The 72,089-nt window shown below is 39.0% G+C and overlaps 1 non-coding gene across 1 annotated transcript; it reads left to right on the top strand.

Moving 5' to 3' along the window:
• The first annotated feature begins 31,810 nt into the window (after positions 1-31,810).
• LOC114514700 lies at positions 31,811-31,913 on the top strand. The gene has a single exon (XR_003686104.1). It is a non-coding gene; the product is annotated as a small nucleolar RNA U13 (small nucleolar RNA).
• The last annotated feature ends 40,176 nt before the right edge of the window (positions 31,914-72,089 follow it).

Below are 72,089 nucleotides of genomic sequence, written 5' to 3'. Positions count from 1 at the left end.
TGGTAAGGTCTTCAGACCTGCTTTAGCCTGAGTGTTTGGGAAGGCTCTGGAGGCTCACTTGTCTCTAAGTCCTTTCATTGGTGGGCAGGAGATGTGTGTAACACTTATCCATGGACAAGTCAGCCGTGGCCAAATCTGGGGCTATCTATCTAGCTTTAAAGGAGCTTGGGTGGGAGATTAAACTAGAGGAACTACGAGTTTCTTTTCAAGGGTGAGATTGCATGAATCTGTTATTTTCTATATATTTACTAATGCAAAGCATCCTGCTAGGGTGTGGGGTAGGTAGAATGGGATGTGGGGGTAGAAAATAAGACAAGGTAAAGAGAATGTCTGTTCTCAAGGAATTTATAATTTTTGTTAAGAAGACAAAGTACATATGTATGACAAAACAATGGCAGGCCATCCCTGACTTAAGCAAAATTTCTATCTGTCCCTTTCATTAGAAAGGTTCAGCTAGGTAGCATAGGAATGTGCATTCCCTCTGAGGTGTCCAGGCCTGTGAGCTCCCCCTGCTGGGATGTGGAGTGCCTTTTTTGGAGAGCAGGACTTCTCCTCAATTCTTGGGGGTTGTGCCGACTCACGTAGCTTTGATGATCCCCTCCAACCCCCGAGTCTTCTCTATTTCAACTCTCTGGCCCTGGCAGGATGAATCATTGTCTCTCTGAGTGGCCATAGTAGGTAGCCTAGACCTAGCATCTCTATCACAGAATTTCCCACATGACACTGGGAGTGATTTATGGATCTCCACTAGTTTCCACTATGGATTGGGTTATGTCTTCTGTTTCAGTTATCTATTGCTGCATCTCAAACCACCCCAGAACCTAATGACTTAAAACCACAACCATTTAATTGCCTATGATTCTGGGGTGAGGACTTTAGGTGCAGTGGCTCAGCTGGGGCTGAGTATCTACCATGGCCTTCCTCACACATCTGGGGCCTTGGCCCTGGCTGTCAGCTGGGGTACTTCAGTTGTCCTTCATGTGGCTTTTCTTTCTCCAGAGGTCTGTCATCATTCCACAGTCCAGCTGGAGCCTTCTTATATGGCAGCTGGCTTCTAAGGGGGATAAATGGAAAATGCAACATCTCTTGAGTCTTAGTCCAGAAGCCAGACAGCAACACTTCAGCCAAAGCAAGACACACAGATGCTGAGACTGGTGGGAGGGGAAATAGACTCCGCCCTTTGATGGCAGGACCCGCAAAGTCATGCTGCAGAAGAGAATGAAGGATAAAGGGGTTGATGTGGCTATTTTTTTTAGTAACAATCTATTTATTCTCAACACTTAGCATATGCCTGGAGCATTGTAGTTGCTCAACAGTAATAAAATCTGGCATTTAATAAGTTTCACTTATGTAAACATTTACATGTATTGTCTTGTTTAAACCTCATGACTCTTTGAGATATTATTATCCCCATTTTGCTGAGCAAATTGAGGCTTGGAGGTGTTAGGAAAATTGCCCATGATTATTAAGCTAGTAAAATGTGACACTGGAATTCCAACTCAGCAGCCTGGCTCCAGAAGTTGAGCCCAGAACACTCTACTGAAAGACTGAAAGATCAGGTATTTAGTGGGTAGTTCTTCTGTGGAATCATTTGTCCCCATTACATCCTTGTGGCTGCTTCTGTTGTTATCTTGTGCAGACTTGAAGGAGGTAGATGACACCTACTACATGGATGCCCTTTGAAACTGGAGGGAACTTAAGCAGGCACCAGGGTGGGCACCAAGGCTGGGGACGCCCACTGAACCTGCTCCCACTCTCCTGGATAGAGGTCCCTCTGGCAGTAGAAGCCCCCCAACAATCGGTTTCTACAAGCATCTCTGTAATGGGATGCCAGTTAGTGGTGGAATTTTCACATTTTGATGAGATTTTCATAAAGTTTGTATTTATTCACTCTTAAAATTATGAGTCGTTGCCGTTCTGATACTTTTTGGAGTTAATATTTTATTTTGTGAAATATAGAGTAGATGTTTCCAAGAGAAGATATTTGGCAACAAAAATGCTGGCAGGCCTATACTCATTACCAAAATATGCCAATTTTAACATTCCTTGGCAATTGCAAGTCTGGGAATCTTGACTCCAGCAGAAGAGACAAGGCGTGAGGTTCGACTCCCCCCACCGACTTTAGAATGCTGAAATTGTCACATTGTCTTTGCTCTTATACTCCTTAGCCCTACTATTGCATCAGCAAGGTGAGTTTGGGATTCTTGTGATAATTTGATGGCATTATTTGCAGAAAATACTTTCTTTGAAGACAGTCTGGCAAGTAGTGAGATAGCATAATGATTACCAACCTTTGACATTCCCATGCACAATGATGATTGGCATTCTGGTAACTCTTTCCCCCTAAAGGGCCTGGCCAAGTAATTAACATTCCTAAACCAGTTCCATGAGGACAGAGAGGCAGAGATGCAGAAACATGAGTGACAAGCCGAGAACCCGATAGATTCCTGAAACAGAATCAACTATCAGAATAAAAGGTCTTTTGTCCCTAAATCCTCAAGTCAACTGAAGAATCATCTCTTGGTTCTCAAGAGTCCTGGCTGAAATATCTGAGTTGCAGCCAAATGCTACTCTTTAAAGGAGATAAGCAAACAACGACATTTTATCAGAAAGAATTTTAAGATTCTTAAAATTGCATCTAGTAAAGGAGATTTGTGGAAGTTGGCAGTGAGTGAGGCCTTCTGATGCCCTCCTTGTACAACTCCTCTCAATGAAGTACCAGCTGTCTCCTTGCACAGCTGCTGGGCTTGTAAGTGGGCAGGACAGGAAGGCTGTGACCTTCAGGGTCTGCCAGGAGCCAGAGGGTGCCAAACAGGTGCAGGAATCGGCCCCTGAACAAGGGTGGTAGAACTGCATGGCCTCCAGAGATTTGTGGCCCCCAGAGCATGTACACATAATCCTAAGAGAACCTCTAGGCCTCCCAGGTTTTGGAACTGTGGGAAAGGATGGCCAGTGTGCTAACTTTCTGCCTTACCCCAAGGTTGGCTGAAGGCAGAGTGCTCTGCTGAGTACCCCCAGGGGAAGAGATGGTCTACTCTGGTGCCTTACACAAGGTGGCCACTCTGCCAGCAGGAACCTGTGCCTCCAACTACTCCTCAGGTTGCTACTGCTCAAGGCTCCACATTAAACTGACCTGAGCCCACAGGATGAGGAGGAACAGGAGCAGGCAAAGACAACCTCCAAGGTCACCCCAGAGAGGAGGAACAAGCTGAACTCAGAGAACAGGCAGCTGCAGGAGATACTACATCACAACTTGCACAATAAAAATAATATAAAACCAGATATTTTAGAATAAGAAAGCTAATTAAAAAAAATCAGTAGTTCAGTAGCTGAGTGAAAAGATGTTGCTACTAAAAATAAAAATATTGGTCTAGAAGATCAAATGAAAGAAAGATTTTAAAACAAAAAGCAAAGAACAGACAGTAATCTTTTAAAATTTATTTTTCAATTATAGTTGACATTCAACATTATATTAGTTTTAGGTATACAACACAGTGAGTGGTTAGACATTATAGATAGCTTACTAAGTAATCCTCCTGATATTTTCAGTATCCACCTGGCACCATACATAGTTATTACAATATTTGTTACTGTATTCCCAATGCTATACTTTCCTTCCCCTGACTATTCTGTAACTATCAATTTGTACTCCTTAATCCCTTCACTTTTTAAGTCAGTACCCCATTCCATTCCCATCTGGCAACCATCAGTTTGTTTGCTGTATCTATGAAAGTCTGTTTCTGTTTTGTTTGTTCATTTCTTTTTGGATTCCACAAATAAGTGAGATCATATGGCATTTGTCTTTCTCTGTCAGACTTATTTCACTTAGCATAATACCCTCTAGGTCTATCCATGTTGTCCCAAATAGTAAGATTTCATTCTTTATTATGGCCCAGAGACAAAAAGTAATCCTACTAAAAAAGAGATGCTTGATAAATTAGCAATGAAAATGTAATTGATCATTAATATAGAGAAAATAATGCCTTATTAGGCCTGAGTTGATGGGGTTGGATGAGTGGTAGGTTGCTCAGCAGTCTTCCCAAGGACTCTGAAGACATTGTACTCCTGGACATAGCTCAGATGTCATGGAGCAAGAATATGTCAATTACTCTGCACCAGAAAAGGCAGGAGGCAAGAATGAAAAGGTATTAGCACTTTCGTATGTTTGACCTTGCTGTTCCTTTTATTGGCATGGCAAACTGTGCCCAGTGAAAGACATGAGCAAAATGTCTGGGAAGAGGGGAACATTGGTTAGGTATTAAAGAACCTTTTAAATAATCAGAATAGTTGAAAAACTAGAATGTATTATTTCAGGTGCTGGTTGAGATATCATCCCTTTAGGTGTTCAAAGGAAGAATTGAATATGGTATTAAGTGTTGTCATTGGCTTCAGAAGCCAGCTGACAGTCATTGGTTCTCTTGCTTGGAAAATAAACTCCTGCAATATGACTTTGGCAGTTTTCTCAACATTTTATTGGGCTCATTGCAAAGTTTATCAGCCCACCATTAGCCACTTAATTTGGTGATAAATTCTCAAAAAATTTAATCTTTGAAATGATTGCTCTAATAAGTGGATCTCTGGAAGGGATTGAGTGTGATCTGTGTGTGGGAAGAACGGTGCAGGTGAATATAGCAGAGGAGACTAGTAGCTGTCCACCAAAATTATTGACAGTAGCTCCCAACATCCCTTGCAGTTAAGTGTGAATGCAAGTCCTCCATGCAATGGGAATAGAACACCTATGTGCCATCTCTCAGCCATAAAATTTTTGTATTCATGCTCCTTCAAATGCTTTCCCTTGAAAATGACTCTGAGTCTTAAGGGAAAGCAGAACTTTAAGACAGAAGGAGGCTGGGTGTCTAAATTTCCAGGTTGGGCCATTCACCAGGACCAGCTGCATTGCCCACTATGTCTGCAAGAATAAACTTATTTTATCAAATCATTGAAATATTAATGCTTATTTGTTACAACAGCTGGCAATACCTTAACTAAGATAGGAGCCTCAGCCTGGCCATGGAAATTTTGCTTTGAGTTATTTGAAAGCATTTTCTAAAGACAGGTATCAATTATGTATTGTCTAAAAGCGTGCTGTGTCCACCCTCCCCAAGTGTATCCTTGTACTCCCACTACCCTGCACCTCCGCAGACTTCATAGAACCAAATAATTAGTTGGAAAGGAATCTTGGGCACGTTTTATTTAACCGGTGGTGTTTGAATACCTGCCACATGCTGGCATCTTTGCTAAGCTGTGGGATACCGATGCAGCCTCTGTTCTCTCCTTGCTTGTCACTGGACTCTAACTCAGGTAAGTGTCGGTTCTGAACAACTTCAATCCTAGAGACTTTGTCCCTTCCGTAGTCACCCATTTGTCTGTAAAATTAACTATAGTAATTAGTAATCTTCCCAATATTGAATATTAATCTATCTGTAATTTCTGCTAAGTAGATCTAGTTCTAAGAGCCATCTAAAAGTTGAAGACATTTTCATTTTTATTAGGATTTTTCTTCAGGCCAAACACACAGAGCTCTTCCTCCTCCTGATTGTCTTGGCTTTGAGGGCCTTCCCTGTCTCCTGCAGAAGCATTTTGATATGTCCCTGCCTATTATTTTAGTTTAATCAATCTTTTTAATATACCAGTGCCCCAGAATGCTAGGTGACAGTCTCTTCTGTGATGTTTCCTCTGTCTTAGCTCAGACCCTCACATCTTAATTCTGGATTACTACTGTAATCATCTAGCTGTTTTATTCTTTTAACTTTGTCCCATACTCCCATAGTTTTGTCTTCTCAAATCTTTTACTCCTATTTTCCCGACAAACTAAATTTCCATATGCCCTGATTTCATGGTCTAACTCCTATGAATTGCTTACCCACATACTGATTATAACATGTAATTTCCATGCATAACATCTTTAGCAGCCTTTTAGTTTTAACAACTGTAAGTTCAGATTTCACTTTTGGTTTTCCAGTGGCCCTGGAACACCATGAAGAAGGGCTTAGTTCAGAAAGTTGAGTCAAACCTGCAAAGGAGCTTGGACTTTGTCCCACTGGCTTGCACTTCCTATAGACAATGAGAGTCCTGGGAGTAGAAGCAAGCAGAGTTCCAGGGAGAGAGAGTCCATGGGGTTAGCGATGCACAACTTTTTGGAGCAGGAGTTTTTACTTGGAAATGTAGAAAAAACTTGCCTTTAAAATTATAATCTATAGATTGCTTAATACATTATCTTATGTTAGTGCTCACATAAATATTAAATATGACAGAGGAAACTTTAGATAAAATACACTATTGAGGAGGACTGATTCAAGCTTTATCTCCAGTTATACATTCTGCCTTGTGTTTTTGAACACGAGAAAGCCGTGATCTAGTGTTTTTCAAACTGCAGGTCATGACCCATTTATAGATTATAAAATCAATTCATAGATTTTGATCTGATACTTTATTTTTATTTTTTATCCTCACCCAAGGACATTTTTAAATTGCTTTTTTAGAAAGAGAAGAAGGGAGAGAGAGAAACATCAATGCAAGAGACAAGCATTGATTGGTTGTCTCCCATACCCACTTGACCAGTAATTGTATGTGTCTGGACTGGGGATGGAACCCACAACCTAAGCATGTGCCCTGGATGGTAATCAAACATACAACCCCTCAGCCATGGGAGGATGCTCCAACCAACTGAGCCACAGTGGCCAGGGCTCAGTCATATTTTTTTAAAGAAAAAATAGTAGATTAGAATGGAATGGAATGGAATTAAACAGAACAGAATGGAATGGAACAGAGCAGAACAGAACAGAATAGCTCAGATAACCAGAAGTCAAGAGGAATGTGATCAGAATTGTTTGACTCAGTGGCTCAGCAATGGGCTCAGGTTCCATCATCCACAGTTTTGGCATTATCTCAAGGCTAGTTTCCTCTAGTTTTCTTAATATGTTACATACTTCTGCATACTTACTCTGTCCAGCAAGAGAGAAATATTGGATTCTCAATTTTCTTTTAAGAGTAAGGAGAATATTCTTGGGTCTTATTTTCTAGAATTGGATCTTAGTCAGTGCTACCCTTGAGCCGAAATAAATTCCCTCACTATGGGATGAATGCAATGGATACTGAGGAGTTACACCCAATGTTTGTCACAATCAGTGTGACTGTGATGTGCAGTATGGATGATGGAGGGCAAGGTTGGAGAGAAGGAAACCATTTAAAGGAGCATGAGTATTTCCCTACCAGGCATGTTCTTGCTTTCCACCACGAGTCTACATCTTTTATGTCCTAGAAAACCTGGCTTTTGACCCACTTTCTCAGTAAAATCCTGTCAAACTACTCATTTTAGCATGTCTAAGTCCTAGTCATTCAAGGTTTGCATTTTATTTTATTATAATATATGTGATGGCAGTGATCATGTTACACATTTTGTATCTCTAAGGCTGGACCAGGCTTTTTCAATGGGGCTGAGTCATTTTGGTTAATTGTCTTTTATGATACTGTTAGAATGAATGTGAGAAACTTGACATATTTGAAATGCTCTACTTGAGGATCTGGGGGAGACCAAGGAAAAATGAGCACCTCTAGGGAGCTCACTAAGAATGGACATCATTGTGGACAAGTTGGTCCTTGAGTTTTAGCAACATAAAACCTCTTGTTCCTTTTTTTTGGTCAGAGTTGCTACCAAATCAAACCTCCCTCTTATTCTAGAAGATGAGTATTCCATCTATCGATATGACAGACATAAGTATTGAAGAATATTGGGATGCACAATTATAGATAATTACTAAGAGTTTTTTTTTAAAGTATGGGAACTATAAACATAAGGAATTTCATTTTCTATGGGATGCGAAAATAGTCTGTGCAATAGTGTTTAGTGGGATCTGAAATCTCAACATAACCATTATATCTAAAGTAAGATCTATATTGACTCCACCAGAAAAAATTTCTGCTAATACACATTTTGGATTTTGTGGGCATCCAAGTTAGTTAGAATGGATGTGCCCCTGCTTATGTTAGCAATATATCACTGGGTCATCTACTTTAAAATGTTGGAATTCCAAGTTCTCACTGGAAACTTGGTATTCAGAGAATTAATGACTTCCCTCCTGAAGAGCTATAATCAGGAGATTTTGTTTGCACTCACGTGTTAACTAAAGTCCAACTTCCCCCCTCTAATCCTTTATAGCCTTTGCTTTGATCAAAATAAGCTTAGATGTGTTCCAAAGATGAGTTCTGTAGGAAGGAAAAAATGCCTTAATTGCTTATCATTTACGAGGGACTATGTATTAATCCTTGGGGCTTCTTAGCTTGCAGCTGCCTAACTCCATTCTCTGCATTCACATTCACATGGCTATTTTTTTCTTATATCCTCACATCTTCCTCTTATATGGACACTAGTCATATTGGATTAATTTTCATGACAGCAATGGTTTAGACATGAACCAAATGGCACACCTGCATGTGCACTAGCGCCCAGATGTGCACATTTACTCACAGAAATGCTCATGCTCATGTGTATAAGACTTTCCTATGGCTTCAGAACACCTTGCCCATCCAGAGTTTATCTCAAGCCACTTCCTAGAAACAGTTAAAGTTGGTGTTCACAGCCACTGCCGCAGTCTACACACCCTCTGGGCATCTGCACAGGATCTGTGAGGATGCATGAGGCTAGGAGGGTTCATTGTGAGAAACTTTAGACTAGGGTGGCCACAGGAAGGGAAAGCACATTGTAAACATGAACATGGGGACACTTGTGGTGGCTGTTGTTTTAACATGTTCCTTGTTAGCACAGCTCCTCTTCATTCATTATTATTTTTTACTTCTCTCTATCCATTGTCAGCAGGGTTGCAGCCAGGGGTCCTTTCTATGAACTGCCTCTGATTAGCGTTGCTCAGATGTGCTTTGTCTGTTGTGATTCCAACAACATGTGATCACTGATGGGAGGCCAATGGCTTAGACATGGATGGCCAGGAAAAACAATTACAAAACAAAGTTAACAATGTCGGTTCACTTCCTTTGTGTGGGTATGTGAGCACACAGGTGTCTCTGCCTTTCTCTGAATGTCCGTGATACATATCATAGAAATATAATCTTTGCTTCTATTTTGCTGGGACTTCCCACTTAGCCATTTCTCTCAGTGCAATAATCAGTCAGCTCAGCTGTGCCCAATCTAAGCCCCCACACTGCCTTCCAAAGAAGTCACTGAAGACAAAGAGAGATGTAGAGCACAAGGTCATTGCCAACTCAATAGCAAGAGGGAACTAGAATTGACTATATCTGTTTTGTTTTTCATAGTAACTCATATTTGATATGTACATTACAATTTGTAAACCATTCTGACACAGACTATTTCATTTATTTCTCTCAAAAACTATGAAAAATAATTAAAAACTTGTTAATAATGATTTTCCCTAGGGAGGAAGAAAAATTACAATTATTTAAATAATTATAAGTAGTTTTGTTTTTTTGATGCACATGCAATATGTTTATCTGAAAAAGAAAATATATATATATAGACAGAAAAGTGATAATAAAAATGGTAAAAATGTGAGCTATTCATGAATCTGGCTAATGGCATTTGGAATTCTTTGTACTAGTCATGTGACTTTTCTGTGAGGTTGAAATTATATCAGAATAAAAAGTTACAATAATAATGGCATAAACAGATTAAAGGCATGTAAGCAATTCTTGGGTAATGTTTAAAAGGGGTAATTTCAATAAATTTGCTCGGAATTTCCCTAGGAATCCCAACAATGCCTAGATTACAGGCTTAGCTAAAATCATGGATTTATAATATAATAAAGAAAACTGAAGGCTGAGGGAGAAGTTTTTGTACAGTGGAAGCGTGACATGACTGCTTATTCACCTCAGAGCTTTTACTAAAATTAAAGCAAACTGAGCAAATTCTTTGAATTTTCTTTGATTACAGGTATGCAATTACTGGTGACTCCTTTTTTCTGAACATAGTATACCCCATACGTTAATAAAGGTGATAATTACCTTGTTAGATATGCATTCTATTTTTTACATGCCATAAAATTCATCTGCTTTAAGTGTACAATTCGATTACTTTTACTAAATTTATAGAGTTGTTCAACCATCGCCACAATTCAGTTTTAAAATGTTTCCATCATCCCAAAGGGATCCCTTGGGCCCATTTACAATAAATCCCTATTCCCACCCCTAGATCCAAGCAAACACACTCTCTGTCTTTATAGATTTTCATGTTCTGGACATTTTATATAAGTGGGATTATACAATATGTGGTCTTTTCTCTTTGGTTTCTTTCACTGAGCAGAATGTTTTGGAGGTCCATCACCTCTGTCTTTTCTGGAAATTTTTCCTTGGCATAAGAAGTTATTCAGATAATAAGCAAATACCTTCCATTTACTCCTAGGAATGAAGAAAGCAAGCCACTAATACACACTAACAGGACTTTCACAGCTGAAGCTGAATCGCATTGATAGGAACTTAGTCTGAGAAATTTTTCTTGTCCAGAAGGATTGATTTTCTGGAAAAACAAAAAAGTTGGTTGACTGTCTTGACTGCACAAGTATCTGCCAGAATCTGGGAGGTTGTCTTTGTCCTAATTTTTTAGTGACACAGGAGAGCCCTTAAAAGCTACAGTAATGGAGACTCAGATTCTGTATAAGGAATGCAAAACTGTCAGAGCAGCTTATGTTAGATTTAAGTATAAGAAATTATATTTCTTAGACTTAAAAAAATGATAAGCTCTTGTTCATATGTGAGAGTCTGTGGGCATAAACACATTTAGCATTTTTATCCTCACAAGAAGTAGAATATAATAAATGTCTCTGCACTAAGAAAAAGTGCAGTACCTGGAACTTGACCCAGATATCCAAAGGCCTCTAAATACTTTATTCCAGGACAAGTGCAGTGTCCCAAAACTGGTATATGTGTTGTGATAATATGCTACCAAATCCGAGCTGTAATGAAATAATAGGGGCTTCCAGTCAAGATGGCGGCATAGGTTGTGATGTCCACAACCACATCAAAATTATAACTAAACCGCAGAATATCCATCATTTAGAATTGTCTGAAATCTGGCTGAACAGAAGCCCTGTGACTGAGTATAAGAGAAGAAGCCACACTGAAATGGGTAGAAGAGCCAAAGATGCAGAATGGGCTGGTCCCACACCCATGTGTGGCAGATCTGGAGGGTTATCTAGGTCGCAGGGATCCCCTCTGAGCAGTGAAGGGTCCAAGCTCCACACCAGGCCCACAGTCCCAGATTCCATTGCCAGGAAGAGAAGACCCCATAAGTTCTGGATAAAAACCAGTGGGGATTGTGGCCAATTGAGATGGAGGGGTGCTGGTATCCTAGGATTTCCTCTTAAAGGGCCTGTGCATGAACTTACTTGGACTTGCTTGCTCTAAGCTACAGCACTGGGGCAGTAGCTCAAAAGGTACTAGGGGCATACGGGGGAAAACTAAATCTCTAGCATCCGAATGAAGGCTGGAGGAGCAGCTTTATCCCAGACAAAAGTGCAGGCGGAAGCCATTTTTCTTTTTCTGAGCCCTCTCCCAACAGAGCCAGTAGGTGGATATCATGTCTGAGTTTCCATCAGCATGATTAACTCTTTTTGCTCCACCTTGGTGATTTCATAAGACCCTACTCCACTTGATATGCAGAGGCATGCAAGCTGTTTTGTGTGGCTGTTTCATACTAACAGCCTGTCTTAGCATATACTTCAGACTTACCTAAAATCTCTCAAAGAAGCAGCAAGCATCTGGCAAAAATTCAATAGATCAGCAATTTCAACCTATTTCCTCTTATGCATGTATAAATTAATTACAAAAATCCTGTGGCACACCAAAAAAAAATACATAGTTTTTTTGGGACACTGCACTTGTCCTGGAATAAAGTATTTAGAGGCCTTTGGATATCTGGGTCAAGTCCCAGGTACTGCACATTTTTACCAGTCTCACAAAAATAGTTATCATTTTGATTGATTTACAGAAATAATACTAGCAATTGCCTACCTTTTTGCTCCAATGTAACTTTTTAAAAAAATCAGGTACTTGCTGGGATGGAGAGGATATGAGGATGGGTGGCAAGGTGGCAAGGTGGCGGCTGGCAGGTAAAGGCAGGCAAAGCAGCAGCTGGTAGACTAGGTGGTCCCACATTTGCATGTAGATAAACTAGGAGGAACAACTGGGGAGAGAGTCAGATTGTGCAACCTTGGATTCCATTGTGGGAAGAGAAAGCCTCAAAACCTCTGGCTATAAAAATCTGTAGGGGTTGTAGCAGCAGAAAAAACTCAGAGTCTCACAGCAGAGTTCATTGGAGAGACCTGCTGGGTCCTAGAACATATGCAACCCTACCCACTCCAGAATTGGTACCAGAAGGGCCCAATTTGCTTGTGGCTAGTGGGAGGAGTGACTGAAAGCTGGGCAAGAACTGAGCAAGTGGCACTGTTCCCTCTCTAACCCCACCCCCACATACAGCACCATAGTGCAGTGATGTGGGTTGCCCTGCTCTGGCAAATATTAGATTCCACCCCTTACAATATAACAGGTGTGCCAAGACAAAGAAATATGGCCCAAAAGAAAGAACAGATTAAAACTCCAAAAATAGAACAAAGCAATGAAGAGCTAGCCAAACTGTCAGATGCAGAGTTCAAAACACTGGTAATGAGGATGCTTACAAAATGGGTTGAGTATGGTCACAAAATAGAGGAAAATGTGAAGGCTGTGCAAAGTGAAATAAAGGAAAATATACAGGGAACCAACAGTGAAGAAGGAAACTGGACTCAAAATCAATGATTTGGAACAGAAGGAAGAAATAAAAATTCATTCAGAACAGAATGAAGAAACAAGATTCAAAAAAATAAGAAGAGGCTCAGGAACCTCCAGGACAACTTTAAACCTTTCAACATCTGAATCACAGGGGTGCCAGAAGGAGAAGAGGAAGAGCAAGAAGTTGAAAACTTATTTGACCAAATAATGAAGGAGAACTTCTCCAATCTGGCAAAGGAAATAGACTTCCAGGAACTACAGGAAGCTCAGAGAGTCCCAAAGAAGGTGGACCCAAGGAAGTACATACCAAGGCACATCATAATTAGATTACCTAAGATTAAAGACAAGGAGAGACTCTTCAAAGCAGCAAGAAGAAAGGAGACAGTCACCTACAAAGAGTTCCCGTAAGACCACCAGATGATTGCTCAAAATAAAACTTATAGGTAAGAAGGGGCTGGAAAGAAGTATTCCAAGTCATGAAAGGCAAGGACATACATCCAAGATTACTTTATCCAGCAAAGCTATCATTTAGAATGGAAGGGCAGATAAATTGATTCCGAGATAAGGTCAAGTTAAAGGAGTTCATCATCACCAAGCCCTTATTATATGAAATGTTAAAGGGACTTATCTAAGAAAAAGAAGAAGATAAAAAGTATGAACAGTAAGATAACAACAAACTCACAGCTATCAACAACTGAACTAAAAAAAAAAACAAACTAAGCAAACACCTAGAACAGGAATAGAATCACAGAAATGGAGATCACATGGAGGGTTATCATTGGGGAAGGGGAGAGAGGAGACTAGGGGAAAATGTACAGGAAATAAGAAACATAAATGGTAGGTAGAAAATAGACAGAAGGAGATTAAGAATAATATAGGAAATAGAGAAGCCAAGAACTTATATGTGGGACCCACAGGCATGAACAAAGAGGGGGAGGCATATTGGTGGGGGGAAGTGCAGGGCAGAGGGGAATAAAGTGGAGAAAAAGAATGGGACAAGCATACTAGCATAATAGCTGTAATAGCATAATCAACAAAATATTACTTAAAAAAATCAGGTGCCTATACTTGTATATAAGGATTTCTGGTACCAAGAATTAACCAATCAGAGGCAACCTTATTATGCAATGTGACCAATAAGGTGTAACTCTATTACATGGCCTATATATTTATGGTTCAAGAAAGGGCATTTACACTGGATGGCTATTGTTGTGTTGGCTATTGTCATTTTTTTTATTTGAAAATCTAAGGGAAAAGAGGTCAGTGCTCTTGCTACAAGGTCAGGGATTGCATCTTTTAAAAGTTTTTGCAGCGCACCAGTGTGCCTCTTGCAGCATACTGGTTGAAAATTGCTTAACAGATGAAGCAGAGGGTCAAACCACTGATTTGGAAGATGGAAGCCAAAAACACCCAATTGGAAGAGCAAAGTGAAAAGAGAATTAAAGAAGATGAGGATAGTATAAGGAGCCTCTGTACAACTTCAAGCATATAAGAATTTGCATCATGGGGATGCCAGAAGAAGAGAGAGAGCAAGGATTGAAAACCTATTTGGAAAAACAATAATGGAAAACTTTCCTAACCTGGTGAAGGAAATAGACATACAAGCCCAGAAAGCACAGAGAGTAGCAAACAAGATGAACCCAAAGAGGTCCACACCAACACACATCATAATTAAAACACCAAAGTTTAAAGACAAAGACAGGATCTTAAAGCAGTAAGAGAAAAGCAATTAATGACCTACAAGGGGGCTCCCATAACTCATAAATTACTTATGTTGGTGTCAGCTGATTTTTCAACAAAGACTTTGCAGGCCAGAAAGGATTGGCAAGAACTATTCAATGTGATTGAAAGCAAGGATTTACAACCATGATTAATTTACCAAGCAAAGCTATTATTTAAAATTAAAGGACACATTAATAGCTCCCCAAACAAGAAAAAGCTGAAGGAGTTCATCACCACCAAATCAGCATTACATGAAATGTTGAAGGGCTTCTTTAAGAAGAAGAAGAAGAAGAAAGATGAAAAATATGAATAATAAAATGGTGGTAAATACATACCTATCAACAGTTGAATCTAAAATACAAAAGAAATAATCAAACAGAACAGAAACAGACTCATACATACAGAGAACATTTTGACTATTGCCAGATGTGAGGAGGGTTAGGGGAATGGGTGGAAAAGGTGAAGGGATTAAGAAGTACAAATTGGTACTTACAGAATAGTTATGGCGATGTAAAGTACAGCACAGGGAATATAGTCAATAACATTATAATAGCTATGTATCATATCCCATGGGTGCTAGATTTAGCATGATCAATTAGTAGGTTGTATAATGCCTAATCACTGTGTTGTACACCTGAAACTAATACAATATAGTATGTCAACTGTAATTAAAAAATAAGCATTATTAAAACAATTAAAAAAGAAAATGGTAGGGTGTGCTTTATTTTAAGAGACTATCAGTCTCAGGAACTATTATATTTAACATAAAGTATGATACAAAAATATATTGTCTTTGTTATTTTATAGTAATTTAAAGCATTGAGGTTTACCAGAAAATGGGAAAACACATTAGATTAAAAAGCCGAATAGGGGGACTTCTGGCCAAGATGGAGGCATAGGTAGGGAGACACAAGTGCCTCCTCACACAACCAAATAAGGACAACAACAATTTAAAAACAAACAAACAAAAAAACCGAGTACTGACAGAAAACTGAATTGTATGGAAGTTCGACAACCAAGGAGTTAAAGTAGACACATTCATCCAGACCGGTAGTTGGGGTGGAGTTGGAGAGCTGGGACAGAGAGAGCTCACAGCAGAGCAGCTGGTGGACCCTGGGCCCACAGGGCCGTGGCTGGCGGACCCAGCGAAGTGATGGATTGTAGAGGGGCTCAGTGTATCCGGCCCCTCATTCATGTGCAGATAAACCAGGCAAACTGGGGAGCAAGACAGACCATGCAACCCAGGATCCCAGGTGGGGAAATAAAGCCTCAAAACACCAATTGAAAACACCTGTGGGGGTTAAGTTACTGGGAAAGACTCCCACCCTCAGAGGAGAGTTCGTTGGAGAGACCCACAGAGTACCAGGACAAACACAAACCCACCCACCCAGGAATCAGCACCAGAAGGGTCCAATTTGTTTGCAGGAAGTGGGGGAAATGATTGAAATTCAGCAAAGAGCAGAGCAAGCACCATTTTTCCCTCTTGAACCCCTGCCCCACATACAGCACCATAACCAAGCAGCTGGGTTGCCCTGCCCTGGCAAACACCTAAAGCTACACCCCTCACTATGTAACAGACACGTCAAGGCCAAAAAAACGGCCCAAAGGAAAGAATAGATTAAAGCTCCAGAAAAAATACAACTAAGTGATGAAGAGATAGCCAACCTATCAGATGCACTGTTCAAAACACTGGTAATCAGGATGCTCACAGAATGGGTTGAATTTGGTTGCAAATTAGATGAAAAAATGAAGGCTACACTAAGGGAAATAAAGGAAAGTACAGGGAACCAATAGTGATAGGAAGGAAACTGGGACTCAAATCAATGGAGTGGACCAGAAAGAAGAAAGAAATACCCAATCAGAAAAGAATGAAGAAATAAGAATTCAAAAAAATGAGGAGAGCCTTAGGAACCTCCAGGATAGCTGTAAATGTTCCAACATCTGAATTATAGGGGTACCAGAGGGAAAAGAGGAAGAGCAACAAGTGGAAAAGTTATTTGAACAAATAAAGGAGAACTTCCCCATTCTGGCAAAGGAAATAGACTTCCAGGAAGTCCAGGAAGATCAGAGAGTCCCAAAGAAGTTGAACCCAAGGAGGAACACACCAAGGCACATCATAATTACATTACCCAAGATTAAAGATAAGGAGAGAATCTTTTTAAAGCAAATTTCTTGTTTTTTTTTTTTTAAATATTTTATTTATTTATTTTTAGAGAAGGAAGGGAGGGAAAAAGAGAAAGAGAGAGAGGAACATCAATGTGCGGTTGCTGGGAACCATGGCTTGCAACCCAGGCATGTGCCCTGACTGGGAATCGAACCTGCGATGCTTTGGTTTGCAGCCCGAGCTCAATCCACTGAGCTATGCCAGCCAAGGCGATAAGGAGAGAATTTTAAAAGCAGCAAGACAAAATGAGAGAGTTACCTACAAAGGAGTGCCCATAAGACTGTCCGCTGTTTTCTCAAAAGAGACCTTATAGGCAAGAAGGGGCTGGAAAGAAATATTACAAGTCATAAAAGGCAAGGACCTACATCCAAGATTGCTCTATCCAGCAAAGCTTTCACTTAGAATGGAAGGATAGATAAAGTGCTTCTCAGAGAAGGTCAAGTTTAAGGAGTTCATCATCACTAAGCCCTTATTTTAGGAAATGTTAAAGGGGCTTATCTAGGAAAAAGAAGACAAAAATCATGTACAGTAAAATAACAGCAAACTCACAATTATTAACAACCACACCCGAAACAAAACCAAAAGAAACTAAGCAAGCAACTAGAACAGGAACAGAACCACAGAAATGGAGAGCACATGGAGGGTTAGGAACAAGGAAGTGGGAGGAGGAGAAAGGGGGAAAATGTACAGAGAATAAGTAGCATAGATGGTAGATAGAAAATAGGGGGAGGGTAAGAATAGTGTGGGAAATGTAGAAGCCAAGAACTTATGACACATGGACATGAACTAAAGAGGGAGAATGTGGGTGGAAGAGGATGTGCAGAGTGGAGGGAAGTGAAGGGGGGAAATGGGACAACTGTAATAGCATAATCAATAAAATATGTTTTTTAAAAAAGCCCAATGGGTAACTTTTTCTAACCAGTTTAGATAGTTTGAAAATAAATTTGCAATTTGCACATGCTCTTTTCTTTTAAAAATAGCAAATAAAATTTTTTCATTTATATATATATGGATATAAATATATATAGATATATAGGTTTTATTTGGGGGGATATCCTTGTTAGCTGCTGGCAGGGATAGGACAAAAGTGTCCTGTGAGCTTTTGCTATGACAGCACCTGCAGTACTGAAGTGGATGAGATGGTTCTCTTAAAGGGACTCTGCATGTCACCCCCTTGCCCTTGCTTCATCTTCCTTGTTTGGAATTCTCTTTCTGCTTTAAGGGTCTCTGACTACATAATAAAGATCTTGTTTTCTGTGGAAATTACGAGATCTTCACATTATGACCTAGTTCCTTTACAGAGTCTATTTGGTTGATTTTTGTTTGCTTTATTGGTATCTCTCTTTTTAACTGAACTGCCTATGCTTTCATGGCAACACCTGCTGGTCATTTTGTAGCCAGGCCTCTGATACTGATAACATGTGTCACATGGAATCATAAATTACTCATGTTGGTGTGATTTTTAAAATTAGCTATTTCAAAATAAAGGTCCCATACAGACAATTGTATCTCCTAGATGGTCCAGGGTTTTAGATAACTGAATAAAAGTTTACCAGACCTTATTTTTGTTTATTTGGACACCTAGTTTATACTAGATAAAGTTTGAAATAAGAATTTCTATAGCATTTTCCTCCATTATGAAGGAATTGTATACATTTCAGGGATAGAAATACACTAGTCAGCATCTTACAGGATTAGATTTCTGGGCTGAAGATCAGAAGTTACAGGAAATCGGTATCTGAAGTTACAAATCAGTGAGAACAGCAAAGGCATGTTCAGCCCAACCACTGGGACATGATCATCTTCATTGCTTCCACTCATGATAAAATCCACATGGTTAGAGGCGAGGAGCAAACATGGCACTGATGGTGGTCTTCTACTCCACCCCAGTGACTGATGCCCCAAGAGGGCGAAAAGACACCACAGTAGATTATTCTGTCATCACTATGAAAGCTGGATGCCCTTCCCCAAAGAAACAGTCCAGTAAAACAACACACATATGAACAAAGCTGGAGTTAATTGCTGCAGGGGAATGAGTGATCTAAGGGATCTTGTGGGTAGGCAAACAATCCCAGTCCCTGAAGGGGTCGTGGGGAAGGAGAAATAATGTTATAAAGGTCTAACATTGAGACTAGAGTTTTTGGCACTGAATGTAGAATCTCCCATACTGGTGGAGGGTCTGGACATGGTTTGCACCTCCGTTCCCTTCTGAGACTCACCATCCAACTCAGAATGAGGCCCTTAAGGAGTGGTGTATGGCTCCTGGAGCCAATCTTCCAATAGGGCTTAGAATCTTCCTTCCATCTGAAGTTTTATAATTTTTGATTTTGTTGAAGGTTTTATTTATTTACTTTCAGAGAGAGAGAGAAGGGGGGGAAGAGAAGGAGAGAAATAATGATGTGAGAGAGAAATGCCAATCAGTTGGCTCTTGTATGTGCCCTGATCGGGGGACCCAACCTGCAGCCCAGGCATGTGCCCTGACCAGGAGTTGAACCAGTGACCTTTCCCTTTGCAGGACAATGCCCACTCAACTGAGTCATATGGATCAGGGCCATAATTTTTAATTTAAGTATCCGTGCCTTACCCTCCTCCTCCCTGTTTATATTTGATTGCCAGCCATTCCTCCATTTGAAAATTGTAGAGGATTGTGCACATGCGAGGTACCATCATTATCATCACCAGCAGCATTATAGCCATTGTTGTCATTATCATTGTTAGTATAGTGACAAGAAACAGCCTGTGAACACCAATCACTGAAGCACTTCAGCTTTTGGAAGAGTAAACATGCAAGCACCCTGAGTCAACTGGTGACATCTGAGAACAGATGTTTCCTCATGTGCTCCCATGTGCCTAATTCCCCCTCACCTGTTCTCTTGGGGAAACACCCAGACAGTCAAACTGTGCACATGAACAGCACTTCAAACAGGACCCAGCTTTTCCATGGGAATGCAGCTGTTACAGCAAGCTGCAGCAGCATCCCCCATCCTGGAGATTCAGTGGTGACACAATTTCCTCAAAGTTCTCGGGGGTTGGTGAAACTGCAACTCATTCTGATTGGAGAATTGATAGCACTTATTGCAAATCAGCATGTGCACGAAGAGAAAGGAATTAGGACAGTTCACTTGGGGGAAACAACATGGTTTTCTTCAGCATGACAGAAAGACTCTGGCTTGTAAGGAGTGTAAGTTTCCTGCCTTCCTCATTTAGTACAAAGTGAAGAAATGTTAAAGAATAGTTTAGAAGCAGTTTAACTAATAATCTTATCTTCAACATTCTTTTACGTGATGAGTATTATGCTAGGGAATAATAATAGCTACCATTTATTGAGTATTTACTATGATCGAGGTCTTGCTTTTATGTTTCAACTCTAATGATTGACAGAAGCTGACTGAAGCATGGTGCTGAGATGGATTCTGAGACCTTGTCTTGGTTTAGTAAGAGTGTCAAGGTTGATTAATGATGTGTTCTTTGGACATAGGAAGGGAGAATGATGGTATACATGCTGCCCCATGGTTTGGTATTACCAATGAAGATAGAATTTGACAAAGCACATTGAGAGAGACACAGAGGTGTGTGATGTTCAGAGCAGAGATTCAGGAAGAGTATTCATGTGGATGGAGAATTTGACATTAGCTTTGACAAAAATTCATACTTTGTTGGGTGAAGCTGAGAGAATAGCATTTTAGTCAGAGGGAATAATTTGAACAAGACATTGAGGCAAGAAGTAGTAGGATGGTTAATGGGCAGCCATTGGTCGGGGCCATTTAGTACTATAAGGGAAGTGGGAACTTAGCAGGGCATTAGTTTAGAAGAAATGTAGACAGGGCTTAAATAGTCACTGAAAATGATTAGAAATTGACAACTACTTAAGTTATTTTGTTGGATGGCCATATGTGACATGTTTCTTAGGAGGATTGTTCTGAAAAGAGCACATAGAAGGGATCCAAGAGAGGGGGGTTGGAGAACACCAATGCTAATGCAATTGCAATAGTCCAGGTGAGACCTCCAGGATCTGACTAGAAGTTGGGAACAACTGTGAGTGACCTCTGGGGGTAGATGGTCAGCCTTGATAACCAACTGGGCATGTCGGTGAGGGCAGGGAGGCATGCCTGCCATACATTTCTGTGGAGTTTATTTAACAGAAATAAAAAATCAGGAGGTTTTATGAGGATGAGCTTTGTTTTATCTTGATTTTGAAGTGTTGAAAGAAACTTTCTAGAATGCTCTGGAAAGATGACCCTTAATAAAAATCCGTAGGACTATGTCTAACCATTTTTTGTGACTATAACTTCCTAAGGTTATCTAAAAGCCCTTTAGGATTAAATCCTTCAAATTCTGGCCTGGTGATTTTTGTAAACATATCTTTTCCTTCCTTTTTTCAGTTTTCATTGACATTTCATATATTTGTCATATATTTCAGGTTTATGAAACTTTGATAATGGTAGTGTGAGAAACAATCCAATAAGGAGTTACCAGCACCTTCATTTTCTGGGATGGAGGTGTTAATAGTAAAGCTATTTTATTTAGAAAACTGTACCTTTTTACATGACTAATGTTTTTTGGTAAAAGTATTTGCGAATAAACTCCTCATGATTCTTCTAATTTCAGGTGCATGGATCCTTTTCCCCTTGGAGAAATCTTTGTGCAGAGCCATTTTTAAGAGTGTATACACCTTTCCCCCAACATTTCAGAATGTGAAAGGTACTAGAGCCACTCACTGAATGTTCAACAGCAAATTTTGTGCTTATAACATGGAATGGAAAGAAATAGAAATTAAATGTCTCTTCTTTCCACAAGCCACATGCAGATTGACTCCAAGTGGGGGATTTTCACACAGGCCAGTTTCTGTACTATGAATTTACCCACTTTCCAACCAGCCTGAGAGATATTTTAGTCTCAGCATCTGGTAGCTGAGGCCATCTCTTAAGCAGAAGTGTGCCGCTGTGCCAATTGTGGGCTGCTCTATTTGATGAGGACCACAGCTCTCTGGCAGATAGGCTCTGTTTTGATTTCCCAAACCTCCTGGAGGTGAAGGAAGGTTTGCTGACTGTGGTCAGGAGGTCCCAATTATAAATGATTCCCTAACCAAGTGTTGAAACACTGAACTTTGTAATTAAAATGCAAAACACACACAAACTGCCAAACCTAAAAAATTTCCTTTCAGGAATTTTCCTTGAAAGTTTGGTTTCTCATTTACTTCAAGTGTCTTTTCTCTAAATCTACCTTGAGTTCCTTTACTCTTCCATAAACAAAATGATCTCTTCTGATCCCTTTGATTGGTATTGTCTTATAAGAGAAACGGATATGATTTTACTCTATTAATAAAATACATTTTAGCAACTTGCTTTTCTTCCCACGTATTTTTAAATCTTATTTTCATTTGCTGTGACAATCAACTCCATGCTACCAGAAAAAGAGGAAAAGACAATTCCAGAGAAAGCAATTTTTGTTTTAATTAAATAGAATTTTGCTCTGTGCATTGTAAGTCTCTGTTGTTGGGTGCATACAAGTTTAGATTCAATTCACTTTCTCGGTGAATTGGATCAGTTATGTGGTAACTCTCTTTATTCCTAATAATCCTTTTTGTTTAACAACTTTCTTTTAGTTTGTAGTACTTGCCTGTTATAGTTTTCCCCATTTTTATTTTTTAATCTCATGTCTTTCTTTATTGCTTCCCATATAGCTGAATGAAAGGGGTGCAGGGCAGGAGACCAAAAGGAGCTAAGACTGGAGTAGACAGAGGGGATGAGACAAGTGAAAGTAAGAACAAAAGAGATTGCACTAAAGAACCATGTGTAGGATACTAATTATACAAACGAATTGATGCATTTGCATATATGTATAAAGAATAAAGAAGAAAGAGAAAGGAAAATTTTTATTCATCAAAGACCCCAGAGACAAAGTCAAATAACTGTCATTAAACTAGGAGAAAACGGTTTTAACATGTGTAACAGGAAAAGGATTACTCAACAAACTTAAGTTAGGAGCTCTGTTTCCACAGTTCTGAAGTATCTCCATATAGCAAAGATGAAACAAAGACAAAGTTTTGATCTTTCCTTTATGTTTTTGAATCTCCTAGGTTGACATGGGATTATGATATTATTTTAGTTTGACTAAAATGCACAAAACCTTTTTGTAACTGAAATAGGATCTCCTCTTCCTTTCCCCCAGTTCCTTTGCTCCCCTCCCCCTTGTATTTCTGCATACACATACACACACAGCGTTATCTCCAAACAACAAACAAACAAACAAAAAAACAGGACCTGAAAACTCAAAACACATTGTCACCTTTCTGTCTTGCAATGCAGAGTAGTCTTACATTTTTCCCACCTTCCTTCCCCACCTTTTCTCAGCATTGCTCAGAGAGATTGATAAAGACTGGAGACTCAGGACAGTAGGCCCATTTCTGACAGTCTGACTCCATGAGCATCTCAGCTGAGGACACATCTGGAACCCATTTCCGGCCAGAGTGGACGGTGGATGCCGTGCAGCAGCCAGCATTCAGCAGAGTCTCTCCTGTCTGGCTGTCGGCTGCCTCTCGTGGCCAGAGCTCGAGAACGTGGCTGCTAGTGAAAGTGTTTATGTGTTTATGTGACCACAGGTATGTGCCCTTAGTGACAGATCTCCTATTCCATATTGCATATCCTGGCAGGCACGTGGAACATGAAAGGGAGCCAGAGGGAGTGCCCCCAAGGTCACCATGTCATTGTCAGAAGAGTGTGTGCCCAAATGTAGAACATGGGCTTTGGATGATTGTGGCACAATTTTTTCTGATTTTGGGCTGGATGAGGCATTTTTGCGAATAACACTCCCTCTGATGTTAAATTTAGTTACGGTTTTGTCCAATATTGGGGTGTGGGGAAATGGCCTATCTCACAGGTGAAGTCACCAGTTCTTGGGCAAATGTGGTTTCTGAGTGTGATAGCTGCCCCTTAGCACAGCTGTGGCCAGACTCAGCTAAAGATGGTCTCCTCTCTGCCTGTCAGAGAATCCTGAGCCTTGAGATAGTCAATGAGCTTTGGGAGAAATCTTTCCACAGATCATTATGCCCATCTGTGCTTGGTGAAGCCCAATCATGAGCATCATGTTCTTCTCCATTCCTGAATGTTCCACGGGGGAAAAGGCTACGGAAAACCAGTTGACAGGTGGTGTTACATGCTTATAGGGTATCTAGTGCTATGCTAGGCATTGTGAGGAATACTAAAGTGATACACACACACACACACACACATCAATATCACAGGGTTTGTGTATTGTTCACTTTTGCTTTTTATGTTGAGAAGCTTCAAGCTTAGCAGGGAGATAAGGTTGAGGAATGACAAGTCTTGTTCTCGACCTTCCTTAGTCATGTGTGTCCTCAGAACTCTCATCAGGCTTGCTATATATAGACTTTTCTCCTTTTTATTCTATACATTCTCCATTTCTAGGGTTCTAGCAATCATGGTGATATGGTCACTGCCAGCTCAGGCTCTCTTAGTCACTAAACTCATACATTTACCATTTAATGACTGTGGACACCTCCCTCTTGCCCCCTTTGGTGACTTGGGGTGAAATGTCCTACATTGAATCCAGCATCTCCTCCTCACATTTACACTTTTCAGTTACCCATTAGCCCAAGCTAATCATCCAGAGGCATTTTTGACAGTTCCAGCTATTCCGATCTAAGATATGATACAGTTATGTCTTCTGATTTTTGCTTTCAAAATATCTCCTGCATACACTTCTTCTCCTCCCTTTCCAAAGCTTCACTTTAGATGCTCAGTGTTTCTGCTTCAGATTATCAGAGAAGCCTGGCAGTGCTCAGCACTCATAGACCAAATGATCCCATTTCATGAAAATATTTGGTTATACCCCCTTTACTACTCTGAAACAAAATTCATAAATAACATTATTTACCTGAACATGTGTAAAGGAAAAATGGAATTAAAGAAGTTTATACTAGTATAATACATACTTCACTACATGAAGGCTCGGCATACCCACATTGGAAAACAGAATTAAGTGGGCACCTGTGAAAAGAATCATCATGAATGTGACAGCTGCCACTGCAGCCCATTATGGGCATGTTCTAGCAGTGACTTAAATATTGAGAGTGATATCAATGTTGATGACATAAGTTTCCAATAAGGTGAAAACTTATGGTAACGTTCTGACCCAAACAAAGTACAATCCTCCCCATAGGTGCAGAGGTTGAATTCCTGAAAAAATCACTACATATTAAAATCATGTCAAAAAGTCCTCTGACTTTTATATGTAAATGCTTAGCAGGGCATTGGAAGATGGTGTGGGATGCAGGCAAGTCTTCACTGTGGGAGACGATCCCTAGCATTGCAAGATGCCTGGCACCCCCAAGTCTCCACGCACTAACTGCCAGAATTGCCCCCAGCAGTTGCAACAGCCAACAGAACCCTTCACAGATTTCCAAAACATACCTTGGCAGCTGACAATATTTCCACTAGGAATCACTACAAACCTTAATTTATTTATATTATTTTTTACTTACGTGGGCAATACACTTCTTGTAAAACAAGGAAGATATTACAGGTGAAACTAAATCCTCTTTGACTTCCATCCCCATCCTGGTCTATCTAACTGTCTTCCCCAGAGGTAACCATGGTTAATTGCTTAGTAGGTATTATTTCAGTACTTTTAATACATATTAAGCTACAATTTACATGTTATTAGTTGGATTTTGTCACCTCAAAAATTCACATATTTAAGGCCCTAGTGCCACAGAATATAATCTTATTTGGGGATAGGGTAGTTTGAGATGCAATTAGTTTGGTTAAAATGAGGCTGTGCTGGTGTAGGGTGGTCCCTAACCCAATATGATTGGTGTCCTTCATGTGAACAAGAAATTTGGACAAAGGTATACACACAAATTGAGTGCCATGTGAAGATGAAGACAGAAATAGGAATGATGCTTTGCAAGCCAAGAAATGCCAAAGATGGCCAGCAAACCACCAGAAGCTAGGAGAGGAACAGGATCTCCCTCCCAGCCTCAGAAGGAGCCAACCCTGCTGACACCTTGATCTTGGACTTCCAGCCTCCAGACCTGGGACAAATACATTTCTGTTGTCTAAGCCACTCAGTTTGTATACTTCCTTATGGTAGCCCAAGCATGGTAATTCAGTATCCTTCTGTGTTTTAGAGTTTTAGGTAACAAACAGACAAACTGTCAGAGTTAAGATGAACTGAGGAGGAGCAAGACTTGCAGGCTGCTGGTGGGTGGATGAGCCAAGAGACCCACCCGCTGTGTAGAGATGTCAGTCAGGCCAAACCCAAAGGACGAGCACACAGCAGACTCTTGCATACAAATTGTCTTTCCGGTGAACCTCGTCTCATAATGAAAAAACTTATCAATTAAATTAATTTGTAATCAAGTTGTTTCTATGCAAAAAAGTTGTAAGTAGCTTTGAGACTTTTTCAAGTAACAGGTTTATTTGAAAAATGAAAAATAATAAATAAATAATGATAAAAATAACTCAAAGCTTACCCTGGAGCATGACAGACTTTTAACTGGCTGCAATTTATAGCCTGTCTGACTGGAGAAACAGGCTCTCCATCTATCTCATTCTGGATCCTTCTCGACACCTTGCATATGCATGTATGATGAAATGGGTTCCAACACACAGCTGAAAATGTAGTGCATGACATACTATCAATGTAAATGAATGAACGTCTCAAAATCATAGGCACTGCAAGAAAATTCAGAGCTTTTAATAACTAGTTCATAAAGCAATGCATTTAAAATACTTTGCAAACTGGAAAGGCAATTAAAAGGGTCCTTTATTCCACTGTGCCAAATGTTACAAGCTTTAAGGTTTAATGAGAGTTGCTTATTGCATCTAGGATTTAGCCAAAGACATTTGGCTTGAGCAGAAGCTAAGCAAAGCGCTGCTAAAATGATTATATTCCATTTAGTACCTATAAGACTTTCAGTGATGATGGATTATTGTGAAAGTAGGGCTTGTGGAATCTGAGTCTTTTTGCAGTATTTTACCTTGAAATATCTACAGAAATGTTTCTGTATGCTTTCAAAAATTTATACTTTCAACAGAAATTTTTGAATATAAAAACATTGTCAACTTTCTACAAGTTAAAGGAGTTTCAGCTAATAGATGCCAATATTAGATTGTTCTTCATTCAAAACAAAGTATATTTGTGTATAAACAATACAGATACATATTTTATCATAGAATTGTACAATTACCCTATGTGCCTGTTATAATAGTGATGTAAACTTATATATAGTTTTATCAACGTACATGAAAAGGACAATTTGTAAATCAAAATATGAACACTCCTTTTTGTGTATTTTTAAAATGCTCCTTGGTGTCTTTTAACAATGAAGGAAGTATTATCATACTTAGTGTTTCTCTTTTGCCTATTTGTTACACCTATTTGTCATTTATGACCTTGTCTGGAATAAGTAAAGCAATTTTGCCATTCAGCAAGAAAATCACACGGTGGTCTAAAGGAGCATTAAATATTTTGTTCAGCTTAGCAGTTTGAAAAAAATGATCATTCTGTCACTGTGTGACACCATTGGGAGTTACACAGGATCCAACCAACAAACAGACCCCACTCCTACTGTAACAGTTTTCTGGGTGCAATGTCTTTCATGGAAGCACCTTGTATGCTGCCTTTCATAATCACCATTAGCTCTGATCAAAGCCCTTGGGTTTTGCTTTTGTTTTTGTTTTTGAGCAACATGTTTAACAATTCGACATGAGCTCACCAGCTTGTCTCTTTTATCCAGACATCCTCAGACATCCTTAGCTTACTTTGCTTTTCCTGGCCCCTCTGCCTGCCACGCTCTTCCACCTGTCTTCTTTCACCTTTCCCATACTTTTTGCCTCAAGTAACTTTGTCATCTCTGCCTCAGGGAAATCCTTCTGGGCCTTCTGCTCACTAGATGAGCCCCCGCGTCCCCATACCTTCTCAGGACACTATTATCTCTTCTTTGCACGCCATAGCTGTAACGTCACATTGATTTGTCTGAGCACGCAGCTATGCTCTCTCTGCTTCTGGTGTGTAAGCTCTGTAAGCACAAGGGCTTTGTTTTATTTTATTCACGTGATATCCAATGGAGTGCCTGGCCCAAAGTAGGCAATTACTAAATACACTTAACAAATATTGGTGAGTACATGGATGAGACACTGTTATGAAGTAAGCATTTTAGTTTGAAAGCATATGTTAAAGGATTTACTAGTATGAAAAAAAAGAATGACATTTTGCCAAGTATCCACTTGTGCCTCTCAAAGTCAGCCATGTGTTCAATGGATTGACCACAGGCCAGCCCGCATGCCCAAGGGCAGAATGCATGGGGTGTTTTTTAAACAATCAGGAGTACTGCCACGCAGAAGGAGCACTAGATTTCAGCACACATGATGAAGGCCCTTGAGCAAAAGGGAGTTCAGATGTTGATTCTCTTTTGCATATTTTTCATTCATCCAAAACCATGGATCAGAGCACTGGACCTGCACTAGAACGTGACAGTGATGGAGGCAGATGTTTTACTGGAAGTCTCTTGCACCAGTTCTCACTGTGTGGTTCTGGACTGTTTGCCTCAGCATCACAGGGGTAGTTATGAAAATGTACCCTCTTAGCCTCCACTAGACAGACTAAAAGCAAACACTTCAGAGTGAGACTGGAGAAATCTTAAACTCAACAAAAGGTCCTCTGTACTGTCACTGCCATTGGAAACCCAGAAAGGGTGTATATGAACTCAGTGTCCATCCCTTCTCCTAGGGCAAGTTAGAACAAAATAGCCCCACATTTTCGCAAGGCTTCATTTAGTTGTATGGTGCCCATTGTTCAACAAGGTGGCATGGCGCCTCATAATTTCTTGGTGTGTCATCTAGTTTCTGACAACAGTTGTCTGCACATGGGTTCCTTGAGGTGCTAGGTCAGGTGACAGCTGATGCAGGGAGATCATAATGGCCCAGGGGACAGACAGACACCCCTTAGCTACTGGCTTGAGATGTGTGATCCTGGACATTTCACTGCACTGCCCTTGGCCAATAAAATGAAGACTAAAATTGTTTGGGATAGACTGAGAAGACTACCTGGAAACACTGCAAACTTCCTAAAACAATGCCAGTTATACAATAAGTACTTAAATAATGTTGATGCTCTTTATCATTATTAATTGGGAAACTGTTAATGTTTTCTAAACGACAAGAGACAGGATTCAACTACAAGTCTGCTTTTTTAGGCGACCTTTGGAGAAAAAGTCCCTTTTATCCCAAATGACAGACCACATAGAATAAAGGTAGTAAAACTAAGCAAAGGTGTTACTATGTGAAAGGAAATAGGAGGGCAATTTCCACAGCCTTCATCCCTCCTGCTGACAAGCCTAATATACTGGGAGGGCAATTAGAACTTCATATCAGCCACTGTCCCAGCAGGAAATAAAAGTTTATCCGATGGTTCAGTTAAAGAGATTTAATGAAGGCGCTCTTTGCAGAGAAGCAAGATTAAGGGCAAGAAGAAGAGATGTTGAGAAACCTGGAGACTTGTACCAGCAGAAATCGGTTACCAGCTCCTTTAGGATGGAGGGGCATGGAGGACATACAGTAGCATATTGGAGCCCAGGGAGAGCTGGGTTTTAGCTGGAGCAGCAGGCATGGTGACACACAGATAACTCCAGAGTTGTGGAAACAAGCAGGGAGGAAATGGAAAAAATACTCTGACCCCTCTTTTCTCCTATCCTCCTCTCTCCTGATAGCACACCCTATTGGTTAAACTCAAGCAGAAACCAGCAAGGGCCAAGCTACTTGTGGGGGTGCCGAGATGTTTAGCACAGAACAGAAAGGGGAGAAGGGATGGCAAGGGGAGAAGGACAGCTCACACTCTTTGCTGACGTATCTATATGAGAATATTCTCTTTCTGAGAGAGCTTTCTTAGTCATACCCTAAGCACAGAACAGGATCACAGCAGATTCTGTTGTAGAGCACAATCTTTGATCCATTTTACCAAAAAAACTTGAAAATAATCCAGATTGGAAAAGTGCCAGGTGAGTCAAAATTTGAGTAAAAATCACTGATAGTGCTTTTATCACTATTTTAAAATCTGTCCTGTTTCAAAATGCGCTTAAGGTAAACTTATGTTATTATCACATCTATTCAATTTTCTCTTGAGAAGCTTTATCCCTTTTGCAATTTTTCTTCTACTATATGGACTCAAGAACATGTTTTCTATAGTTAGGCAGGGAATGAGAGAAAGCTAAAAGACAGAAATAATGCATGACTTTTCTTCAGGGTACCTTGGTAATCTATGGTACTCACCTCCAATGCTGATTGGGACATTGTCTCCACTGTGTCTCAACTTCCTTTAAAAGTAGCTCATGTTTTTCCTGTTATTAAGAACGCCCTCTCATTTCTTCTTTGCCCATCCAGTTGCTACCCACTCTTTCATGAACCAGCCCAGCTGACAGTGCCTTGAGGTAAGGCTTTAGGAAGGAAAGAGAGAATTTCTGGCCAAGGAGGAGGCATAAATAGATACACTTTGCCTCCTCACACAACCAAAAGAAGGATAAAAACAAATTTAAAAACAAACAAAAAAAACCCAGAACTGCCAGAAAATCAAAATGTATGGAAGTCTGACAACCAAGTAGTTAAAGAAGAAACATTCGTGCAGACTGGTAGGATGAGTGGAGACAGGTAGCTGGGAGGGAGAGGATGTGTGGTGAGGAAGCAGCTGGAGGTGACAAGGCAATGGCTGGCAGACTGTATGGTCCCACATTTGCATATGGATAAACTGGGAGGAACAACTGGGGAGTGAGACAGACTATGAAACCCAGGGTTCCAGTGTGGGAAAAGAAAACCTCAAAACCTCTGACTATAAAAATCTATGGGAGTTATGGCAGTGGGAGAAACTCCCAGTCCCACAGGACAGTTCGTTGGAGAGACCCACAGGGTCCTAGAACATACAGAAAACCAGCCACTTGGGAATCAGCACCAGAAAGACCCGATTTGCTTATGGCTAGTGGGGGGAGTGACTGAAAGCTGAAGGAGAGCTGAGCAAGAGGCATTGTTCCCTCTCAGACCCCTCCCCCATAAGGCAGTGACATGGTAGCCCCACCTTGCAAATACCTAAGGCTCTGCCCCTTACCATGTAACAGGTTCACTGAGACAAAGAAATATGGCCCAAATGAAAGAACAGATCAAAACTCCCAAAATAGAACTAAGTAATGAAAAGATAGCTAATCTGTCAGATGCAGAGTTCAAAACACTGGTAATGAGGATGCCCACTGAAATGGTTGAGTATGGTTGCAAAATAGAGGAAAATGTGAAGGCTATGCAAAGTACAATAAAGGAAAATGTACAGGGAACCAATAGTGATGGGAAGGAAAATGGGACTCAAATCAATGGAATGGACCAGAAGGAAGAAAGAAATACCCAATCAGAAAAGAATGAAGAAATATGAATTCAGAAAAATAAGGAGGGGTTCAGGAACCTTCAAGACAACTTTAAACGTTCCAACATCCAAATCCTAGAGGTGCCAGAAGGAGAAGAGGAAGAGCAAGAAATTGAAAACTTATTTGACCAAATAATGAAGGAGAACTTCTCCAATCTGGCAAAGGAAATAGACTTCCAGGAAGTCCAGGAAGCTCAGAGAGTCCCAAAGAAGTTGGACCCAAGGAAGCACACACCAAGGCACATCATAATTACATTAGCCAAGATTAAAGATAAGGAGCGAATCTTCAAAGCAGCAAGAGAAAAGGAGACAGTCACCTACAAAGGAGTTCCCATAATATTATCAGCTGATTTCTCAAAAGAGACCTTGCAGGCAAGAAGGGGCTGGAAAGAAGTATTCCAAGTCATGAAAGGCAAGGACATACAGCCTAGATTACTCTATCCAGCAAAGCTATCATTTAGAATGGAAGGGCAGATAAAGTGCTTCCCATATAAGGTCAAGTTAAAGGAGCTCATCATCACCGCCTTTATTATATGAAATGTTAAAGGGACTTATCTAAGAAAAAGAAGAAAAAATATGAACAGTAATATGACAACAAACTCACAACTATCAACAACTGAACCCAAAAACAAAAAGGAAAACAAATTAAGCAAACAACTAGAACAGGAACAGAATCACAGAAATGGAGAACAAATGGAGGGTTATCAGTGTGGAGGGGGCAGGAGAAGAATGGGGGGAAATGTTCAGGGAATAAGAAGCATAAATGGGATCCTCTTGTACTTCATAGGTGTGATGATTGGGTGTTCACACTCTTGTGTGACATGTGCCTCCCACAAACCTTGTATGACATCAGCACATTACCTGTCTGACATGAAAAAAAAAGAAGCATAAATGGTAGGTACAAAATAGACAGGGGGAAGTTGAGTATAGTATAGGAAATGTATGACCTATGGACAGGAACTAAGGGGCCTGGGGATGCCGGTGGGAAGGGCAGTGCAGGGTGGAGAGGAACAAAGGGGACAGTTGTCCCATTTATTTTAATGGGACAACTGTAATAGCATAATCAATAAAATATACTTTAAAAAGAAGGAAGGAAAGAGGGAAGGGAGCTAGCATTATTGAGTACCAGGGAATGGTATGATTGTTGTCTCAATATGTCCTCATACCCATCCTGAAATTGATGTTATCCTCTCACTTGATTTCTGAGAATGGCGAAGTTCAGCAAGACTAAGGAATTTGGTCAAGATCACATGCTTCTAAGCAGCTAGTTTCAAATTCAGTTCCACATCTGGACAGTACTGCCTGCTACCTCCCTTGCCTATAGGAGGCCTGAAGCTAATCTCTAAGTAAACAAGCATTTATTTACTCATATAGCTTGAGACCCTTTCCAACCTCCAATAGCTAATCCAAGGCCATTAGTTTCTTTGTAAACATTTGACAGTAATACATGCCTGAACGTGATATTCAGGCAGTTTTCATTTTTAAAATAAGGTAAAGGATTTGTGATTATTTTTCTAAAATGATATAATGGAAGAATGGTTAATTTTGTTCATATTTAAACCTACTAATGAGTTGTTAGGATTTATTTCAAGTGATTTGGCAGTCACAGTTCAGAAAAGTAATTCCACATAATTCTATTACCAATGCCATTTTCTTAAACTTTAATGGGCTACGCCTGATTTTTAAAGTCTGTCTATTTTAGGGCCTTGGTTGGCACCAGCAGCTACTACTTCCTTCACATTGGAGTGAAACTGGCCCTGTGGAGGCAGGTGGGTTGCAGCTGTGCCTCCCGCTGAGGTCTGGGGGGTGGGAGAGCCAGCCCTACAGGCTGCCTGTTGGAAATGAGTCATTTCAGGCCTTCTTCTGGAGAAACTCACACCAGGCTGCACCCGCACCAGACAAGAAGTTACCAAATCCTACCAGTCCGTCAGACATACTCTGAGATCTTTACCCACTGTGGTTAAGGATTTTTTTCTTTTGAGCTGCCCGAGGTGATGATGACTCATTGCAAGGTTAATGCATTTCACCTTTCACCAAAGCTACAGCCAAAATATTTTTCCACCTTTATGACTCACCCTTTTCCCAGGCCTTTTAAATTAATAGGAGTTTAAAGAAAATATACAGGGGAGGCTGAGGCAGTGCCCATCGTCTGCCTGATGAGCACGAATACATCCCAGAAGTAACCTGGAGCTTCCCATGTTTTCTAGGTTCAGGTTTAACTTGGACTTCTGGACTCCAAAGGGTTCCAATGGAAAATGCACTCTTAACTTTTAGAAAGATGCCTTTTCAATTTTAAAGTTATAGAATTTTTCTAGTTACTGTGAAACACAAGTCTACTTGATAAAAAAAAGCATATCCATTATGAATCAACCAGGGATCATTTTTAATTATGGTGGATCAGTGAATCCAAATCTTTAGAGGGCCTTTCGACATCCACTCTAATCTGGCTTGGCTGTGTGCACCTCCGTAAACCCGTCTCCTACCAGTTTCCTGTGCTTATTCTTTTCACTGCTTAGCTCATGATTGATGTATTTCATTACTTCTAGAAAATTCTCAACCTTCATGTCTTTGAGAAAATTTTTTCCTCTCTTTCATTTTTCTCCATTACTTCTGTATCTGGAGTTCCTATTAGATATATATTGGACCTTTTCACTGTCTTCCCCAGTCTCTCTGTCTTTCATATTTTCCATCTCTTTTTGTTCTGCATTCTGGGTAATTTCTTTGAATCTATATTACAATTTTGACAAAGTCTAAACTGCTCTTGAAATTTCCCAGTGAATTTTTTTAAACAACTTTATGGAAGTATAATTTACATGTATAATTTACACAGTGCATATAATTTACATATATAAATTCAGCCATTTTAAATTTAGAGTTCAATGACTTTTAGTAAATTTGTGTAGTTGTGAAATTATCACCATAATCCAGCTTTAGAACATTTCTATTTCCCCATAAAATGGCTCATGACCATTTATGGTTGATTACTATCCCCACTGTCAGCCCTAGGAAACCACTAATCTTTTCTGTTTCTCTAGATATGCATTCTATGGGCATCTCATATAAATGGTCTTATATACAGTATATGGTCTTTTGTGTTTGGTTACTGTCATTTAGTATAATGTTTCTGAGGTTCACTTATGTTGGAGCATATTTCAATAGTTTTTTTTAATTGTCGAATAGAATTCCATTGCATGGATGTACCACTGTTGTTTACCCATTCATCTGTTATCCAATGAGCTTTACAATGTCAAAGACTTTACATTTTTAATAAGTTCTATCTAATTCTATTTCAAGTTATATTGGACAATTATATTTGATCTAGTTTTTTCTTATAATTGCTCCATGATTTCATTTTAATTTTCTAGGTGGTTTCTAATAATTCCATAGTGTGACAGTCTGAAGGGTCTGAATTTCATGTTTTTGCTTATGTGATTCTGTCTGTGTTTCTTCTTACATTTGCTTTTAGCTCCAATTTTGGGGAATCTTATTTGGCCTGGATTGAGGGTTTCCTGGTTGGTCCCCAGGACAACCCTTTTTCAGGTTAATTTTATAGTTTGGAGTTTCCTGGACCATGCTGGTAGTGTAAACATGAAAATCAAGCCAGCAGAAGTGCAGCGGTGTGCTTAAAAATGTTCACAATGGACTTTTTTCTCTCAAGTGTGAGGGCAGGAGGTGACAGAGATGTTTCCTTACATTCCGCTTTTTCTGGTTTGTTCTAACCACACAAACCCATGGTTTCCAATGAGGCTTCTTCTTGGATTGGCGTAAATCTGGGTATGAAGGGGAATTGCAGCATGGAGGAGAATATTTCTTGGAATTCATAACACTTACTTCGTTAACTTGCTAACATTTTTTGTGTGAAAATGATGCTTGATTGCCTAGGGAGATTTTAGAGAAATTATTGGCTACGTACAAAAACTAAAAAATATGAATTAATTTTAATTCCATAATAGGTCCCTGTGGTTGCTATCTACGTTAAAGAAAGAATTAGAAGAAGGAAAACATTTCATTCTATTCACCAAACATCATAGTTAATACTATTTTGACATGAAATCTTTGTTTACCTAGTGCACTAAGTGTAACAGATTTGTCAAACTAGTTCTTCCTACTGGAAGTCCTGATTTAAAACCTACTTTAAATCAACTTTAGTTGGCTCCATATCCTCACCCACAATGATTTTAATTCTTCAGAAATAATTACTTGGCTTTCCATTCAAGCTGTACCTTTATCTGTGGCTTTTAAAAATGTTGTCAAAGCTATCAGTACTGCTGTACCATCTAGACAAGAAAGCTCAGAGAGAAAAGAGTGTGTTGATTGGATGTTTAAGATTTAGGAATTTTTACATCAATCATCTGAAGCTCTTTTCTTGAGCAACTGAGCTGGTTTGTCGATTCCTTCTTAAACTCTGTAACTTTTCAAAGTCAAAGGCTAAGAGGGACAGATACAAATACATTACCTGACTCTGATGGGAAGGGATGAGGTTAACCCTTAATTTCTTCTTGTTCTTAAGAATCACTTTTTATTCTTAATAACTTCCTAAGCTGGGAGTCTAAGCAAGTTTTAGTGGACAATATGTTTTATTATTTTTCTCAAAGTGAAAAAGGTTTTATTTTAGTTATGGTTGTTAAAATAATATATTCAAACTGTTAAAAATTGTATTAATTACAGCAAAATATAAACTTAAAAATATCTCAGTTTGGGTCACTTTGCAATAAATAGTGTTAACATTTTAGGGTATATCCTCTTAGGTTTTTTCCTAGGCAATACAGACATGAATATGTAATATGCTTATAGATTATAGTTAAAAATGGTACCATAGTATATATTGGATATATATAGTATTTTTTTCACTCTGTGCTAGCTCATGCATATTCTTTAATATCTGAGTAGGAGATCCTTATCATATTTGGAAGTAGCCTATAGAATGTCCTAGATTTTATGAATGAACTTTAACCAGTTTTCTCTCAGTAGATCTGTACTTTTTCTCTATTACTAATATGACAAATAGTTTGTGTGTATTATTTTTTATCCACAGACAGTTTATATTCAGTGGAACATAGCAAATTATTTGTTGCCTTTAATTCTTTTCCCCTTATAAATAAATGTAAGCATCCCCAGGCAATCACTCATGATCTACCCCTTTTACAAAACTTGTCCTGATGTTTTGGGGATCAGCAGGGAGGGATATAGATCTGGGTGCTGCTGTCACTACTGTATCTTACAGCTAATCAAATTATTCTTCCTCTTCCTTACTGGAATATACATGTTCATCCATGGACCCACACACACACTGTGTACAGGCACACCCATCCATGATTATAAACATTTTAGAAAAATGAAGTTCTCCTTGACAACGCTGATCAAATACATCCCAACATACGCTGATTTTAACATTTTATAGATACTTCCCCATTTCTGTCCTTTGGAAAGTGTGTGCCAACTACCAATTTCAAATGTGAAAAGCAACTTGAATGTTCTGAAAAAACAACAAAGGGAAACACTAGCATTATAACTAAAACTCATTTTAGCTTAGCTTTTCAGAAAATAATTTCATCTGGAAAAAAATCATCTTTCAAGTTTTTCATTTTAGGGATGCAGATATTTAGTGCCGTTGTTAGGGGGAAATATAGGGCCACAAAATACTGGGTTGGCCAAAAAGTTCATTGGTTGTTTCCATAAGATGGCTCCAGCAGCACCTAGTTGTCTTCAACTTCATTTGAAACAATTTTGTTAGACTGCATTGTGACAACTGCCATATCAACATGCATTTAAAAAAATCAAAATCCGTGAATTTTTGTGTAGCCATTTTAATATTGAATATGGAAAAAAATATGCAACATTTTGGCTATTATGCTTTATTATTTCAAGAAAGGTAAAAATGCAACTGAATGCAAAAAAGAGAGATTTGTGCAGTGTATGGAGAAGGTGTTGTGATTGATCAAACGTGTCAAAAATGGTTTGCGAAGTTTTGTGCTGGACATTTCTTGCTGGATGATACTCCATGGTCAAGTAGACCAGTTGAAGTTTACAATGATCAAATTGAGACATTAATTGAGAACAATCAATGTTATACCACGTGGGAGATAGCTGACATAGTCAAAATATGCAAACCAATAAAGTTACCCATGAAAATGAAAAACTTGTCTTATTTTACAGAAAGAACTCCACAGGGATTTTTTGGCTGACCCAAGACTACATTTGTGAGGACGCTCAGAGCCCGAGTCCCTTGCATGACTCATTATTAGAACAATGCAGTGATGACTTACATCTGCTGAGCACTGTGTTCATATGCATTTGCCTTTTGTTATTTACAATAATTCAGTGAGGAGAGCTGGGAAGCCTTCTAATCCCTATTCCATCATTGAAGAGGGCCCTGATCCCAGAGAGGTAAAGGACTTGTCCAAGGACACCTGCAGCCTGGGGCAGGAGAGTCCCTGAGCCAGACGCCAGGGCTCTTTCCATGTCATCTGTTTGCTAGCGTAGGTGTCCCTGGTTAATTTATGACTCTATAAAGTCTTTTTGTTATGATAGTTTTCCCTTACTTCAGAGTTTGGGTCCATAAGCACCATGTGGAATGAGATCATTTTCCTATAAAACATCTGTGAATAAAACTGCTTCACGACTGATTTGTTAGGTATCCATCAGGCATATGTTTGCCTACTGAGTCCTCTGCATTTTTAAATGTTCTAGGGGCCTGCTTAGGGGGAAAGAAAATTGTTTCTGACATGCTTTAATTTCGAATAATGTTGTCACTGGGCTGGCGAGTGGGCTAGACACACAGATCGCTTCCACCTCCATTTCTGTCAGTCCTTTCTGCCTATCTCTGAAGACCATTTTTCCGCAGTTCTTTTATGAATCTATGCATTTTGTTACAAAATATAACAAATTATGCTTTACCAGTAATCCAAAATCCTGTATATGTTCAGCCATAACTACTGTTAACATTTCAGGTGTAGTTCTTCCATTTTTCTTTCAGCCTTTTCAATCCTTTTTTTCTGCCTATATTTGCTTTTGGTTTGTTTTTTAAACCAATGTCATATTGTATTTTTTAAAAAATTAGATCTTGCTTTTAATTTTTTATTTTTGAAAAAAAAATTTATTTCCCAGTTACAGTTTACATACAATTTTGTATTAGTTTCAAGTGTACAATGTAGTGATTAGACATTCATATACCTTGTGAAGAGATCACTCTGATAAGTCTAGTACCCATTTGACACCATACCATTATTACAATATGGACTATGTTTCCCATGCTGTATTTTATGTTTCCATGGCTATTTTTATAACTAGCAATTTATACTTCTTAATCCCCTTTACTTTTCTCACTTACTCCCTCAAACCTCCTGTATTCTGCTTTTTAAACTTAAAGTTATAGCATAAACATTTCCCCATGTCAGTAAGTAAATCAAAGTGTATCCTTATGGTGAACTATTATGCAACCATGTTTATCAAAAATATTTACTCGTTTTTCTATTTGAGGCCAAAGGTTGTTTAAGCAAGACTGAAAAGATGAAGGTAGGTAAACCTAGGTCATTTCCTGAAACTTTCTGGCAATTCTGACCATGAGAATTCTTTTTTCATGGTCTGTTCTAAAAACCTCATAGCCTTCAAATATTTTATTAAGAATCTGCCAATTCTATAAGCAAACAATTATACCTTTTTCTATTTTATACATCTATTGGACATAGACATGCTTGCTCTTCTGAAGTGTTTTAGTTTCAATTTCTAGCTCCCTTGCTTTGTGGTGCTTTACAGATCTCTCATTTGTCCAATTCCCCCACCTCAGTGTGAAGGGAAACTTGCCTGGGCCCAGGGACTGTTGCTTAAGGTGTCAACTTGCACAGTCTTTGCTCCCTGTCTGCTTGCTGGTTAGGAGAATGTTCTTCCACCTACAGTTTGCCAATAAATTCAGCTGAACTGAGGAGATAGACATCTTCTTCCCTCCCTTTCTGCCTATTTTTCTGAAAAGTAAAAATACCCAAGTACACAACAAAACTCCCTTCTTCAGCATGCTCTGAAACTTTCTACAGTGTTTTACTTAGTAGGTCTACAGTTCCCATAATGCACTGTGTCATCATAGCCATATTTTTTGTGAGGCTGTTTTGGGGGTTAAGAAATTGCACTTTTACTCATGAGCAAGACAGATGAAAAGCAGAGAAATCTAAAAAATGGTACTGCTGCTATAGAGGGAGAGTTTTTAAGTTGTGTGAAGCTCTCATCTTTCGGTCAGAGGGCTGAGAGTAGGGGACACGCAGAGTCCCAGGCTCTCCTTTCCAGTGGCAGAGACAGTCTGTTTCAGGCAACCAAACATGAGTCACACACTAGCCTGCAGTTCCTGAAGTAGTGGAGGTCTTCCCAAATTCTGACAGTAGGCTGGTTGCCAGTATCACATTCAATGTAAGATGTTTTCCTTTCACTGAATATGTCTTTACAGATAGTTTGGTTGGAATATCAGTAGGTGAGTTATAGCCATGCTCTTTACTTTTTTTAAAAAATGAGAAGCTTCAACTCATATATTTTAATGGCAATATCTGTCTTCTAGGACTACTACTTGTACAGACATACCTTATATGTTTCCCTTGCTTCTCAAATGAAGAGGCCTTTTTGCTACCCAGAGAGCATGTTCTGTAATGGCATTTTGTATAGCAGACGGTTTTTGCACTGACTTTCTCAGAAGATGTGCAGGGTTTGTCTGGCTCTTATACATGTCAGAAGGTAAATAATAATGCAACATCAAGCATCTTTATTTTTAAAAAGTTCCCAGTTTCATAAAGAAAAATTATACCATTAATTCTAATTTTTCTTTCTTTGATTATTTGCTAGTAATTTTTCCTATAATTTTGCCACTTTTATTTCTTATGAATTGTCTTGAAATAGCACTCTGGTGCCCTTATTTAGGAAGCATGGTTCTGGTTTGTCTTTTCATTTACCTGAGGGGGATTCTACCCTCCAGTGCTGATAGCCCCCACCATTCCCATTTTTTGTAGGCCCATCTGGAAAACCTACATGATATTTTCTAATCACTTTGCAACTCCCTACCTCTTTTCAAAAGCTTTCTTTGATTCACCATACTTAAAAACTCACAGTCTGACTTCTGTCCTCATTGTTCCTCTGACACTGCCATCTAAAAGACCATCCATGATGTCCCAGTGGACTACCGTACCTGTCTCCTCTATTACCCCTGTGCTGCAGCTTGTCAAGGCTGGGCAGGCCCCCTGTAGCTTCAGGGAGACAGAAGAATATGCATGGAGCTATGGAGATGCTTGACGTGCCTTTATTCACGGGTGGGTGAGACGTGCCTACTGTCTTTTTGTACTACAGGTGAACAAATCCAGCAAAAAGCCAGAAAATTATATAACATAGCATACTTGTGCACATGCGAGCCCACTTCACGTTATGAGAACAGTTTATTGGAACTTGTCTCAAGGCTATGAGAACATTGCTTCTCTTAGTTACCCAGACACCTGGGTGACGAAGCCAGACTGCCTCCACTTACCCTACAGCCCCTTTGTGACATTTGGTTTGTGTCATTGCATCTGCTTTGCATGGAAGCTGTGTCCCTTTTCGGCATTTGTGATCTTGATTCTGCTCCTGAGGGAGATCAATGACATCGTGGAAAGAGTGAGGGTCACTGTGCTGCCACTAGCTCCTATATGGTTGAGGCAGATGCACACCAACTTCAAGTTTATCTGTTGGTAAAACTTGAATTATAATATCTACCTCATAGGTATGTCATGAAGATCAAATGCCATAATGCAGGTGAGAGCATTTCTGTATCATAGGTAAACATTGATTCACTCAACAGCTATACACTGAGAGCCTGCTAAGGACCAGGAACTGTTCTGGGATTAAAGGATGCAATGGTGGCTCTGTCTTTGGGAACTTACAGCTTCTTGAGGGAGTCAGTATAAATCAAATGATTGTACATAAAGTTAAAGAGTTGAACTGTGACGAGCTTTGGAAAGAAAAAGATATAGTGTGCTGAAAGAGGATATAATGGGAAGACTTGGTCCTCTCACTCAGAAAAGTACTAAGGGCTTCCCTAAACAGTGGCCACTGAATTGTGAATGATGCGTAGAGGGCAATGAGGCAAAGATATGAAAGAAAATGTTCTCATAAGCAAAGTCCCTGTGGCAGGAGGGAGCCTAGCAGGCCCCAGGGACAGCAAAAAAGCCTCATGACTGAGACACCGAGGGAAGGAGACAGTGGTGCTTGAGAGGTTAGTGGTTACCAGAACTTGTGTGGCCTTGTAAGCCATGTTGAGATCTGATATTACCTCAAAAGCAAGGGAAGCCATTGGAATGCCTTTAGTGTATCCATGCCATGGTCAGATCTGTGTATCTCGGAAATTGATGGCTACATGTTGAGGGTGTTGAAAGAAGACCACAGAGGACCCAAGGAGCCTGCTTCACATCCTTTCCTTATAATGGCTGTGTTTTCTCTTCTTGTCCCCATTCCTTCATGGTTCTGGCCTTTACATTTAATTTTTAACCACTTGTTGGATATGTCTAACTGGCAGCTCAGAAATTCAGGCACATTCTCTTAGTCTCTGCAGATGGAGCCTGGGAAAATATCTTTGACTGCTCTCCCTACCTTGGCCCTCATCTCCTATCAGTCATCATGTTACATTAGTGTCTAGATGGTGATGGTCAACCTGCAGTGCCTCTTCAGTACTCTCCTGGGCCATCATGAGACTATGTTTTTGAGCCCCATTTTCATCCACAGATTTCCTCCATTCCGCTTTATCATACACAGTGCTGCTCCCAGATCGATATTCTAAAAGATATCTCCAATTATGACTTTTTCTTGCTTAAACTTTTTGATCTCTTTTCATCTACTCTGAATTCTAGTCAACTGGGTTTACTTGCTGTCCCTGTTTCCCTGCTATAGAATAGATGCTGTGAATGGGCTGGTGTGCTCCATCCCATCCATCTGCCTTTGTTTCCACCCGTGGGAGTCCTAGTCATCCTTAATGCCTGAGCTGAAATACCACTGTCGATAGACGTTTGAAGACTCCTCTGATCTTACATGAAGTTTCCTTCCTATTGGAACACGTACTCTCCTCTCCTTAATGGCATATTACCCTGGGATTTGTATTATGCACATATTGTGTATTTGCCTTAGTCTTTCTACTGAGTTCTTTTATCTTTGGGATCTGGGACTGTAGATTACCCACCTATGCATTAGTTATAGCACTCATGTCTGTGCCTTGTGCAAGGAGGATGCTTGATAAATATTTACGAAGTCAGCATGTCTGTTATGATAGATAATTATGCATACACATTCAAACTCACTTTTCTACTCCTTTCTGCTGGGATGTGCTTGCTGCATCATTTTGGAGGTTTGGAACAATTAATTGCCATACATTCTTCTCATGACTATTCTCTCTTTCCCATCTTTAAGTGTACAAATATGACAAAGACATTCTTGTATTTTATGTTGTAAGAAGAAGAAAGAGGTAAACTAAACAATTCCTTTTACGTTTCATCTTGGTGAGAAGCCAACATAAATGCTTGTGCTACAAGAACAAGCATATTTCCTGCCGTGAAGGCTTGGCTGCTTATCCTGGGACCCCCTCTACCACTAGCTACCCTCGAATGACTATTAACCCCTGCTTTGAGCCAGCAAACCAGATGTGGGCTTTTTAAGCAAATTATTGGTTATTTCACCACATGTCGTTTTTGCAGTTAAGTGTTTCCAGCTTCTCAGAGCATTCCACACGAATAACATCATATTTTTCCTCCTACCTGTTAATTAACATAATTATTTATCAGCCCCAAACCACAGCTTGAATTTGTTAAGTGGCTAGCGGAACATATATTCACTGGATGGAGCCCAATGCTGCTGGAGAGAACAATTCCGCAATAAAAAAGGGAAGTGGTGTGGGGGGATGGAAGCACACTCCATTCCTCATCTTGCTTCTGAGGACCCATCATTCAAGCTCAGGCTATACTCCAGCTGTTGGCTGGGCCTCCCAATAACTAGTCATCGAATCAACATGTTTTTTAGAATGAAGTGTTTGTCAAGTTATCTTAAGTTCCCACCCAGCTCCAATATTATAAACTTGTTCATGTAGCTCTACAGGGTTAAACAATGAAGTGGGATAAAACCCTATTTCCTGCCACGCTCCAAATCTCACTGGCACGTTCTTGGGATTAGCAGAGTTCTTCTGGTGTTACCGCTGACCACTCTCCTTCTCTGTCACCTGGGAAAAAATAGTAGCAGTTTTCCCTGACAACAGTAGTTCTCAAGGTGTCATCTGGGAGTTTGGAGGGTCCCTGAGACCCTTTCAGGAGATCTGCCAGGTCAAAGCTATTTTTATCAGTCTGGGCAAACATTGTCTTCTTTCCTCTCCTTCTCTCACTAGTCTGCAGTGAGCTTCCCAGCAGCTACATGACATGTGGTATGAGGACAGGTTGAATACAGGAACAGAAATGAGAATCCAGCTGTCTTCTCTTCAGCCAGGCATTAAATGAAAGTCACCAAACTGCAAAACAGTGTGATCCTTTCTACTACTTATTCTTTTGAAAATGTACCCATTGTTCATAAAAGTATGCTTTTTTGTATTAACATGTCATGTCTTTATTGTTATTTAAAAATAAATTAATGCAAAAATGATCACTTTTAATTTCTAATATAGTAATCACCAGTAGACATTATTATCCACACAAACAAAAGTATTTTGGGAGTTTTAATAATTTTAAGAATGTGAAAAAGTACTGAAACCAAAAGTCTGAGAACCACTGCCTTTCACATGTCATTTGTATGACAAGTTTGTATGCTACCAAACCTTCATTGTTATATTAGGCAAATGGCATGTTCCTTACCAGGCATGTGTTCAAGGTCCATCCAGAAGATATCCAGTCATATAATATGAAAAATAGAGACATTTATTCAAGAAGATAGAAGATATAAGAAACATTGTACACAGGACAATGATGCCTCAGTCTCCTTCAAAGTAAGTACCTTATACCTCACACAGTTCTCCGAATCACCATCAGCTGCCCTATCATATTTTCTTAAATCTCATTGCTGGTATGAAATATTTTTCCTTTCAAAGGTGATATTAGTTTTGGGGAAAACCAGAAGTCACAAGACATCAAATCTGGGCTGTAGTGGGGCTGAGTCACCTGGGCGATTTGATATTTCCCCAGAAAACTCTGTACAAGGTGTGATGTATGAGCAGGCATGTTGTTGTGATGAAGCTGCCAATCACCAGTTGCCCAGAGTTGCAGCTTTCTGAATCATCCCAACAGTTTCCCTGGCAGAATTTTCAAGCTTAATGCAAAATTTGATGCAGATTCGTTGCTTAACTATCTCAGTCATTTTGAATGCAGCAGCCACACAGTACACACGCTCATTCAATCCATCTACTGCCCCTGCTGACTGGTACAGTGAAGTCATCATTGTTCACACACTCACATTCCAGTCTACTCTCCTTGGCTGCCAGGTTACATTGATGTCACACAAACTGTTCTTGTTATATTAAAAATTGCTGGACTTTTTTTCTGGACAGACCTTTGTATGTGTAAGCATTTTAACACTTTGACAAGGGCCATGACAAATGGCTCCATCTATAAGTTATCACAGTCACCTGAGATGACCTCTCACAACCCCAACTCAGTTTGCTTTAGAAACCAACCTTATGTTTAGTTACAATCAAAGTGCTATCAGGGGAAGAAGCCAAAGGGATGAGAGGTGCTGGTAGTTATGGGGTTAAGAACAAGGAAACAGAGTCTTGGAATTGAACTAATGCTTGGGGAAATATTTGTGGGTAGTAATACTAGCTATCTACAAATTTTCTCCCTTCAGTATCATTCCTTGAGAGCAGAAAACCCATCTTCAGCATTCAGCTACTGCCTGCACTGTGGTTTTTGTGAAGACGATAATTAGTAGCTTGCAAGGGACTTCTTGTGAAAGTCACAGTGGCTCCAGGCTGGACCAGAGATGGATACATGTCCAAAAGTTTAAGTAGGAGTTTAAATGGCTGAACCACAAAATGTTTGGATTATGTTCCAATTCCTGTAAAGTTGACCCCATTTTAGGACTTCCTGTGACTATATCCTGCCTCTCTCAAAGCTCATTGACAAAAAGCATTTCCAGCAAAGAGTGGTTTATTAGCACATTAGTGCTCACCCTCACCATTCCATCCTGAGAAAAACCTCTCCCACACACACAGCCAAAAGGCATTTCCATTCTGTTTGCAGAACCCAAGTAATAACTTTTTCACACCATTTTGACCAGGGCTGCAGCCTCTCTAAGAGTAGAAAGAATTGTAGCAACTATTCAATGAATCAGTTTTTACTGAACTTGTAGAGACATCACATGATGAGGGTGAAGATATTTATAATGCAGACTTGGAGTGCTGGGTTATAAGTCCTGTTAACATTAAGATCCAGATTTCTGTGACTCATTGTTCTTGCCTGCTAATGCATTGCTTCAGCATCTCTCAAAATTACCCTCAGTGATTTTAGGAGGCCAAATGTGGAGATGTCTCAGCTTTGCTAAGAAAAATGCCAGATTAGCTTAGATATTAACTCCTATGAGCGTTAATTTGTTAGCCATCCAACCCAAAATAGTACTGTTCCATTTTTGGTACTTTAAGAATATTATTTACCATTATCTCAACTTGCCTTTTTAAATTTATATGTGCGTGTGCATTAACTACCTCCTCCCATTAAAATTAACTTTATGAGGCAGAAACTTGTCTTGCTCATGCTATATTCCAAGCACCTGGAACAGTGTCTGGTGCATATTAGGCTCTCAGTATTTGCTGGGAGAAAGAATGACGTTACAATGCCCTCGCTGAGAATGCTTTCTCTCCAGGCGCAGCCACTTTCCTCTGACGGAGTCCACTCTGAACCTCAGAGATTTAAGTTCTACTAATTGCTATGGTGTATCTTAGCAATGACAGACTCAAGAGAGTAGCTTAGGAAAGGGCGTCTATCATTGAATTACCTACATTCATATTGGGTGCTATATCAGTCAGGGTCTTGCAGGAAACAGAAGTTAACCTTTGAATGCTTGTCTCAGGTACTGCCTACTCTGATCTCCTTAGCTTGAAATTTCCCCTGGCTTTAACATAACTCTTCCATTAGGAAACACTCTCATATGGGCTATTTACACCTTAGAGCGAATTTAAGCCAATGTCTCACCATTCCCATAGTGTCCTCTATTTAAGGGTGAAATCAACCAAACTCAGTGCACTTTGGCTCCATCTGCTTCATAAGCTCATTTCAAGATGTCACAAACCTTTGTTCCTGCTCTCCCCAATGACTTGCTCTGTCTTAGTCTTTGGAAAACAGCCACCTTTTGAAAGAAGAAGAAAGGATCCACATGATCCTTGTCTCTTTGTCATTTCTGTCCAGTGCTAGGGTAGTCCACTGATTTTCACAGCTTTAGCTATCCCATTTGTGTGGATGACCCTTAAATAGTTATCTCCACCACTGACTTCCAGTCTCCCACTGTCTACTTGAACATTTCTACTTATGTTCCTTATTCTCAAACACAGCCAGAAGATGCAAAACAAAATTCCATATCTTTACTTTAAAACATATTCTTTAATTACGTTTCTTATTTATACCAAAGATAACACCTTTTCTACAATCTTCCAGTTTCAAAATCTGGTAATCATGTGTGATGCGTGGTTCCTCTTTCTCTTTGGCTCCTTAATCCTTTACTACTTCTTAACTCTAACCACACACCCTCCCTGCTCAGGTTGCTCTGTAGAGGACTGGGATAATTTCTCCAAAATTCTGCATTTACTATGCCACTTTGCAGCTCAAAACAAAACAAAACAAAACAAAACAAAAACCAACAACCCCAAAACAAAACAAAAAACAAAACACCCAAAAAACAAAACAACAAAAAAAATCAGTAGCTCTACTGACTTCAGGATAAAAACCTAAATTTAAAAATGGTGTGTGCTTTTCTGTTTTTTCTTATTTTTTTTAAGTTTTTTTAAAAAACTGCTCTAATCTTGCTAAACTCTTTATTCAATTTATTTTCCTCTATTCCCCAAAGCAAAATGTCCCCTTCAGCCAGGCTGGACTATCCAGTGGCCCCCACTGACACTCACTCTTTTTCGTCTGTGGGTCTTTGCTCATTTGTGGGAGGGAACATATCTTGAGCCCTTACTGTGTTCCAGATCTTGTTCAAAATATAATGTATATTATCTCATTTGATTGCTATCACAACTTGATGTGCTAAAAATTATTATTGTCTGTATCTTATAGATAAAGAAACTGAGGAAGTAAGAAGTTAAGGCATATTGCCATATTATACAGCTGGCAAGTGGCAGAACAAGATGAGAACTCCCTTCTGCCTGAATACTGTTAAGAAATCCCCCAAACTTAGAGGGGGGTTCCCCCCCCCCCCAGTATCCTTTTCAAGGTCACACTGGAGCATTGTCTAAAAGGCCTCAACATGAAGTAACAGATTCCTCAGGGAACTATACCTTTGTTTGACTGAAGTTGACTATTGACTAGTACCCAGACTCAGTGCAGATTGTGAAGCTGCAAAGGATTTGTGTGCAGTAGACACACATCGATTTTGGTCCAGTGGGAAAGGGAGCCCTGAAAGTTACAGCTCTGTTGTTTTGCAGAATATTAACCAGTTTTGTTTTTAATTTAGCAACTTTATTTCAGTATTCTGACTCTCGTTAACAAGATATACTTTGATTTCTCCTTTGTTCTGTTGAGTCAGCTTTATTATACAACTGATTCCTTCATTAATGAGCAAAGTGGCTCTTTGAAAGGTGTATACAATATATTTTTATGAGAATCATGCTTTTATCTTTGAAAATTATACCTCAGCAATATAGAGCCTACACACTTAATTACTGTGCTTAATAACTAATGCCCCCCAGTTCTAGAATGCCTATCCTTTATATATGCAAACTTTCAAATTTAAATGAAGGCTCACTTCTTCTCTTGAAATCTGCCCTGAACATTTCAGTCCATGCCCATCATTTTCTTCCTAGAACTTCTGAAATACTCTTTGGTTTTAATGACATGCTCCTAATTTTTACCTTATTATCTTATTCATCTTATTTTATGTCTATATCTAGCTACCCATCTCTCTATTTTCTTCCCCTCCAGGTGGATAGAGAGCCCTAAGAAGTATTCCTTCAAGAAGCATTTGAAATTATTCACATATTCTCTCATACTTATTCTCCTCCAAGTTTCTTAAAATAGCTTTGGGCACATAGTATGTGTTTAATAAATACATGTTGAACAAAATTTAATTGAACTTTGCAAATTAGCCTTTGCTTCAGCTCCAAATGCTCCTGATTTATATTTAAGTAACTCTGGACAAAACAGAGAGGCATTGTATCCAAGAATGAGTAGCTTTTAGGAAAGAATAAGAGTGACTAGGAAATTCTGTTATCAAATGAGGAGGGGGAAATGTCTTGTGCAAGGCAGAGGATCCCAACAGTTAACTTTAGAACTTGCCCACCTAGTTAAACCTCATTCCAAATGCCACTTTTTCTAAAAAGTCCATCTAGTGGCAATCTGTGCCTGGTCTTTTTCAACCACAACTCTGTTTAATTTCAAAACAAGGGCAGATAAAATATGCTAATACACAGCAAGTCTCCCCATTGCTATTCATTAGGAAGTCCCTTTCCAGTGTGCAAGTCCAGTCTTCCGTGAATTCACAAACAAATGATTGCCCTTGTTACTGGCATTCCACACCGGTGATAAAACATGTGAGTGAATCAGCCTCAGCCCAACTGTGTTAATTTTCTTCTGGAAGGTGCTGTGTTCTTTGTCTTGAATATATGGGAATGTATCTATGTGCACTTGGATGTTTTAAAATAAGTGCACTTATTGGAACATTAATTGGACATCCTCTGAGCCTTCCATTTGGAGGTGATGGTGGTGGTTGGTGATGGCAGCGGTGGTGCTTGTGTGTCTTTTGCGTTCAGAGGCTTTGCACTTGAGCTAGGGGCCGGCTGTAAGCAGGGGGCTGTTTAGCATGCCATGTGGGCCACAGCCTCTGACATCTTTAACTAGACCAGCAAAGGGCTGGGAAAAGGAGCACGATGGAGTACTTGCAGCCACGAGAGAGCAGGGTTGGAATGCTGGCTCTGACCGCAAATTGGTACACGGAACTTATGGTTTTCATTAGGGTTGCTGCAGTAATGCTGGTTTCTAGCATTCCAAAGGATATTCAGACTTATATTAAATTAAATTCTCCTTTAAAAATCACTCTATGTTGGAACAACATGAAGGATCAGACGGCAATCAAGAAAACTCAGGAAACATAAAAATCTAAGGCTAGCTCTGGCCTTTGCTTATGTTGTTGGTGTGAATGTATAGTGTGCATTATCCAGTAGGTAATATGGAATGTGTCTGAAAGATGCAGCATTGCCTTGAGCTTTTAATTGACTTCTTAGCCCAAATATGTGTCCTATTCTAATAACTATAGTTTATATCAATGCAATAATGCAAATAACCCATCACAGTTTTGTTCAGTGGCTTTAGGTGAAGAAATGCTAGTTGGTGTTCCAGGATTCTACACATTATATTTGTTTCTCTGAAAGATGGCTTTGAGTGTATAAAGATTATTGAGTCTTCATGATGTTGGATTAGCAGAGAGGCAGTCCCAAATCTGTATGTTATGGCCATATAATGTCTTTTGCTCCAGTCTCCCTATCTACCTGTTTGTTGGGTGCCCTGATGCTACCCTGAAGTTTGTAGATCATGAATTTGTTTGCTATCTCAGTTGACATGGTCACAGCCAGATGGACTTAAGAACTAGCTGTATCTCATCTAGGCTCTCACTGGCCCCTTCTGTGTCTCCCTACCATGCCTTCTACCTGGTCTCCTGGCTTGCTTCCAGCTTTTGTCAAGGGGCCAGTTTGTTATGCCAGGATTGATCCCATGGCAAAACTGCTGACAGCCAACTGAGTATCCAGGCTATTTGGGAACTGTGAGAGCCTCAGAATGCCAACCCAAGAAATAACACCCTCCAGGCTCTTATTGCGAAAGCCTAATGCAATGAGGGGAATTTTGCTGGACTGACCCAAAAGGGGTTGTGTTAGAGGAAAGTATTTCAAGTTTAAGAAGCAAAAAATGCTGAAACCTGAGGAAGGAGGTAACAGTTGGTCTGCCAGCCTGAAAGAAAGAATGAGCTCCTTAGAAGTGTCTGTGTGGGGTCAACATCTGGATTCCACTTCTCTGCGGCATCCAGATGACAGTGAACTGGGATTCTCAGGGGTTGGGTTGGGAATGCATCTTCAGAGTAGTTGCATTGAGAACTGTTGCAAAGGATTCTTATGCCTGCATTTGCCCCAGGAACTTTAGAGCGTTGCTGGTCCTCAAAGAAGATATAGACATGGTACTGAGTCTTTCAGGATAGATTAGCATGAAATAAAATAAAGAGCCCTCCTAGAATATTTTAGGAGGTATAAAGTCTTCTAAAATCAGTCCTGATGGTGTAAGGGTATATACCATCAGATCCCCATAAGGGATCCCCAGTGTTTACTGGAATGGAATTTCCCACCAGCTTAATGAGATGGGGTTCAGAACCAATTACAGTTGTTTAGGGATGGAAAATAAATGAGATATTTATCTCACTCTAGTATGTGAACTAAAATTCTTACCCACACTTAAAATGTTAATGTATAAAGAGAAGTCAGAAAAAAAGAACTGAATGGTTTTCAGTGGTAGCCTTTGGAGGTCAGGGAATAGGAGGATGGTGATAGGAGCCTTTCTGGTTTTTATTCTGTACTTGTTTTCATTGTATAGATCATTGACCTCAAGACTCCATTCTGACATTACTTGTGTAATTAGGACGTATAATCCAAAGAGAAAGATTGAGCCACATGATCTCTAGGAGTTTCTGGTAGTTCTGTTATTCTATATAGAATAGTTCTATATAGTTCTGTGTGATGATTTCTGCTACAAATCAGAATGGTCTGGCCAAGTATGCCCAGCTCTGTTCCTCTCCAGTCGTAACCTTCCACAATAGGACGGCACAGCCTTTTCAGGTTATGCAGGTATAAACCCTGTATTTCCCCCTTAAAATCATCTGGGGAAGCTTCAAAACATACCAGGTACTTAGACTCCACTCCCCAGATACTCTGAGTCAGTTGGTCTAGGGAGAAACGCAGGCTTCTGTTGTTTTCAAAACTCTAATTGCAGCCAAATTCAGAACCATGTCAGACACTTCCTGGGGGTCAGCCTAAATGCAGCAACTGTTCCCCACCTCTGCCTTTGTCCTGCTACACCTTCTGTCACCCCCATGGCCCCTGCTGCCTCCTTTTGTCAAAATCCTCTCTACTCTGGAAGGTTCTTCCCAAATCCGACCTTCTCTTTGAAGGCTTTGGTCCCTAGCTGGGATCTTGCCCTCTTAAGAACCTTCACTGGACTTTATTTGTCCTTTTCATGCAATCTTTATTTTGGTACATTTTGCACTGTAGTTAGTAGGGTATGTGTTTATGTACAAGACTGGAAGCTCCTTGAGGCTGGTACCTGAGGTGTAGCCATTTTTGCCAGGCCCTGGGAGACACATAGGGCTCTATGGGCAAATAGTGGGGAGCCAAAGTGCACTGGATCTTCACAATTATTTTAGCCAAACTATATCCACGTGGACTAAATTACATAAATGTTTGTGGGAAATGTCAGCAAAAGCACAGCTGAATACTTCTTCCTTGAAAATATTCTGAAGAGCCACATTCTTTGTGCACTTATTGCGGTCACTGGAAGTCAGATGGAGAAACTGCTTGTTACTGAGACAGTATCAACTTGAATGGAGAGTCTTGGATTTAGGAATTCTGATTTCACTGAAACGAGCTCAAGCTCACAATTTTAATCTCCTTAATGTCCTCTGGGAAGAAGAAAGCAGCCAAAGTCTTAGTCCAAAAAGCACAGAGAAAGCAAGTCCAAAGAACTTATCAATGTCAGTTAAGTGGGAAAAAGGAGAAAAATACATATCCCTTCCAAAAAATGCACACACCCCACACTCTGATTCCTGGAAATGAAAGTACTAACTAAAGCATTCCCACAAAGAGATATTGTTGTCCAGTCCAATCAGGATGCAAACCTAAATGGCACAAACCTCTGGATTTAACTACTGATTTACAGGAAACACAGGGACAGATAAATATGTTAAACAACAGGACAGGGGTGTGATGATCAAAATCCAGGCTGGGAAACTACAGTGTGGATGATCTGGTTGTGTCAGTGAATGAATTGCAAAGGGGGGATAAAAAAGAAGGTAAGTTATAGATTAAAAGAGACCTTGAGAGTCGTAATCAACCCATTGCAATGCATTTCCCTTATTATGATCCTGATTTGAACAATGCATCGTAAAACAAAAGGCATTTATGAGACAATTAGGAAAATTTGAACACTGAAGACACATTTGGTAATAGTAAAAAATTACTAATTCATGATAATGGTGTTATAAATAGTATAATTGTATTAAATTATTATGCAGTTTAATATTACTTTTAATGGTATTACATTGCTTAAATAAAGAGACCAATCTTTATATTTTAGAGCAATAAGGTAGAGTTAAAGTTATATGATGTCTTGGATTTTCTTCACAATAGTTTTTGGGTCAAGGAGTGAGTGAGGTATAGATGGCATAAGATTGGCCATGAGTTAATTTCTGAATCATTACATGGGGGTTATTATATAATTCTCTGCCTCTGTCACATTTTGCAAAATTACCTGAAGTATGAACAAAAAGGTATAAAAAAATCTTACACTAGTTTAAGTAAAAGTAAATTACTAATAAATTCACATAATTATCTCATTTAAAAAATATTGGATGATGGGTTTAATGACGAGAACTGTCTGGTTTGCCTAACCTGATTTTTTGCAGTATGTAAGGGATAAATCTTTTCAAGCTAATAATAGAAGGAGGAGAGGAAAGAGTGGAGGGAGAAATGTTTTTGATTCAGAAAAGTGTTAAATTTGATATGTTGTTAGGTTTTTTTAAATTTAAAAGCTGATTAAAACAAAAATTAGAGTTTCAAAAACTAAGACATTTTGCCTCATGCTAAAAAAAAAGAAAAAAAGAAAAAAGAAAAAACAACCCTACCTGATAGCGAGAAGCAAACACCTGGAGGTTACAGAGTGAAAACTGAGCAGAGAACAACTGGCTTTTGTATATTTTCAAGGCTACTGGGAAGGAAAAAGGGGTAGGAACATGAAACACAGAAACGGGGAAGCACCAAGTCAGAGGGTGAGAGGTTGTACACTGCGTGGAGCTGGGGACCCTCCCAGAGTGGTGAGATGTTGGTTGCGGTTCCAAGATGACGTTGGCAAGGACACCCAGGAACCCTATTTCTTCATCTTAGTCATGCATGTAAAATGAGAAGGAATCCACAGTTCACGTTGAACATGAACTTCTGAAAAATGAGAAACAATGAAGAGAAATAATGATCAAGATGAACGCCAACCTGGAATGGAGCAAGTAGAGTGGAAGGAAGTCAGTCAGCATGGCTCGAAGTTAAGAGAATTTACAATCCCTTAACGCCACTCTCCAGATTTCCATTATCCCTGCGCATTAGCAAGCAGGCCTCACCTATACTGGAGGCCATGCTAGTCCTAGGATAGGGTTATCACAGGAAAATGAACTGAAAAAAAGAAAACTGACTCTGCATGACTGAGAGCAAAGGAAAAGCTTGCGGGGCCACGGCATCCGCGTCACCTGGCACACTCCACAAGAAAGGATTCCCAGGGCTGCAGGGAGTGGGGAAGGCAGCCGGAGAGGATGAGTGAAGGAGAAGGCAGAGTCCAGCAAAAATCATGGAAACGCAGGTGGAAGTGGCATCAGAGATCGTCCAGCCTCCCTTGGCTTCCACCCTACAGAGTTCGTCTTGGAGTCACAGGCAGCTGCGCTGTGCACCTTCTACATCAAGGAATTCTGGTGCAGCTGTCCCTCCTACGGTTGTGGAGCCTCAGGAAACCCTCAGGCATTGGAGCAACAGAAACGTCTCAAAAAGGGGGCAACAGCAGAGGGGAGGGAGGCTTGGCTGAAAATTTGTATGAGAAGCAGTCAGACATCTAGATGTAGCTGATAAAGTACAAGATGTGGAGATCATCTGTGTAAGAGTCTGGGGATGGGATTAGAAATCTAAAACTATGTTCAAAAAATTAACTCTAGAAAAAGCAAAATTTGTAGAGGAATAAAATGTACTTTTAGTATATTATATGGCTCAGTGTGAATAATATTATATAGCCATAATAATGTAAGCAACAGAAGGCCATTTATTAAAAAAACTTATGTAGATTTAATATCTGTGACTATGTTAGAGAAAATGCATCAAGAACTTGGTTCAATCTTTATGAGTTATCCAGGGTTTAAAACAGTAAGGGGAAATATATATATATATATATATATATATATATATATATTTGTATATATTTGTCTTTTCAAACCACTTTTTAAGCTTGTTGGGGAACAGTTGTTCCTGTATATAAAAATGTATAATATTTAATGTATTTCTCAAGGTATAATATTTAAGGTGTTCTCTTGAATAAACAAATGGACCACTTAACCACTAAAAAGAGTAATGTAGCACTATTGAAGGAAGAGGGTACACATATGTGAGAAAGTAGGTAGAACTGAATCCTCAACATCCATAGTGTTAAAAACAATGAACACTTAAAGGTGATCGGAATGAAGAAGTAGCAGTATTTCTGTTGGTTATTTTAAAATAGGAACACAAGTACCACGAGAAACATTAAAAATGCTGGAAGTGGTTCCCTCTAGAAAGCTGAAATTGAAGCGAGGCAGGTGTTGCTAGATTTCTTTCATTTTGGGAGGAGGAAGGTTGAATTTGACCCTTTAAGCCATGAATGTGTTACTTAGGTTGAAACATTAATTTTAAAAAGGGTAAGTTATGTGTGTGTTAGCTAGGTAATTGAAATAGTCATCAGTTAAGTTCTAACTTTAACAACCTATGATTCTCTGTCCAAGTATGTACAAAGCTCCCGGCATGGTGTCTGGGGCAGAGGAGGTGCTGAGCACTGCTGGTTCCCAGAGCCACCAGATTCAGACGTATGGAGCCTCTGTGGGGGTGGCTTTGTCTGTTGAAGATGGGCTTTCCCTTGTGACAGAGAAATCTGCTTTAGCCCCCCACTCTGTCTTTGTGTTTGTGTGTGTGTTCCAGCATCGCCTTTTTTCCTGTCAGCATGGTAGAGTGTATTTAAAAATATATGTATTTATTAATAACATAGTCATACTTAACTTTAGGGTAAATACACTATTAATTTTTTTGACAAAGGTATAATGAAATAGCAACCAATATGCCTATTGTTTAGAAAGTTTATTTTCAATTCAGATGTCAGTCAATAATAATTCTGTCTAAAAATTATTGGCAGAAAATGTAGTCTCTATCAACTTTGTATGGAAAACACATCTATTGCTATAATTGTCCTGCTTTTACCAAAATGTAAGCTCCATAAAGAATCACAATTTTTGCTTTTTTTGTCTAATGCTATAGCTCTGGTGCCTTCAATAAAACCTGGGATGTAATAGGTGCTAGAACATCGTCAATCAAAAAAGACTTTAAAAACGTTTTGTTATGGAAGCATAACATGTGCATGGTAAAGTATACAAAATATATGGTTTAAAAAAATTATAAAGAAAAGTATTTTAATTCAAAATACTTTTAAGTTCTTAGAAAGAGGGTTGACCTGAAATAACCTACTCAGCCATGACTAAAAGTTAAACTCTCAAAACACTTCTTTTTAACAAAAAAAATTTTGTGGTAAAATGCACATACCATAAAATTTTCTAGCTTAGTCATTTTTAAATATGTAGTTCAGTGCCATAAGATACATTCACACTGTGGATAGATGACAATATTGGAACTCGTTTCTCTTGTGAAACTGGAATTCTGTCCCCATAAACCCACAGCTCCCCATTCTCCTGTCCGCCCATCCTACCTGCTGTCTCTATGAGTTTGGCAACTCTTGGTACCTCACATAAGTGGGATCCTATATTAGTCTTTTTGTGACTATTTTATTTCTCTTAGCACAATGTCCTCAAGTTTCTCTTAGCACAATGTCCACATAAGTGGGATCCTATATTAGTCTTTTTGTGACTAGTTTATTTCTCTTAGCACAATGTCCTCAAGTTTCTTCTATGTTGTAGCCTATGTCAGAATTTCCTTCCTTTTTAAGGCTGAATAATATTATGTTGTATGTATACAGGACACATTTTATTTGTTCATTTATTTCTCAGTGGTCATTTGGGTGGCTTATACCTTATAATTCTTGCAAATAATGCTGTTATGAACGTGAGTGTATCAGCTCTGCTGGAGTCCCTGCTTTCCCCCTTTTGGGCACACACCCAGAACTGGAATTGCTACATTCTATGGTAATTCTCAGTTTGCATTTTGAGGAACCACCGTAACTGCCAGACTGTTCTCCACAGGGGCTGTGCCATTTTACACTCCCACCAACAGTGCACAGGTTCCCGACTTCTCCACGTCTTCTCCAACACTCGTGATTTCCCTTATTCCTTTCTTTTATTCACATCTCACATCTGAATGGGTGTAAGATGGTATCTCGTTGTTTTGATCAAAATGCTTTCGCTGTTTATTTTTTCCATTTCCAGTATGGACTTTATTTTGTAGATTATTTTAGATGGAACCTACATGTCTACATAAATAGTGTGTAGCAGATGCTCAGCTTGAGCTGAGCTGGGGATTTTACTTGTCAGTGTCTTCTAGATGAATTAAAAGAATAAGCCTCCTGGGTGGTGACAAAGCCTCAGCTGACTCTTCCGGTCCAGTGTTGTCTGTCACTCATTTCTGCCCTCAGCCCAGTCAGTCCCTCAGTCTCCCATCTGGGACCTAAGAAAAAACTCACATAACATATAAACTAAAAAAAGTAATTTTGATGAACATTGATTTATGACATCGCTTTGTGTTTCCCCAAGAGTAAACACGTACACCCAGTGAGAAAAGCAGTCATCTTTCTCTGAGTGCCATCTTCTAAAATGGGAGCAATCCTGATTGTGAGACAGAGAAAAGGCGGTCAGAGCCTGAGTGGAGCCTGTCCATGTGCTTGCTGTCCTCACAGGAAAGCTGGCTGCGTTCTGAGGGACAGCAGGGTTTGGTGGGGACTGTGCTTTGTGTTGCAAGTGATGGCAGCACCTGGGGGACATCAAGAAACATCTGACCAGCCATGTTAGTGAGCTCAAGTGAGCCACCCTGGATTATCTCAGAACTAGTTAAGGAACTTTTTATGGAAAATTAATGTAAAGCTGAGAAGCAGAAGACTGGCTGGGTGAAATACAGACTATTATTGTTAATGTGACTTTGTTTATGCCCAAAGCTGGTGGAATAGCAGGAAACTTAAGATGCGTGCAGGTAAAAGTTTTGGGATCTAGTTGCTAAATGGCTGCTGGCTGGGACCTGCTGGGTTTAGCAGCTGTTTGAGGAAAGCTATCCCCCTAACCCTGCACACACATTCCTGTGATATGAACCAACCATTTCTGCTATAGCATTTCTTACTTTGTTGTACTGAAACAACAACAAAAACCCCTCATGTTCTTATACTTTCAGGAAGTGATTTATAGGTACATAATGGTAAAATTAGTCCTGGGATTTTACTCTATTGAAGCACAACAAAAGAAAGCTTTGTCGCAAATTAGTTACAAACTTATTATTGGTGTCATGTAACTGTGTAGGCAGTGATTTCAGAAGAAAAACAATAATTTCATGAGTTGTGCCTAAGTATGAGGACAACCCACATATAACCAATAATAATGGTAAGCAAACTAGCTACTGTTGGGCCCTTAAAAAATTTTGGTTTAGATGTAATACCTGTGTGAGGTATCTAAATACATTTTGAAATAGATGCACTTTTAATGCCTAGTGTGAATAGAGAGGAAAGTGTGTGTGTCCAATTAATGAGAAATACCTTTTCTGTATGGGCAAAACAACATGTACAGGTATTCACATACACAGACTTTAAGAACTTAGAGTATGGATGTATAACATGGGATCTAGTTAGATATGGATACAACGAGTAGTAGTTGTGGGAGAGCAAAACTTCCAAGGGGTGGGGAAAGGTTGAATATAACTTAATGGACCAGATGAGGTGGGGGTTCAGGTTTTACCAGGTCTGAAGGGTTAGCAAACATGTCAGCACCAAAGGTTAAAGCAATAAGGTTGCAAAAACTAAAGCTGATTAAGTTGAGATATCCCCCAAATCCTTGGGGAGAATCTGTGAGAAATTAAAATCCGGTTTCCTTGGCAAAGAAAATGGCCACAAGATTTCTCAGAGCAAGGGAGAGAGCTGACCTTTCTAAAGTAGGCAACTGGGTTAAAATTTATGCATTAAACTCTCTATGTGCAGAAAATTATAACTTCCTTTATTTTTCATTACTGAACTCATCTTTCTCTCGAGTCTTCCAGCTAATGTAAACTTGCCAAATTGAAAGTAACCCAATCTCTGCTGGTTTAAGTGAAGTTCAATTCAAGGTTAAAGTCTCTGTCAGGACAGCTCCTCTCTTTCCCCTCCCCTCTCTGAGTTCCTAAACTGGAAGGATGTGCTCTCACTGCCTCCTGGCAAGAAGAGCTGGAAGGACAAGAAGTGGAATGCTGTCTGCTAGGTCTTCAGAGGCTTCTAATGCACAGGAGCCTGATGAAGAGAAAATGGTGCCATTTGCTTCTGTTGGGCATTGGCATTGGCAACTGAAACATGCATAGCTGGGCTGAGTTGTGGGTAAGATACCATGACTGATCTCAAAAACTTGGCCACCTCTCCCTGTTGATTAGGCCCAATTTGGCTCTTTCATGTTCTGCGTATTTGCCAAGGCCTTGCCAAGTCTACAATGTAGTCCCAAGTGTGAGCACAACATTCTAGAGCCCCAATGTCTCTTTGTCCCTTGTTGAGATAATTCTCCCTGGCAAGCTGACCAGCCTTTCCCTCAGTCATCGTTTGTGCACCAGCTACAGTACTTGTAGAAACCACTGGAGCCCTCACAACCCATAGGTTGTGCAGGGAGACTAGGGAATGCCATTTCAGGCTCATTTGTTTAGAAATCTTGTGCTGTCCTCGCTGTTCTATTGTGCTGTGCCATGTGGGATTCCATGGAAAGTAGAAAGCTTATCTGGATGTTCTCAGAGTGCCCCTTATCTGTCTGAAATTTCCATCAGAATTTCTACTGTCTCACCCTCTTCCTACGCTGAAGCCTAGGACTGTCAGCGATCCAGGCTGCATTCTCATTCTAGTTTTACCTCCTTCATCTCTCTATCTCCTCCAGCCTTTCCTGTTCACCTTCTCCCGGTGAAGAAAAGGCTCTTTCTTTTATCTTAGATTGGAACTTCCCCTCCTCATATTCTCCTCCTTTTTCACCTATGTCAACAAAAAAACTGCTTTCTGAGTAGACCAGGGCTGATATAATGGAAATATTTACTAAATGAGAGACATAAAGATGTGTAAGGAGGAATTTAGAAAGGAGTTGTTCTTTAAAAAGCTTGGCTTTTAAGAATATTGTTTTCCCATGAGCCCAGAATAATCAACTTTGTGAAGTGGTACAATAATCTCTTTATTGCAGGGATACCTACCTCTCCTTCCCTGGGACAGCAGCCTCATGAACTATCCTCAATGGCAGATGAGTCACACAGACTTTATTTGCCAAAAGATAAAAAATACAATGATACACTTCTGAAGTTCCTTCATGCCCATCTTCTCAGCCATGCTCTTCTTCTGTGTGTTCACTCTGAGGTGGACAGTAAAGAGGTAACAGATCATACCCAAGGGTATGAACAAGTATCCCTAGTGAATAATCACCTGGGTGCACATATACTTGGAAGAACTCCATACATGCTACTTCATGTTATAACTTTGATACCAAATGGTACATATCACCAGGTTATTTCTAAACTAAAGCATTCCCATGATGTTAAACTTTTGTTTTCTTCAAGCAATGATGCAGATGACAGAATCTCGATCCATGCCAAGGCAAGGCTCTATTAGCCAAGGGTTCTTTCCATGTAATTATTTTTCCATCTGAAAGTTTTAAGTAATATATTATGAATAGTTTCATAAACTATTATGAATAGTTTCAGTTTAACAGATGAGTTTTAACTCCAGAATATTCTTGCCTGAAATTCTTAACACACCGGGTTAGAGTTTCTTTTTAATTACAAGCCAACCGGGAAACAATGGGAATTCCAGAAATCTGCCCATCAATAACAACAATTCCTCTGGAGTTTATGTCTCAATCCTGAGTATTTTTATACTGACCATCAACACAAACATAAAAAAAAATTTTCATGGAGGTGAGAGATATAATTAATTGAGAGTGGAAATCTGACTGGTGTTCCCTAATGTGCTTCATAGTAACTTAGTTCAAATATATTCAATAAATACGTAAGTACCAGACATTGGGCTAGAAAGACATGCAAAAATAAATTTATGATATTTTGAAATGATGAAGCATTAAAATGATCACTAACTAATGTTATGTTAGCTTGTTGTAATCAAATAAAGTATATTTATTCAATTGCCATTGATCAGATACAGCTTCTTATGTCCTCAGGGATAAAGTCAATTAAAATATTATCCTGGTTCATAATTTTATTATTGTGAAGCTTTTTGAAATAAAGGATTCGTGACTATTTTTACAAAGTCAAGAATAAATTATTTGTATTTGCCAGTTAATATTTAGTGAGAAGGGCTGTGAAGAGATGGTGGCTCTTTGAAGAGGTTTCATTGTTATTTATTTCACAAGACAACTCATCACATTTTCAGTCTTGGTAAGTAGCATTTTTGGTCTGCTTGTAAACATTTTTAAAGCTTTTAAAATTGTACAATAGAAACAGAAAGACAGAAACTATTCTGATCTTGGTGGGGAAAGAGACTTACAGCATATATTAATCATAATAACCATGCACATTTGTATAGGTCTTTGTATTTCACAAGGTACATTTGCATGTATTTCATTTTTATCTCATAAAAAAACTCTAGCAATATCAAATACATTTAAAACAGGAAATAGACCATTGGTATGGAGCCATAAAAGTCACAGATTCAGGGTAGGGAAAGGATTTCCTCTGGGTCTAAGGAATAAAGTCTCCCTTTGATTTTTTCCCATTCCATGCTGGCCTTTTGAGCGTATGTGCCTTGTTCTTATTTAGGTCAATGGAATATATACTCTTTGAACCCATCCAAAAGGGCTGTTATAAAAAAAAGGAGATTCAAGTCAATAAATCATAAATCTGTGAATCTCCAAGCCAGAAAGAGTTTTCTTCCCACGGACCATAAGAATATGGTCAATACATTTTAATATTTCCACATGCATAGCAAGATGTTCCTCCTGATTCTTAGGAAGTCCTTACTTCATAATAAACAGCATCAGTTCATTACATTATAACACTGGGTGATGAAGAAACTTGGAAGAGTGTAAACAGAAGAGAAAGGAAGGAGGAAAAGTAAAGAAGAAATAGAAGCAGAGGCCAAAATATTTTGTATTGAAAAAAGAGAGCAAAACAAATCATATGTGTGAGTTAGGGAGGGGCCAGCTCAGGGGTGGAGGTCCAAAGACACTTACCTTTTTTGGAAAGGATCTATTTCTTTAAAAGAAAATGTTATAATCCTATAGCTTGTACAACTTTTAAAGTAATATATTTAAATAGAAAAACTTAGAAATGAATATGTTAAACATTAATAGTAATTAATTCTGGTTTGAAATATGAGTAATAATAATAATTATTTTTTGTTTGCTTTTTTGTGTGTGTGCTTTTCAGACCAAACCATACCAGACCAAGTCAAAATCAGATCGAACGAAACTTCATGAGCTTCTTTTTTTTTAGATTTTCTTTATTTATTTTTAGAGAGGGAAGGGAGGGAGAAAGAGAAAAAGAGAGAGAAACATCAATGTGCGGTTGCTGGGGGCCGTGGCCTGCAACCCAGGCATGTGCCCTGACTGGGAATCAAACCTGTGACACTTTGGTTCACAGCCCGCGCTCAATCCATTGAGCTATGCCAGCCAGGGATATGAACTTCTTTCTGGCCTTGTTAGTGATAGCTGCCAACATTATCCTTCCCCTGGAGAAAGTGTTTTGTTTAGTATATGCACAACAGCAATCACTCATAACTATGACCATAAGTCAACAAAATTTGTTGAATACTTACTATGTATTCAACTATGTACTCATGCTGAATCAATTAGGAGATTTAGGAAGCTCTTTAAAAAGCTGATTCAAATTTCTAATCTCTAAAATGAAGCTCTGAAGCTTTCTTTCTTTTCCCCTTTGGCCAGCAAGTGCTTCTATGCCTTTGGTTCATTTCTGTCTTTGAAAAGTAGAACATAGTATTAGCAAATGTAGGAAAACACATTTATGCACCCTGGAAAGTTAGTGTTGATGCTGGTCATTTTCCAAGTAAACAATTAAACTGAACTTTATTGAGATGAAAGAGTTATTATAGTTAACTGCCAGAATTACTTGGTTCTCTCTGGGTTCTTATTTTAATTGATTTAAATACTGTATGCTATCAAATTCTTGTTTCCCAAGTTCAAAGAGAAGTGCATGATCCAGAGAGATGAATGCTAATGATAAGAAAAGGACAAATTCAATACCCCAAGACTATCCAAATAAAAAACACAATATATTTTTATCCTTGGCCTACTATTGAAGGAATTTAATCCCTAGCAACATAAAGCTTTTGGCTCAGGATTTTGAGACAGGCTGAGTTGACCACTAACAAAAGATGGTTGTGAGTGATTTATACTTGTAAAAATAATTTGCTACTCATTATTTATTCTTAAATAATAAATTCATATTTACTTAAGCCCAAGTCAGAAGGATAATATAGCCATGAGGTTTACTTGCTTATTTAAATGAAGTTGAGAACCATTAGTTTTTGGACTTTTTATGCATTTTGCAAGTTGAGAGAGCCAGTTTCTTTAGTTTGGTACCAGTATCAAATAGTGCATTTCAAATCCTCTGGTTATTATTGTGTGTTTTTATAGAACAGAAGATTGTTTTCAACTTTAAAAAAATCAAATGGATGCAGACCATTCTATTGCTCATTGACTATCAATATAGCATGAGCACATTCCTAGACGTGGAATTTTTAAGAGTGAGGGCTTGGAGTTCATCTTACCTAATCCTACTTGGGAACATCTTTTTCCTCTCTGAACCTCAGTTCTTATATCTGTAAAATGGGAATTAAAATGTCTACTTCATAAGATTATTATAAACATTCAATGAGATAGAGGAAAAGCACTAAGATAGTTTCATAAGGCACATTTAGTTTTTAGTAAGGAGCATACTGCTATTTTGTTATTCACAATGGTAGTTTATTAAAAACCAACCTATCCCCCCACTAGTGTCCTTAATGAAAATTTACCCAAAGCCACTTCTAAGCCGTCATTCCATCCCCTACTTCCATGTCTCTTTCATCTGCTCATTCAGATCATGTCTGGTCAACTGTCTTATTCTGGCTGTCATTTCCCACATCAGCACTTTCTTTCTTTAATATTCTTTCTCAGATCCCCTTCCCCTTTACACAGCCCATTCATTGTGAAAATATCTTGGAGAGAGGGTATAGTGGTAGTGATTAATCTTTTCTTTCATAGAGTATATTTCTGGTGTTATATCTAAAAAATATTTGCCTGACTTCAAAGTTACGAAGAATTTTCTCCTACAATTTCTTCTATGAGTTTTATAGTTTCAGTTTTTACACTTAGGTCTATAATCTATTTGGAGTTAATTTTTGTATATGATACAAAGTATGGAAGTGGTCTGGATCAAAGTTAATTTTTACACACAGGGTAGTCAATTATTCCTGCATTATCTATTTAAAAGACTATCATATATCTGCTGAGTTATCTTTGCATTTTGCCAAATATCAGTTGTGTATATATGTGTGGATCTATCTTCAGATTTTCTACTCTGTTCCATTAGTCCACTTGTCTGTTAAAACAGTACCGTAGTATTTTGATCATTGTAACTTAAACATAAGTCTTAAAGTCAGGGAGTATAAATCCTTCAATTTTATTTCTTTTCTTAAAGTTGTTTCGACTATTTTAGGTCCTTTGCATTTTCATATTAATTATAGAATCAGATAGTCAATTCTACTAAAAAGAGCCTGCTTGAGTTTTGATTGGGTATGTTTTGAATATATAGGTCAGTTTGGGGAGAATGGTATCATAACAACACGAAGTCTTCCAATCCATGAATATGGTATATCTTTTCATTTTTTTAAGTCTTCCTTAATTTCTCTCAGTAATGTTTAATAGTCTTAAGCATGTAGATCTTGCACATTTTGTCATAATTATTCCTATTTTAATGTTTTTGATGCTATTGTAAATATTTTTTAAAATTACAATTTAAGATTGTTTTTAATATATAGAAATAATTATTGATTTTGTGTATTTTTTTTTATTTCAATCATTGTTCAAGTACAGTTTTCTCCCCTCTACTCCCGTTCCAGCCCCTCCACCCAACCCTCCCCCCTTCCCCCCATTACCCCCCACCCTTAGTTTTTGTCCATGTGTCCTCCAAATTTGTTCCTGTAATCCCTACCCCTTCCCCCCTGAAGATTTTGTGTATTAATCTTGTGTCCTGTCACCTTGCTAAATGTACTTATTAGTTTATTAGTTCAGGTAAATAAATATATACATATATATACACACACATACATATACATTCTGTAAGATTTTCTACATGGATGGTTATATGGTCTGTGAATAAAGACAGTTTTACTTCTTCTTTTCCAATCTGAAATGAATGCATGGGCTAAGTCCTCCACACTATAATATTGAACAGATGTATTAAGAGTAGACAAGCTTGGCCTTGCTCTCAATTTGAGAGGAAAAGCATTTAGTTCTTTATAATTAAATACGATGTTAGCTATAGGTGTTTGTAGATATCTTTATCAAGTTGATCATGTTTACTTTTATCCCTAATTTGCTGACAGTTTTGTAAGGAATGACTGTTGACAGTTGTCAGATGCTCTTCCTGTATCTGTTGAGATGATTACATGCTTCATTTTTCTTTTAGTTTAGCAATATTGTGAATTGTATTGTGGTTTTTTGAATGTTACACTTTCATACTTTCCATTCTGAAATACTCATGAGCCCTACTTGGACAAAATACATTATCTATTTTTTAATATTGTTACTTGAATTTCTGCTTATGAGGGACATTAGTCATGGTTTTCTTGTTCTTGTGATGGTTTTGGCTGAGTTGATGTACTGTCTGCTGCTTCAGGTCTCCTGTGCTCTTCTTTTTTCCAAGTTTCTTAAAATGAGAATTGATGTCATTATTTGAGGACTTTCTTCTTTTTTCCATTTAAACAAAAGTACATATACTTTTATATTCATTATTATTTTGTATTGGTTTCAGGTGTACAGCATGGTAGTTAGACAATCATGTATTTTACAAAGCGGTTGCCCCATGTATCCAATACCCAGAGGACTTCTTTTTTAATATAGGCTATAAGCTTTCTTATTTTTTCTTTGCAGTCAGTCATGTCTATTAATTTCCTTTAAATGTTTTCTTCCTGTAGAAAGGAGTAGGAAATCAGAATTTTAAAATTTATTTTATTTTATTAAAAATATTTTTATTGTTGTTTGAGTACAGTTGTCTCCATTTCCCCCACCACTTTCCCTGGCCTCACTCACCCCCCGCCTTCCGCCATCAATCCTTCCTCCCTTAGGCTTTGAATAAGCTTTCTTTTCAGTATTGCTTTAGTTCAAAAGGTAAATTTTGTTATGTTGTGTTTTCATTTTCATTAGGTTAAAAATGTTTTCAATTTTTCCTTTGATTATTTTTTGATTCATGAATTATTTAGTGATGTATTATTTAGTTTCCAAATATTTAGGGAAACTTGCACTTATCTTTCTGGTTTAGATTTGTAACTTAATTTTGTTATCATCAGAGAATGTACCAGTTTGAGTTGAATCACTTTAAAATTTCTGACTTGTTTTATGATTTAGAATATGTCATGGTAAATATTATGTGTGCACTTGGAATTACTATGTATTCTGCTATTGTTGGATGAATTGTACCTTGTGGTAAGATGCATTGAAGAGGAAACAAAATTACTTCTGTGCAGAAAAGAAAACAAATATAAATCATGAGGAAACAAATCCATATTGCTTAAACTTTTCAAACTTACCAGGGGGAGAAAAGAAGATTAAGGAAGTACTGTGAGTAAATACAGAAGAGGCATGTCAAGTAATGGAAGTATGTGACTCAGGAGGAGATTCTAAATGGGATTTTTATTTTTATTTTTAATTTTTGCTGAAAAAGGACATTATTGAAAAAATCGATGAAACTTGAATGAAATTCGTAGATTGGACAATAGTGTTCTCTCTGTGTTAAGTTCCTGGGTTTTTTTTTTTTAAGATTTTATTTATTTATTTTTAGAGAGAGGGGAAGGGAGGGAGAAAGAGAGGGAGAGAAACATCAATGTGTGGTTGCCTCTTGCATACCCCCTACTGGAGACCTGGCCTGCAACCCAAGCAAGTACCCTGACTGAGAATCCAACCAGCGAACCTTTGTTTTACAGGCAGGTGCTCAGTCCACTGAGCCACACCAGTCAGGGCCCAAGTTCCTGGTTTTTGATCATTGCACTATGATTTATAAGAATGTGCTAGTTCATAGGGCTGCAGATGCACTGAAATATTTAGATGTAAGGGAGCAGCATATCTGCAATTTACTCTCGGACCATGAAAAAATAATGTCTATGTATTAGGAGAGACTAATAAAGCAATCATAAAATTACAGCAGTTGGGGAATCTATGTAAAGAATATACAGGAGCTGCTTGTACTGTCTCACTATTTCATTAAAAAAGTAAAAAATAAATGGACTATTACTATAATGGTGACCGTGATTAATAACATGCCAAATAGCAGATATTTTTGGGAACAATTGTACTGAACCTGCTCCTTTTAGGAAAAGTGACATTTTAAACAATAGATGGTTACAAATACTTTTTAAATAGAAACTTTTGGCACAGAAAGAACATTTTGGGGATGGATATTTGAGAACATTTTTTATTATCATAACACTTTAAAACCTTTGTGAATATGCCCATAAAAACACTGTATATGTACACTTGAATGAAAAAATGAGGGAAAAATAGCCTCACCTGTTGAAAATTCTTCCAAACGTGGTGTTTCAGTAAAATTCTTTTCTCAATTTTTGCACAACAAACCACTCTAAATTAAAATTAAGTGGCTTAAAATAATTTAATGTTATCTCTCACAGTTCTGCCTTTAGGCAGACCCAATTAAATGGCTTTCACTTGGGGGTCTGTCACACAGCTGCAGTTCCATGGAGCGGGAGACTGAAGTCACCCGAAGATTTCCTCATTCTCTTCTTGGTGTCTGGGCTGGATTGGCTGGAGCATTTGGGAGCTGGCCAGACTTGTCTTTCCCTCTCTCTGTCTCCAGGTGGATTGTTTTGGTCTCCCTCACAGGGAATCTTTGGGGAGACAATGGGTTAGAACTTACATGCTGACTGGCTATTCCCAGACCCAGGGTTTTGAGAGAAGCAGACAAAAGCCAAAAGGCATCTTACGAGTGAGTCTTAGAAGTCAGGCAGACTCACTTTTACCATATCCTATTAGTTAAAAACGTTATAAACCAGCCAAGATCGAAGGGAATGGAAGGACAACTCTTCCTAGCATTAGGGGTGTGATTTGTATTTACAAGGAGAGAAGGAACTGATGGTGGCCATCTTGGAGACAAGCTACCAAATTTTTAAATCCACTTGTTAAAAATACACAAACCGTAACGTGTTCTGTACACTTCATAGCAAAAACTTGTCGCTGTATGGGAAAAGGGATATTTATCAGTTAAACTTTAGGAAGACTGTAATCAATTGGTGGATGGTATTTTAAAAAATGAATATCAAGACAAGGAACATGAATACAGGACCCAGGGACAAAGACAGTGGTGGGGGTGAGGGGAAGGATTGAATGTGGGTGGTGGGGGGTGGGTAGGGCAGGCACAAGCAATGGGGGGAAATGGACACAACTGTAATTGAACAACAGTTTAAAAAAAGAAAAAATGAACATCATAATTTGGTCAGTACAGCCAAGAATGTACTTTTTTCCCCTTGAGTCTACTTTTTGGGGTAATATTTTCAGCCGTGACAGACAAACTGAGGAGAATCACAGTTTTTGAATGGTTGTATCATAGTGTCGAGGCAAATGAAAAAAAATATTCACTGTATTCCCAATAAAACATTGCAATTAATAACAGCTTTATTGAAATAAAAAGTTTTTATGATTAATAAATATACAATATTAACTACTCTGTATCATCCCTTTTAACTTTTATTTGTATATATAGTTATGTTCATAATTTATCTGTACAGTTGTATGTTAGAGAGCGGCAGCCTATTGTTGCAGTAAAAGCATAGAGTCTGAAGCAAGATGCCTGGGTTTGAAACCTGGATCCACTATTAACTTGCTGTGTGACCTTGAGCAAGTTACTTGACCTCTCTGTACCTCTCCTTTCTCAGCTCAATCTAAGTAGGGGCAATGATAGTACCTATATCATAGATTATGAAAATATTTGAATTAATACAGAGCATGGCTTGTAATATTTAGTTGTAACTATTGCTATTTAGCAGTATCTTTTAACATAAAAACATGCAGACCATTTGACCTTGCAGTTCTACATCTAGGTATGACTATAGAGAAATACTTAATGTGTACCAGAAGCTTCGTACAGGGATGCCCATTGAAACAGGGAAACACCATTCGTAACAGGGAAAAATGAAAAGCATCTAAATGCATAGGGAAGAGTTTAATGAATTGTGGTGTGTAGAGATGATGGAATACTTCATAGCAGTTTCAAAGAGCGAGGTGAATTTACATGTATTGCTATGAGAGCATCATGAACATATTCAGTTAAAAATAAAGTCATGGAACAATGGGCACAATATGACTCCATATATGCAAAAGACAATCATAAAATTAAACCATGTATTTCTATGTTTATAGTGGCATATAATATCAATATGTGTATTTATATATAAATATTCATATGTGTCTATATGGGTATAAAAATCTAGAAGGACACACGCTGCACTTAGTTTATAGAGGAGTGGGTCAAACGGGCCTGGGTTTTTCTGTATTTTATGAATATTTTATAAGATATAGCAGTATAATGATTATATAATGTGTTGCATATAACTTGGTACCTGTTTAGGGAGAAGATAATTTTTAAAAAGAGTGTGAGTCACTTATCTAGATTGTGGAAAAGAGAGTGCATTGACTTTGATAATTAGTTACATAATTGTGGTCAGAATGGAAAAACAGACAAGTAGGTTTTTGTTGTATTTTCTCAGACTACATTTTACCCATGAACTTCAATGAAGTGAGAAATTTTTTGCATATTTTTTCAATTAAAAATAGAGATTTCTTGAAGACAATTACTGTAGTTCACAGCACACACAAAATCTAAGCACTCTTGCATTTTGTTCCTTTCAACACTCTTTATCAATAATAGTTTATAAAATTTAAAAAAGCTATTGATTAATCATCTCCATGGAAGAGAGATTCCTTTTGCTACTGTTCATTTCCCACTCATTTTCTTGAGAAATAAAAAGGAGACGTAGTATATGGCAGATTATTAAACTCCTATCATACGTTATTCCTAAGTGAGAATCACTTTTCAGAAGTCCCGAGTGTGATTGCATCCTGATATATAACTAACTGCACTACATGCCTCGAAGTCATTGGCAGTTCTCCAAAGAGACCAAACAGAACTTCAAATATTATTTCAGAACACTGAGGGAAAAGGGGAGAAGTGAGATTGATTTTGTTTTAAGTGACTGGAGCCAGGCTCTGCATGAGCTATGTTTTTTTGCTTTATTCCTGTGGCTTTTGTTTGCCAATTAGAAAGTATCACCTGGATTCCATAGTTGGGCTACGTCAAGAGCTCAGTCGAACAAAGGGGGGAAGGAGGCTGCCTGGCAACAGCTGTCTGCACGTGTCAGTCCAAGGTACAGACCGGAGCAGCTGTGCCTCAGCCCACATGTGCCCCCGTGAGAAAGCCAGCTCAGCTTGAACAGGAAGCAAAAGGGACTCTGTGATTTCAGAAAAGCAACTCGATCCCCTCATGGAAAGTGATGGTGTTTGCAGTCGTTAAGTAAGAGTTAGGGGTAGTCTGACAAGAGACCCTCATTCTCAAGTGCTGCCATTTGATGGGCACCCAGCAGCCCTGACAAAAACCAAGACAACTTCTGAGCTAGGGAGGAAAGCCCTTCCACCTGGCAGGTGCTCCAAGGTCTGCTGCTGTGAGGTTTTGCTTTTGGTGCCTGGGAGACAAGAGGGAATGGGAAGAGCTCTCTTGCTCTGTCTAGTTTCCATGGGAAACTGTAAATATAGAACCAGAGAGCTGGGAGCTGGGTGAATGGTCATCAGCAGCTTTATGGCATTTCCAAAAAGGAAATCTTTCCAAAACACGCAGTGGGACCTTGTGTGATGAAGAGAAAGCAGTGGGGGCCTAGGAGGGGGAAGGAGGCAAGCCTGAGGCCCTCAGCAGCCCAGGCCATGGAGAAAAAATATTTCTAATCAAAATGCTTTCATCCTAATCAGTGCCCCTGGTGATTCCAGGGCTCCGCTCCCTCAAGGGGATCATGGAAGGCGTGCCACTAACAGCCTGAGATGAAATCGTATCTGGCTAATAGTGAAACCAGCTAATGGAAATACTGGATAGGTTTACTCCAGCCAGACATAAAGGGACCACTACGATATAGCTCTGGGGGTTGGCCGTTAAGGACTACTTCTGTTCTTTGTGTGTTTTTTTAGCTTTCCTTTTTTATTTATCTTTTTTTCCTGATAGGCTATCCATTCACAGGGTTCAATAATCAGAACATATTAGTGGTCACATAGTCAAGACGCCTTCCCATCCTCCCAGCACCCACTCTTCCCCACAGGCAGTCACTTCTTGTTGCCTGTCCTTTCAGCTTCCTGCATCTGCAAACCCATGCACATGTAGTTAATCGTTTTTCCTTTTATTTACTCAGTGATAGCAAGTTTTAGAGGGGTTTCACTCCCTTTTTCTTTTAGCTTTATAACTTTCCATTGGGTGGATGTATAAAAATTAATTTAACCAGTAACCTATATTGATGAACATGAAATTGTTCCTAGTCTTTTATGATTATCAATCATATAGCCAGGAATAGAATTGTGAATGTGTCATTTCACCCCTTTACAAGTTTTCTATGTAATAACCTTCTGAAAGTGGAGCTACTGAGCCAAATGGCATGTGGACTTTAGAGATATGGCCAAATCATTCTAGACACCCAGAAGCAATCTATGAGAATTTTCCACATGGTCACCACTTTGTGTACTCACACTGCGGGGCCTGGGCACTCTGACAGGTGAGCGCTGCTGCCTCAGTATGGTGTTAGTTATTTTTTATATTGTGTGAGAGTGAACATCTTTGTATATGTTTAAGAGTCTTTTGTATTTCCTTTTCTGTAAAATTATATTTTTTTGCCCACTTTTTCCTGCTGAGTTTTTTGTCTTTTCTGATGAATTTCTGCTGTTGAGCCCATCAGTGATTTTTAGAATTTCTTGGTTACTCTATTTAGAATTTCCATCAGTCTCTTCATTATGTTTTCTATTTACTTGCTGGGACTTTATTTTTTTAATTGGTTTCAAGCATTCCTAATTGTTTTTAAAATGAAAACATCTGCGTAATAGCTGCTTTAGAATTCTCATCAGGTAATCCAGTGTCTGTGTCACCTCACTGCTAATGCCTATCAATTACTTTTCTTACTTCAAGCTGAGATTTTCATGGTTCTCAGTGTGTTGAGATTTTGGATTGTATCCTAGATATTTTGAATGTTATGTTACTTTGGTTACTACTTAACTGTTTTACTTCAGCAGTTAAGTAGTAACCAAAGTCAATCTATTTAGGTTCAGAATGTAAGTCCTGGTCCACTTTGTGGACTATGGTTCAAATTTCAACATCATTTTCAGAGCCCTGGCTGTGCTGCTCTGGTCTGCCCCACTATGTGCTACCCTGGGGTAAATCGGGAACCTGGATGAGAGGAAGGGTTTCAAGACTCTGTACACTACATTACTTCCA

Source organism: Phyllostomus discolor, chromosome 3 (assembly GCF_004126475.2).
Source record: "Phyllostomus discolor isolate MPI-MPIP mPhyDis1 chromosome 3, mPhyDis1.pri.v3, whole genome shotgun sequence".
Classification (NCBI taxonomy): Eukaryota; Metazoa; Chordata; class Mammalia; order Chiroptera; family Phyllostomidae; genus Phyllostomus; species Phyllostomus discolor.
The sequence above is the reverse complement of the archived record's forward strand: the minus strand, read 5'-3'. Positions and strand labels throughout refer to the sequence as shown.